Source organism: Thermobia domestica, chromosome 1 (assembly GCF_964235325.1).
Source record: "Thermobia domestica chromosome 1, izTheDome1.hap1.1, whole genome shotgun sequence".
In the NCBI taxonomy this organism is placed as follows: Eukaryota; Metazoa; Arthropoda; class Insecta; order Zygentoma; family Lepismatidae; genus Thermobia; species Thermobia domestica.
The window spans coordinates 213,780,638-213,852,726 of NC_137454.1; the positions used below are offsets into that span (position 1 = coordinate 213,780,638).

Here is a 72,089-nt window from a genome sequence, read left to right on the forward strand (position 1 = left end):
TGCCATCCGGCTGCAGAGCTCCTTCAGCGGCTCTTCCCGGAACGACGTAATCAGGTAATACTCACTGAGATAATAGCTTTTGCAGGAAGCTGGCGAAGTGAGCCCACCGGCTTCAGCCGGACCGATGCGATCTTGATACCGCGTTGGCCTTTCTCGCCTGCCTGGGCAGCCATGCTGTGCAGGGAGAGCCGGGCAGCGAATTCGATCTAGACTTCCATTGCATTGCTTTCTCCTTGCAATTAAACCAATAATTTAGGTACTTCAGTGAAAATTTTCGAAACTCATTTCCGCCACGCTTTTCTGGAAGTTCATAAATTTTTATCCTGTTATGTCAGTTCAATTGTGTACTTTCAGGATGCTGATAGAAATGAGTGACCGCGGAATCAAAACCTAACTTGAGTATCAAGTTTCGATATTTTACCTATCACATGTTACTCCTTGTAGCGATCTTTGTACTTTTTCGAATTTTACTCAGTTTTATTAAATAAATGTAATATGAATATAAATTTGAACTTCTGCCCTCCGGTCATTTTAGATACAAAGCAATAGTTCCCTCGGAGTAGTTTAAGAAGTTTCAGATCACGAACCATCTTATGTTCTGCTGTTCTTGACGGAAGACTAGGAGATACCCAGCAGTAACGATAATGTTCTCTTGCTGCCAAGCGTATATTTGGCCACCTACGAGAGATTTCATTTGTCGTAATATATTTGTAGGCTAGACCCGTGTAACCTCCAGGCGAAGTAGTGCGAGAATGCTTACATTTCGTCAATGGAGACACTGGCTCTGCAATCAACTCTAGAGTAGGAGAAGTCCACGATTTTGGTAGTTCTACCTATCAAACTTGCTTGGAGACGTAATGCACTCCGAACTTAACTTCGGAGACGTAACTTTAGAAGAGCTACTGTATTGTGGTTGGGTTTTGGGTATCCGTAATTAACCTTATATAAACTTATTCTGAAACCAAAGTCCAATTTTCTCTCCCTCTGATTAGAGGCATTGAGTGGGTAATTACTTACTAGGTCAAGTCTGGTAGGTTGCCCTCAATCGATCAGTTCTGTAGAACTGATCCGAAAACTACACAAGTACCCAGAACAACTAATAAAATATACAAAGCGGCTGCTACACACTGTCGATTGTGTCAGTAGGTATCTGTCCTGGTTTTCTTGGAAAATATCCTAAACCAGACAATTATCGTGAAATAGTAAATGATCTTGTAAATTCGTACCAAGATATGGGATCCATTGTGTCTTTAAAAATCCACTTCTTAGACTACTTAGAATTTTTACGCAGATAATCTTGATTCAGTAAGCAATGAACATGGAAGCGATTCCATCAGTAAATTTGTACAATGGGAAAGAGGTGCCAACAGAAACGGAGTTCCAGCATGTCGACGGAATACTGCTGGACATTAAAGAGAGACATCTCAGAGGCTAAATATAGCAGAAAATAATCATTTACAACTACTTAGACAAATGGTGTTTACATTTTTATTATTTTATTTTACTGTACAAGGACAACTTCGGCAAATTGAATACCTATATGACATTTGTGTCCCGTAAGTCGTCAAATTTATAATTTTGTTGTCCGGTACTACATAATTGAAAACATATAATTTCCACAATAATGTACCTGAATTCAATGACCCTTCACTTCCCTATGGGATTGATGACGACAGACACCATACTAGGTGAAAGCTCTGTTCTTCTTCAATAATCTGATACCTAAATCATCCTTTTTGCGTTAATAAATAGCTGAGCTATGCCGCTCCGAACACATGCATGTTTCAAAAAAAAATAGGTCTATTTCGTGTATCAGAGTGGAAAAAAATGTCTATCGCAACAAAACTTTACGTGATGGAAGAAATCTGATTGCATTTTTGCATTCAGAATGAAAAAGATAATCAGTAACTTTTGTTCTTCAATTTTTTGTAGACCAGAGTTATTTATGCATATGTCTATGTCGTTTCCTATTATTATGTCCAATCCTTGTTCATACGTATTACCAGTGGTGCTATTCAGCCGGTTCGCGAGAACCGGTTGTTAAAATATTTCGAGTTCACAGAACAATTTGTTATACCCAGACATAAACACACACACACACACGCAAGACCTAACCAAGTGTAAAAGAAAGAAACCAAATAAATTTGTGAAAACACCTCTTTATATTTCCCGCTCGCTTGCATTGTTAAGCAAGCAACTTTGAATTATTTCAATTCAATGGACAGACAGAAATTTGAATATGAATTCCGGAATTTTGTCCGGAATATTGGGACTTGTGAGTGTAATGAATGTGATACGTATATACTGCTTATTACGTGTGCTACCTATTTGTTTTTGTATGATTCCGATGTCTTCGAATCAATGTGTATGAAATATTGGCCTTTCCATCGATATCTCGAACGATTGCTTGTCATGACCCATACTGTCATTCTTCAAAACACGGCCCATTCCTGGTGGGCAAGGACGCCTATTTCCCTGTAAATTTGGGGCGGGGGGCATTCAGATTCAGAAAGTATGTATATGATGATTTTAAAACATATTACATTCAAATTATGCCAAATATTGTATATTCATAAGTACAATAGGGGTCCACATGAGCTTTGGAGGGCCCAGGACCACTGGTCCCCAGGATCGGCGCCTTTACCTTGCTGGTGGGACATCATATATATATATATATATATATATACACGAGGGTCATCCGGAAAGTGATACCCGTTTGTGCAATAAAGACACAGTAGTACATATTAACAAATATACACATCTTTCTTGGAAAGAGCATACTTTACACTACTTCTCCACATAATCACCAAGCAAATTGAGGCATTTGTCATACCGTATGACGAGTTTTTTTTTTATTCCAGCGTCATAGTCCTCCGCCGCCAGCGTATTGAGATACGCTGACAATAATGCAGATGGTCTTTGACAATTTCATGAACAATTGTTCGAGACACATTAGGAAAATGTTCACACCCAGATAGCAGAAACAGCTTGCCACAAGCATGATATAAGCTTGTCGTGACAAGGATATAAGCTTGTCCCAAGCTTGTTCCGACAAGTCTGTAAGCGTATATCAAGGCTGATTCAAGCGACGAAGTTGACAGGCGACAAGCATATTGTAGGCTTATACTGTAAGATTGTTTCAAGCTTGTCAGCTCAAGCTTATTGCAAACTTGTTAAATAAAGCATGCTACAGGCTTGTTACCTCAAGTTTATTTCAAACTTGATACGTAATGCTTGCTCCAGGCTTGTTACCTCAAGTCTATTTCAAACTTGATACATAATGCTTGCTACAGGCTTGTTACCTCAAGTTTATCTCAAACTTGGTACATAATGCTTGCTACAGGCTTGTTACCTCAAGTTTATCTCAAACTTGATACATAATGCTTGCTACAGGCTTGTTACGTCAAGTTTATCCCAAACTTGGTACATAATGCTTGCTACAGGCTTGTTACCTCAAGTTTATCTCAAACTTGATACATAATGCTTGCTACAGGCTTGTTACCTCAAGTTTATCTCAAACTTGGTACATAATGCTTGCTACAGGATTGTCACCTCAAGCTTATTTCAAGCTGTCCACTTCAAGTTTAGCACATGCTTAATATGTCTCGTTTATTGCAAGCTTCTCAGTAAAGCTTGATACAAATTTATTTCTGCACGTGAGAAAATCATTCATCTGCTTGGCGACATGTATAATGTTTGATGTGAAGGTTAGTATAATGTTCAATGTGTAAGTTACATAAATGATGGTGTGTATTCTTTTGCCATCTGAGGTGTTTAGATATTGCCATCACTTTATTGGCATTATTTTAAATATATATAGGGGAAACCATACCATACTTACTATTAATAGTAAACATAGTAGTAAGCTATGGTTTCTGCAATGTTTTTAAAAGAATGCCAATAAAGTGGTGGCAATATCCAAACACCCTCAGATGGCAAAAGAACACACACCATCATTTATGTAACTTACACACTGAACATTATACTAACCTTCACATCAAACATTATACATGACGCCAACCAGATGAATCATTTTCTCACGTGCAGAAACAAATCTGTATCAAGGTTGACACTACTGGGCCTCACATCAAACCTTATACAAAATGAAATCAACCTCATATAGACAATAATCCTGCAAAAATAAACGTAAAGGTGACGACGAAAGAACTGTTAAACCTACATAAGCAATGTTCTGAAAAAGAATAGTTGTGTTCGGTCAAAATGAAAGCAAAATAATGTATACTTTCACAATCTGTATTATGCTTCTTTCCTTCGTCCATTATGCGTCTTTGCAGCGAATACGCGACAAAACGTACTAGCGACAAAACGTACCACCGACAAAACGTACCACTTACCCTGAGGGCTGCTTGTGAAGGGTTTTCTTAAAACACTTTAAATAATGACAAGCGACAAAACGTACCACTTGCCTGCAGGGCTACTTGCGAAGAGTCTTCCAATCAGCCATCAAATAATGTCAGGCGACAAAACGTACCACTTGATAGGACGGTATATAAGTATATATATATCGGCCAAAATAAGGTTAAAAGTTGAACAGATTGGTGGTGAGAAAAGTACCAATGCAAGACCAAGACTAGGACTAAGGCTAAGACTAAGACTATGCCTGCAAGATTCTCGCAACACCAAGACCATGCCTGCAAGATTCTCGCCAGACCAAGACCAACAAGAATCTTGCATATGCAATATTTGAATATTTGCTGATTTTCATCACACTTTATCCAGGCTTTGGACCAGAGACGGATAGGCATTATTAGAGGGGCGAGGGCGCTTTCTCCCACAAGGGCCACCACCATCTCAATGTCACAAATCAATTGCACAGTTTTCTTTCTACAGGAAGTCAATAGTATTAACAATTGACAATTAAAACCTGATATTCTTTGAACAATATATTATTCTGAATTGTTCAAAATATTATATGAAGTTCAAGGAGAACGTATACTATATTACAAAATTTTTTAGTGTACTAGTTTTTGATGCTACTGTATCTATCACTTTTGCATTCGAAATATTTTTTTAAATAAATCTTTTTCAATAGACATCAACAAAATGTTTTCAAATGTTCCTGAGACATGGTACTCGTTAGCCTATTTTTAATGTATTTCAGTTTATTTCAATTTTGAAAAATTTCTTTCACATGTTACCTGAGTTATGGGCAAAGTCAATAAAAATTTGTATGTTGGAAACCAGGATAAGTATTACTGCACAAATTACAATTCTTCAAAATTAAAAAGCAGCACATTGGACAATTTTGCAACACGTTTTGCATTCGCTTTCCTTGTAAACAAATGTATTTTCTCCTAATTCTGAATCATTTGCACCATCAGCACAGCCATTTTTCCTCGGTTGTGTTCGTCATCAAGACTGACTTTCAAGGATATCCACGTCCCTCAAAAGTCCAAGAAAATACATTTATAGTATCATTGGAAACTTTTCTTAACTGAAGGTTTTCAGAAAATATGTAAGTTTATCGAAAGGCACGTCTGGAAGTTCTGTTACTTGGTTCAAGTGGCTAGGGTCCAAATAATCCATAAAGTACATTGCTTCTTGAATCTTGAAGAAATACTCAAAACTACCATGTCCAATATTGTGTTCAATGCTTCGATGCAGTACCTGGTCATTGGATAGAAGCAGCTTCATCTTCATATTCACAGGAAAAATCTTTGTCCATCTCTGAAGGCGAATTGTCGACAGGTCAATAAAAAAAAAAATCACGTTCTAAGTCTTCAAATTTGTTATTGGCCCATTCTGCAAAGCTTAATACTGCATTCTTAACGGATTCAAAATCATCTCTCTACTCTTTCAGTTTGAACAGAGTAGTCTGCACCATGCGATAGGGCTACACTAGCAGCGCCCTCTATTTGGAGATAGTTTGACAGAGAGGTAGTCACTTGAAATATCTTAAGGAACTTTTCTGCTGTCCGAATTGTTTTAAACTTGAGAAGATCTTTTATATATCCTTTCGCTTTACACCTAGCTTTTGGTTTGATATTTTCTGTAGAAGAAATTTTCCTAATTCTTATGTTCAACTCTATATACAAAGCACTTTTTGGGTTCGAAAAATGACCAAACTTTTTCTGAACAACAGTGTTTTCTACCATCTTGTCTCCGCAATAACTTTAAGACGCCTTTGTTAACATTTGATCTTCCAAATGTACAATCCGCGGCAAAAAAACCTGCAACATGAGGATGTAAGTTTATTGTGAAACTACGCCTAACAGCACAGGGAATGAACATAACCTCTAAGTGGAACGAATCACGCCAGATAAACCTCGGCCTCCTCCCGTGCACACTTATTTTGGAGCAAAATACTTCGTCATTTCACAATAAACTTATATGCTCATGTTGCAGGTTTTTTGCCGCGGATTGTACATTCGCTGATAAGACTCACGCATAAATATCGCACAGTCATTCAGCAGAACAATGACACAGAATCAATGCAATTTTTTGTCAGATCACATATGACATGATTGAGTATATGAGCGTAACACCACACGTGAAACTGAGTTTCTTAATAGTTAAGCAGTTAGCGTATGCGCCTTTGTGGTGGGAGACCTGGGTTCGATTACCGGCGGGAGCTCATGTGCTTCGGATTTCCCGTAAATCAGTATGCCCCGTCTCATATGGCCTCGCTGCTAAAAGGGCCGTTAAACTCAAAATCAACTGAATCACACGTGTAACTGATCATAGGTGAATTGAAAAAATCCGAATATTGTCCTTGCATGTTACTTGAGCCATCGGTTGAATTTCAAATACACTTCTTAATATCAACTTTCCAGCAGTATTTGCAGAATTTCCAGCAGTAAACCGCAAAGACACTGGTCTGTGGTAGATATGCATTTTACAATGACAACAATACTTTGTTTAACAACCATTTTAACAACATACCGTAAAACAACAGAGCACTGGCCTGAAACTACTATATCTTGAGTAGTGTCTAATAGAACAGAAAATATTGAAGCTTGAGAGACTTCTTTCGAAATATCTTCTCTGATAAGTGTGCTGATAGCATTCAAAACATAATTCACCGTGTTTAGTAGAAGTTATGCGACCACAATCCTGCTTACTTCCTCGTATATGACTCTTCTCGGTGACCTTATCTAAATTACTTTTAAGCAGAAGATCAAATTTGCTTAAGGGAGGAATAATATCCAAAAAGCTTCCATGATCTATAGCTGTGTCTTTCAGTTTATAGGCTGCTACATTTCCTCTGTAAATGAGCCCTCTTTTACCAATGAGTTTCTGCACTTTGACAACTCGATACATTACCTGTCTGTTCTTCTCAACCTTATACTGCCGTTGTTTTACCTGTTCATGGGGAAGTAGTTTCTTAACATGAAGTGGTACGTTTTGTCGCGGATTAAATATCCGAAATGTTTTAATTAGTCTATGACAGGTTGTAATTTATGTAAGTGGTACGTTTTGTCGTGGAATAAATATCAGAAATGCTTTAGTTAATCCATGATAGGTTGTCATTTATGACAGGTCGTCAAAAGTGGTACGTTTTGTCGCGAAAATTCAAGTGGTACGTTTTGTCGCTGGTACGTTTTGTCGGGACACCCTTTGCAGCACGAGGTTGAGGTTTATTTCTGTTGAGTAACATTATTGAAATATCATCTTAAATTATAAATCCATGTCTCACACAACATTGGTGTTGAATATATACCCCATACTCCAGTCTATTGAGATTAGTATCTTATCTCAACATAGAAAGCAACACTTTTCCTGAGTTCCTTGGTGAATATACTATGCGACCTGGCAGATCAGCATCCAATTAGTTTACCATTAACCACAGTTTGATGTTGAAGCTGAGCGTCCCGTTTCAGCACGAAGTTTTACATGAGACACTGACCTGTAGAATCCGAACAGTAATGCGTTCAGTGTTTGTAAGGTCTTCCACTGGGAATCGACCACGACCCTAGGCGCACCAAAGACGTACACCACTAGACAAACGTCAAGGGCTAAGCAAACTTTTAAATTATCAGCTTTCAGGAAAGAAAGAAATATAAATTAAATCCTAGAACCACTGCTACACAGGGTGCGAAATACTGAGGATGGCCATTCCCATACTTCAAAATTTTGGAAGAAAATTCATCCTCAATAATTTACTGGAGAGATATGGTGACATCGACACTGTCAGAAGTATACAAACTATTTACAGTAAATCTGTGCAGTTAGTGGACAACCTAGTGGATAAGCATTATCCCTAACCTTACATATATCAATAATTTTGGATGTTCAATATATGAAATCTTCATTTCAAAACTTTCCAGTGCAATTTTTTTTTACTTATTTATTTACTCCTATCTCTCCCCGATCATAACTGTTATGATTTCGCATCCTGCTGCTACATAATTGAAATAAATTATCCCTACATTCTACGCAATAACTGATATAAGGTTCCATGAAAACAATCAGCTTGTATTACAATGTTATTTATTGAACTTATTTACATATTTTGTATTATTTCTAACTTATTTCCTTAATTGGGTTCCTCAACTTCAACGGTGTGACCTTCCACTACAGGTTTTGAATTTCTTCGTTCTCTGCAAAATAACGATCATAAATACGTACTGAAAAACATGTAATTGATTGCACAGTTAAAAGAAAACATTCATATTGCTTACCTTATAAATACGCTCTCATTAAAATACATTATTATTCTTTGAAGTAAGTGCCACACAAGGCAACAGAGTCTGGCACTCGTTTCTCAGATCTGGTGATCCATGGCTTGGAAGCACTCCAAATATGATCTCTATAGCATTACGGTAGAATTTTTTATAGTGAATTAATATTCCCTAATCGAGCTCACCTATTCAGATGTTAGATTTGTAGTGTGACACTTCTTATTCAAAGTGTCTTGACTATGTCAAATACAATATAATTCATCTTCCCATACTGAAAATTAATAAAGTAATTTTAAACACTACTATACACAAACATTACCCAAACACTCTTTCGGTTTAGCGGCATCCCTTATATTCTACATTTTACGTTTTACAGCCTTATTTGATTAAATTTTGACGATCACTCATAAGAAACACTTGAAAGGAAAGAATCGCGTTTGTTACAATTACAACATACTCTCCCACAGTCTGATATTAAGTCGTCTCGGGATCGCACGAATCTGTCTGGGTCATACAGGGTCAGGGATCTGACTACTTCGGGATCACGAGTCACGAAGTATGTTACTCGTTTCATCACTGGTACCACTGCATGGTATTTATTCACTTTACCTATTTCAATGTTCTAGTGCCAGTAAATTTTCAGTAAAGTTTTTTTTTTATTTCCTACCTGAAAATGTGCATTGTTCTTGATTAGTTTTGATGTTATTTTACTTCTTTTCTATCTCCTGAATGAAACCGTATCTTCTGAGAAGGAAAAAAAAAACTACAATACCATCTGTATCTTAATTAATTATAGTACTTTATTGCTTGTTTCTATACTAAACGAAATAATCTTATCGTCTGGAAGATACTGCAATCGCATATTTCTCTATTACAATGGCATTGCAGAGTTTTCCAGAATGTAAGATGGTTTCATTTAGTATAGAAAAGAAGTAATTAACTCTAATCAATCAAGAAAGAGGGTGGTATTGTAGTTTTTCTCTCATGAGATGAGTTCGTTCAGTAGATAGAAAAGATGTAAAATAACACTAAAATTAGTCAAGAAAAAAATAGGTTAGTTGCTTTCTGTTTTTCATGCAGCAGGTAGGAAATGTTTTTAGAAGGCAAATATAACAGTAAGTGCCTATCTCTCTATTACTCTGACATCGCAGTTTTCAAAAAATGAAATTTCCTGCAGTATAGAAAACAAGTAATCAACACCAAAATTAATCAAGGAATAAAAGTTATTCTTTAAAAAAAAAAAAAAAAAAAGATTTCATTCAGCAGATAGGAGTAATCAAAAAATAAAATTAACAGAGGTACTTTCTTCCAGAAGACAAGAAAATAAAAATGTAAACAGTAATGAATCTCGATTTTAGTTAAAATTTCCATCCTCCGAGGAAAGTAACAGGCAAGTTGCTAAATTATAAGGGATAATAAAATAATAAATACATACAAGGTAAACATTTCATCTCATTTCACTGTGTACTAATACATGAGTGCGTAAAAATGAACTCATCTCGCTATATAAAATACAAAGACCTAAGTGATTGAGTGACCGACAGATCTTTGCACAGGCCAAATCGCTTAAGATAGACAAGTTAAATATGGACAGTACATGGGATTTGTTACGTAGGATACCACTAAGGAAGGATTTTTGCAAACTCGACAGGAAGGGGAGGAAAATAGGTGTGGGACGTATTTTTAAAATATGACCATATCTCCGAATTCCTTAAGGTTACAGACTTGAAATTTGATATTCGGATGTCTCATTTCAAATAATTTGACATATTTAAGCGCTTTTTGATATTTTAGTACAAAGGAAAAAAAGAAAAAAAAAGGTGAGAAAGAAAAGGAGTGAGAATTACAATTATTATAAGATGTCGAAATCTCTGAATTTATGAAGGTTTGAAACATGAAATTTGGTATTTTCATATTATTTAAAATAAGTAGATAAGAATTTAAGCGCTTTTGAAATATGCCTCGGAGGTAAGAAAGGGGGGTGGAAAGAAAAATGGATGGGGATTATAATTATTATAGTAAAGTATTTAATCCCTTAAGGTGAGAGATTTGAAGTTCAGTATTTCCATTTCTCATTTAAAATACTTTGCCACGTGTTTCGGCCTTTTTTTTTTCTTTTTTGACATGCTAGTAAAAAGGGAAAGAAACGATGTGGAGAGGAGAAAAAAAAAAGGTGGGGATTACAATTATTCTAATAAAATGTCGATATCTCTAAATCTTTTAAGATTTGAAATATGGAAGTAACTTCTCATTTAAAATTATTACAAAAGCGTTTTATGATACATATCCTAAAAGGAAGAAAAAGGGAAGGATTACAATTATTATAATAAGATGTTCATATCTTGGGGTCCGGGAAAGTAAGAGGCATTGAAACGCTGTAAATCTCTTTTTCCTCCAAATCCACAGAATTCTATGCATATGATATTGATCTAGTGACCTATAGATGTGAGAAATGTAGTGAATACAAAACGTGTATGTAGAGAAGAACGCGTCCATGGACTAAGTTGCAGATCCCTAGCTTATTTAGTGATGGTAAGAACTTTCCAATCTCTCTCGTGATTGTAAGGAAAATAGGTAAAACTATACTTACCTACGCAGTAGTCTAGGCTCCGCCTGCTGCAGCCAAACACCCAATACTTCCTTCACCGTTTCTTCTATTGCGACGGTGTACATCTTACGAACAGCAGCTGAAAAGAAAGATAGAATTTCAAGCAAATACTAGCGATTTTTATTCTTAAAAAAAACTGTCATTTGAAATAAATTTCCCTCTTAAATAGCTTTACGGAATTATGGTATGGTTTCTAAACATGGATACCTAGAGCTGAAACTAATTCCTATATTATTTTTCAAGTCACCTAAGCTAGGCCCCTATTTTGTGATTTTTATGTAAGGGTACTATAGAAAGTTATCTTCCACCACACTTTTGGTATATTATATAATGGAAAAGTTACATTTTTCGATACAAGTGTAACAAGACTTTCTTCCGGTGCCCTTAGTGGTGATATGGTTTTGAGTCAACGTTTAAAGTCACCTTAAATAACACTACAAAAAACACATTAGGTTTTGGCTACCTTCGTTGTCACGATAAATTGAAAGATGAAGACGACAGAAAGACGAAAGTTTGACTATTCGCCGTCTTGAAAGCCTGCAACTTTTCTCTTTTTATACTGGAATTATGGTAACTTCGAAAGCTATGTTCTTCTAGTGTTTTCTCTGCGTTCCAGTGTTAGACAAAGAGCTCTGAAATTTTGCACCTTTAAAATATCGGCAGGGGAGACACTTTGGCATACTATGTAATACTACCAGACTAACAGTGTTGCCAACCCAACAAAGTTATATTCGTGTGGTAGACAGTATCAAATTTACAGGTATACACGAAAAGTCTGGTGCAAAATTATACTTCACAGTAGTGATTCCTACACTGTACTTCAATTTAAATTCGTTGACACTATTGACTTTATTTAGCCCTGGAATCATTCCTACCTTGGAATTTTATTTGGTTTTAGATTTTCCGTACACCTTACAAATTCTTTTTGAATGCTTTTCAAAGCAAAGATTTGTTTAAATATGTACTTTGCCAGTAAAGCTTTGTTTACAACATAGAGTGTTGGATCAGTTATTGAATTTCCTATACATTCTACACAGATGTTATATTCACCCAGTAAGGGTGAACACATTTACATATTTTACTACTTGACAGTAAAAGAATCCTAAAGTACTCAAAGCATACTTTATTCATGAAGAATTACTTCTGATTGCTTGGGACATACTAATATGAGAACACACGTCCAGTACGAGAGAAGTAAGACTTGATAATTAGCAAACTGGAATTTTGTATGGTTACTAGCATAAATAAATAAATGAAGTTAAATATTTCAGTACAACTTTTCAAATCAACTTACTGTTGATCTTACTGTGCTTTTTTGCTTCATGATCCTTGGTTTCCTGCCAGAGTAGGAGAATTCCATTGCGAGTTTGTCGCACAAAGTTCTTCTTATTGCATTGTGAGCGAAACCTTTTAAAATCCTTACCACCAATTGACAGTAATACTTTTACCTGAAAGAAAGGAAAGTATTTAGATCTAATGCATGCTGAAATCAAAAAGAAAAACAATATATACAAGGGTCCGTATTGTTATGTTTTTCTACCAGTGGAAAAAAAAAAACAAAGCATGAATGAAACTAGATTAATTTTTAGATACCGTAATGTGAAGCGTGAAAAAAAAAAGGCGTGGGGTTCTGAGTTTCACGGAAGGCCGTATCAAATGGGCTACGTGACTAACAAAAACTGTTTGCCTGGGATTTATTTGGTAACTTTCAGCTTTATATCGGAATAGCGGTTATTTAAAAGGACCATTGTCCGTTTGAATTAGAAAAAAATACTATATATATATATATATATATATATATATATATATATATATATATATATATATATATATATATATATGTGTGTGTGTGTGTGTGTGTTTGTGTGTGTGTATGTATATGGAAATTGCATACACTTCCAAAAGTAACAAGTAACAGTGGGTTAATCAGTGCTGCCAACAAGTAGTGTCAGAAAATAGCTAAATGACGCACAAAAACTAGCTAAAAATGGCTCAACTTACCTTAACTTATAGGTAACAGAATTTAGGAATAAAGAAACTAAATATTTGGTACTTTAAGTCTACTAGTTTACAAAGATGTTCTAATATTATTTATCTTTTGATATCTTCAAATCAAACAGTTTCACAATACAATTTGTTCCTTCATTGACTAGAAGTAATAAAATCTCTTGAATTATTTTCAACTTCTAATGCTGGGTATGGCTTGATAACACTATTGATCTATCACAAAAATATATACATGCACATGCACGCATCTCAACAAGAAAAACTCCACCCAAACTAAAAATACACTAGAAACTAATCAAACAAATTGACTATGGAGAAACCAGATCCAGGAATCCCAATTTACCGTGACGGACAGGTGAGACTGATAAAAGATATCTAATTTACTGTGACAATGTAAGTGCTGTTGTAAACAAAAGAATTAGAAAAATACCAAGATAAACTACTTTTTTTAGGTTTTTCATATTTTCTAAAAAAAAAAAAAAATGACTGCAAAAGATTTAATTGCCGCCTAAATGACTATATTAGCAAGTATGAATGGCAAGTTGACCAAAATTATAGTCCATAGCTAATGCACATGATAATGGCTAAATTGGCAAAAATGGAGTTGATGCTAACATTTAGTCAAAAGAGAGATGTTCCAAAAAGACGTAAATTAAAAGATATAACAAAGATTTGAAACCTGCTTCATAACTTGTACAGTTTTGATAGGATACTTACATATTTCTTTCCGAAGTTAGGTTCTTCAAGCTTTCTCTCAAATGTTTGAAAATCATTGAACGTTCGCAGAGGCAGAAGGCCAAGAAGTTCGGATTCTTCGTTTATGGACTCTGCTTTCACACTCACACCATTACTTAGAAGTGTGTCGACCTTCATCTCGACGGAAGATACTCTTTCACTAAGGTCAGCTAAAGTAGATTGCATTTGGCCAAATACCATTCTGATATCTGCAATAAATTTTAGGAAATATTGTTTTGAAGGTGTTAATATAACTAGAAAATATATTATTTCACAAACCATTGAAACAATTAAATGTACTACCATGAGCAAAATAAATGACGCGTCTCTTTATTTTGAAGTTTTTTGAAAATATCTCCGTTTTCTTTATATGTTCGAAATTTCGGAAGGTTTCCCCAGCAGGACAGGTTAATAACAAACCCGTTTTTAATATTTGTGTTAGATATTAGCTTAAAATAAAGAAATTAGAAGCAAAAAACATTAAATCGACAGAAATCTCGAGAATTACCAACTCTGCTAAAGTGGGAAATTTTCAAGAACACGAGGGAATTCTGCAGTTCAACACGAAGCAGCGACATCTATGTCATTGAGAGAAATGTGGATTAAATCTACAAACTAAACTTTTAACGAATATTTCTAGTATGTGTTATTATATGCATTATCTGCAAACTCCAAATATATGAATATATGCTAAGTATTAACATAAAGATAGAGCAAATAGTGGAAATTATCTATGGAAAAGGACGAATTGGTAGGACGATCGTAATGAAATATCGTCTTTACCGGAACAGGCTCAGTTCACGTAAAAAGCAAATAGCTCAGCTAGTTAAAGCAACGAGTCTGTATGCTGAAGGTAGCGGGTTCGATCCCCTGGAAATGCCATTGTCATTTTTATCACTACACTACGGTTATTTTATTTATTTTTTTATGTGGGAAAGAATCAAATTGTAACGTATGTGTAAAACTCATGACGATACCAAAAAAAAGAAAAAATGCCGTTGTCGCACTTGCACTAGCGTCCCTAATTTTGTTTGCAAACAGTTTCGTAATTATTTCCCCTGTGCTCACTGCTCACCATATGCTCGCTGGCGCATAACGAATGTTTCCCAGTAAATGTTAATTCTAATTTGGAGAATTTTATAAAGTTTCACAATATTTCTCACTAGATAGTCTTCTATCTACGTGTTTGGATATTTTGATAACAGATGTCCCTATTAAATGTTTAATTTTCCCTAGATGTTTAATTACGGAAAAGTTTTACAATGTATTTGTATTGAATTGAAATTGTTTTGAATTTACTACATAAGGTAAGTAGACCCAAGGAGGAGAACTCAAGTAATTGATATTCTACGTAAAAGTAACCTATTGTAGAATGATGATGCTTCTTACCTTCAGCACATAATCTTTACGTTAGAGAGTCAGACAGAGAAAAATCCTGTTTTTCCTCCTCTATGACCACCCATCTTAAACCTCTACATATCGTTGTTCGTCTCACAAAATTTCGGTGCTCCAAAAACATTCAAATAATAATAATAATAATAATAATAATAATAATAATAATAATAATAATAATAATCCAGAATATGCCATCCTTACATAATGTAAGGATATCTTAGTTTCCTAGTTTAAATCTTAAATATCTTAGTTTAAAATGCTTTCTTTAGTACTTATTTGAGCAACCATGTAGGAGGGGGTACGACTTTTTATTTTGCCCCTCTCATTTCAGTACCCTTCCAACAGAAAGTAATTTTTGATAAGCAGGACAGACAAAATGAATAAGAAATATATTTACAGCATCCTCTCCCCTTTCATGATTGGAATATCACGTAATATTTTTTATTCTACGAAAGATGGCCCTGTGCGGTTAGGGGTAGGTAACTAAAAGAATACCTAATATATAGCGCCCCTTGATTGTAATATTACCGCTTCTTTATTTGTACGAAGGAGCCCCTACACAATCAAGGGTGACAAAAAGAATAGGAAGAGTGTCTATTGATTCCAGTGGTGGATGCAGCACGAACTCCTGGGGGAGGGGAGGGGAAGTGAAACATTCTTTTGATGATGTGAAGCTGTCACAAATTACCACTTAACTAAACTAAACAATAGTGGGGGGAACCGGAACCCAGTCAGTTTAAATTGATGTAAAAGTTTAATTTTTGGCTTCATATTAAAGTTTTGGTTTCAAATGAGAGTTTCAGTCCAAGTGGTCAATGATCAAATCTCGTGGGCTCTTCAGTGTAGGCTAATACGGCCCCCTTATGAGAAAAGGCAAAATTGTTAACATGTTTATAACTTTCGAATTTTTCGTCTATTTTAAAGAAATATTTTGCTTCGTATTAAAGTGTTGGTTCCAAATGACAAATTCAGTCCGAGTGGACAATGATCAAATCTCCGGGGGGGGCTCTTCAGTATAGGGGGCTACGGCTCCCTTATGGGAAAAGGCAAAAATATGAAAATGCTTATAACTTCCGAATTTTCCGTCTATTTTAAAGAAATTATTGGCTTCATATTAAAGTCTTGGCTTCAAATGACAATTTCAGTCCGTGTGGACAATGATCAAATCTCGGAGGGCTCTTCGGTGTAGGGGTTTCGGCTTCTTTATGGGACAAGATTCACGTAGTTGATATTGCAAAATTGTTTTATATATATAAGTGGAAACTTGCACCATTTGGTTAATTTTACCTCTTATGTTTTGCAGATTCATATTCCAAGCAATAGTTACTCCGCAGAGCTAATTGAAGGCACTTACTAGTTTCATTAAAATGAAATGTCTTTTATGAGAGGAGCAGACGAACGAACAGGCACCCAAACGTTGGTTGAGTCGTACGGTCGTTAAGCTCCCTTCAATTATTATTATTATTATTATTATTAAAGCTTTTTGCTCCTAATTTAGTTATTTTACTTTATTATTTAACGAATATATTGAAAATTGTCAGAGACACGTATGCAGTAATTTATTTCGGGAGGGGTCCGACTTCAATATTAGGATAAATTATAATAAAATTTTAAAAGATAATCCCCAAAATTAGGCTAAATTTACAGAAAAGTTGGGGTTTCAGAGGGGGTCCGGACCCCCTGGACCCACCCCTGAATGCGTCCTTGTTTGTCAGTAACATTTCCTCATTTTGAAACCCTCAAAAACTTCGGATAGACTATATAAAGGAAAACGAGTTATTTTCGATAAAATATCACTTCAAGGAGACGCGACAGTTTTATTGCACATGGTGGTATCCAACGTTCACAAGGGCAAGAATTCCTTCCCTTTTATTCTTTTGCTATTGTGCTGTATCGAAAGGTCAGGTTTGTAACATATTACTCCTACGAACAAGCATGACTGGCAGATAGGAATACTGAACACAACTCCAGAGAAATTCATGCTGAACTTACGTCTTTACGCTTTGGTGATTTGCCCTCAAGGTCAATCGAGTGGTAATTCAGTTCCGTCTCTGTTCTTAAGCCATGTTCGTATTACTTCGAACAGTTTTGATAATGAAAAGCATGCCTCTTAATATAACAGACTTCTTTCGCGTAAGAAATCGAAACTCAGTTGGTCAGAGCAACTAGTCTGTAAGAATTAGGTTGTTAGTTAGTTAGGAGCCCAGTACGAGTAAGGGTTTTTATTATTATTGTTTTTTTTATGTGAGGAAAAATCAAATTGTGACATCCCGATATCAAATGTATTTGATTAGGTAGCTTTGTCTTAGCGAAACTTTAAACATCAGTAACTGTCGAAATTATTTCACTAACCGATCACTTACTGAACATTTCAAACACGTCAAACCAGTGGCATAACATGAAGGTTAACCTCTCCTCCGCAGTCCTTAGTTATGCGTCCGTACTTTCAAGGGCGGACTAAGGGCCGGGCGACTGCCCGGGGCGCCAGAGAAAGAGGGGCACCAAAACGAGCCTCAAAAAGTAAATTTTATAATGTGCTTTCTACTGACGTTTTTGGTTTATATTCTTGTAAAGTAGTGGCAATTATATGATCTTTTTCCATTTCACTATGGAAGAAGAGAGTTTCATAGTACTAAGGGGGCTGTATCGAAAAATTGAGAGATGGCATGTAGAATAAAGAGTGCCGGGAATTAAGTATTGTTGGTTTGTTTGCTTGAGTTTAGCGTTCCACGGTTATGCCTTAATGGGCAAGGGAGATGTGGATACTAATTATAGTGGAATCCGAACCACTTTTATCGTTCAACAGTAATCCACCGGGAATTGGACCCGGTACCACAGAAGGCAGGCGTGCTAGCCACTAGACCAGGGGGGGTGGAGTTGGTATTGTTTATAGCGGGCCATATTCTTTGTGAAGTTTTCCTAGGTAAGGATTTCTTTTTGAAAATGGGTTTAAAACAGGGGCGTCATTTAGGGAGGGCAGGGAGGGGCATTTTCCCCCCCTGAGTTTGAGATGTATATAGAGTTTATCATTAGAATAGTAGTAAATCAGTGAAAAACGCGAAATTTTACTTATATCAAGAGGTCTTGCCCCCCCCAAAGCAAAATCTGAAATGACGCTCCTGGTTTAAACTATTAAAAACACTATGATAAAATGTAAAATATAGGCTACTACTAGGGGAAGGGCGCCAAAAAGTCACAGGAATAATAATAATAATAATAATAATAATAATAATAATAATAATAATAATAATAATAATAATAATAATAATAATAATAATAATAATAATAAAAAATATGAATGTCTTTGGAGAGCCGAAAGTATGTGACACGAATCATTATAGGTAGAGCTTTAAGATGAGTGGTCATAGGGGAGGAAAAACAGGATTTTTCTCTCTCTGACACTCTAACGTTAAGATTATGTGCTGAAGGTAAGAAGCATCATCATTCTACAATAGGTTGCTTTTACGTAGAATATCTGTTACTTGAGCTCTCTTCCTTCGGGCAACTTTGCTTATGTAGTAAATTCAAAACAATTTCAATTTAAGACAAATATTTATAGAGAAAATTAAACATTTAATAGGGAAATCTGTTATCAAAATATCCAAACATGTAGATAGAAGATTATGTAGTGAGGAATTGTGAAACTATAAAATTCTCCAAATTAGAATTAACATTTACTGGAAAACATTCGTTATGCATCAGTGAGCACAGGGGAAATAATTACGAATCTGTTTGCAAACAAAAATTAGAGACACTAATGCAAATGCGACGATATTTTCTCTTTTTTTTTTTTTTTTGGTATCGTCATGAGTTTTACACATATGCTACAATTTGATTCTTTCCCAAATAAAAAATAAATAAAATAACCTTAGTGATAAAAATGACAACAGTCCTTCACGGGATTCGAACCGTCTACCTTCGGTATACAAACTCGTTGCTTTATCTAACTTTTTTTTTTAACCAACTTTTTTTTTCACTTTTTTATTATTATTATTCACTTATTATTTACATTATTGTCGAATTACAATAATAAAGTTACATAATTGACAGTTATAATTACATTGTCAGTACAGAATGTGTAATATAAAAATTATAAAGATTGACCATAGAAGAGATAATTCAGATAATTAGCAAATAATATTTTCTTTCTTGGCGGAGGGAATTTACCATATCGTAAACACAGGAAGTCCTTGTACGTGTGACGTGCTTCAGGAGAACAAGGAGACAGAATAAATTCAATTGTGTTCGCACTCAGCCAAATGACAGAATGATGTTTCTGTTTTGGAAAATACTTGAAATCAGGTAACAGGAGCATTTGGACAGTAACACAGTCGCAGCTGATTTTACACAGGTATTGAATCATTTCACAATAGATTTTCCAAACTGGTGTTGATCTGTTGCAAAGCGTGAAACGATGTTCCAACGTATCCACTTTTCCACAGATATCACATCGATTGTCGTCAGTAATCTGGAGATGATGTCGTTTTGCCTTAGTGTCTATGATGTTATTAACAACCCTGTACCATAACGAACGAGCTGAAGTTGATATAAAATTGAAGGAAATGTTCCTCCAAATCTGTTTCCAATTCTCATTTGGTAATGTGAAGATTATGTGATGACAGCGGCTATTTTGTTGTTGTAAAAGCAGAGTATAAAGAAGTTTCACACGTTGAGGAAGATTTTGGGCGCCACTGGCAGACAAATAAAAATAAGTACATAGAACCTCTGTAAAATACCAAAATTCGGGAGGAATGAGAGGCAAAGACACTGGTAATGTTTTATCATTGGTAGCGACGAGAGATGAAAGTAATGTAGTGCTGAGTTGATCTCCAATGCCTTGAATGTTTTGGAATCCTCTGTGGTAAAATAAAGCTTTCATTTTACTTTCAACATGTATCAAGTTCAATCCTCCTTCATGATATGGCAAACATGTAGCTGGATAGCGTACTCGAAAAATCATACCTGCCCACATAAACCAGTTACCTATACTTGTAAATTTGTGAATATAAGGTTTAGGCATTGGCAAAATTTGACAGATATACCACAACTTGGAAAAGGCATATGTATTCACAAAATATGCACGAGATATCAACGAAAGTTGACGATATTGGTGTTGATGTAAAACAGATCTCACCCTCAGAAAAACATCTTCATAATTTTTGATATGCTGTCATGTAAGTTGCGGGAAAAATAAATGCCCAATATTTTCATAACCGGCACTACTTTCTGAAAATGGTCATATGAATTTGTAGAACCATTTCCTAAGGGCATGAGTTTAGTCTTTACTCGATTAAGAAGTGCACCTGAATATTCAGAATATTTTTGAACACAGTCTTCAACAAGTTCTAAATCCTGTGGGTCTCTCAAAAACACATTTACGTCATCAGCAAAACTACACACTTTGATAGGAACATTACAGATACGAAGACCTTGTATACGTTGATTGATGTTGTATAGTAAAGGGCATATGGAAATTATAAATAGAGTCATACTTAATGGACAGCCTTGCCTGACACTACGTTTTATAGCAATAGGAGTTGTCAGAAACCCATTGACTTTTAGTTTCGATTGTGCTGCATCATACAAAACTCGAATCCAACGAATAAATAAATCTTCGACTCCCATGTGTTGCAACAAAGACCACAAATAATTGTGATTTACACGATCAAATGCCTGGTTGAAATCTAAGGCTAGCAAAGCATGACTAGTATTTTGAGACTGGTAATTTGCAATAACATCACGTACAGTTTGTAGCACATAGTAAATTTTCTTTTCACCTCCTCGTGCATACTGAAATGGTCCAGCAAGAATATCAATATATGGTAGGAGTCTATTGTTCAAACAACGAGCAAGCAACTTGTAATCGCAATTGAGAAGAGTTATCGGTCGATAGTGATTAACATTTATAGGATGTGCTTGTTTAGGTATAAACACTGTAACACCAGGAGTGCGATACAGAATCTGTGGATTATCACTGAAATATTCGTTAACAAGAGCAGTTAGTGTTTCACCGATGAGAGGAAAAAATTTAGCATAAAATTCTCCAGGTATTCCATCTAGTCCTGGAGATTTTCTTTTAGGTGCTGTCATTACTGCCTGTCGTACATCATCAATAGTGAATGGCCGCACAAGAAATTGTTTTACTGTATTTTCAAGAACACAAGAGGGTGGTGCAAAAGAGTCCTCAGGCATGTTATGAATTTCAGAAAAACTATATAGGTTGTGGTAATACGACAGAAATACATTTTTAATGGATGCAATATCTTCATGAAGTTGTCCTTCCTCATCACGGATGTGATGGATCCACTTACCTTGGCCTCGTTTCATCTCACGAAGTACATGATATAATGATGGTTCTTCATCAGCATCTACAAAGGGGACCTTGCTTCTAATCTTGATTCCAGCTATACGTCGACGATTCAAATTTAGAAGCAATGCTTGATAACGTTTAACCTGAGGTAACATGGACAAGTCAGAAACAGCAGCACATCGAGCTTCTCTTAAGCATCTGTTATAAAAGTAAAGCAAATTGCGAAGATCTCTGGATTTTTCAGAGGAGTACCAGCGGCAGAAGCTAGTAAACCGTTGTTTGAAGTAACTATGCCACCACTCGCTAAGAGTAGGAAAATATTTCCTTTGCCTAATCCAGTATTGCCACTTCGATTGAAACTCAGCACAAAAATGATCATCTTCCAATAACGAAGTATTTAATTGCCAATAACCCCTACCTCGTTCAACATTTAGACGAGTTAAAGAAAAAGTTACAATATAAGCACAGTAATCAGAAAAGGAAGTAGGAACAATTTCAACTTGTTTAATACATGGCACCAATGGTGGGGAGACATATATACGATCAAGGCGTGATGCACTTTGATATGATAAGTAAGTATAATCACGTGCCTGTGGCCTCAGACATATCCATGTATCTTGTAAATGAAGTCCAGTTACTAATTCCTGGAGAGCGTGACTGAAATTAAAGCCGGGCGTTTGATCTTCAGGTCTTAAAACACAATTATAATCACCTGCCATAATTAATTTTTCAACATTGGGTCCTAGTGTGAGAGCTACATCCTGTGAAAAGAAGGAATTTCGCTGGATTCTAGCTTGCGAGCCACTCGGTGCATAAAGGTTGACAACATTGATATCCCCTAGTTTGCCACTTAAGATGCGAGCAGACGGATGATACATAGGAGAAGAAAAACGTGTTGAAGGCCTGAAAGCAATTGCTGTACCTGTGCCACTATTGTCAAAATTATTTTCAACTATGTATGATGGACTTAAATTTAGTTCCGCGATACCAACTTCCTGTAAAAGAGCAACATCAATTCCTTCATTTCGCAGAAAATCACAGAGTGCGAATTGCTTCAGGGGACTTTGTATATTGTTAATGTTAATTGTAGCTATTTTAAGCAACATCACATTGGCAAGGAAATACAATGACCACTGAGGAAGAATACAGTTCTTCAAAGAAAATAGCAGAAACAGCATAGTAGTTAACGTAAAAATGAATTTGAGAAAACTTAGAACACAGAAGTATCATAAAGTAAACCTAACCTAACAAAATCAGCACGGTAGTTAACGTAAAAATGAATACGATAAATCTTAGAACACATAAGTATCATAAAGTAAACCTGACCTAACAAAAACAGCACAGTACCGTAGTTAACGTAAAAATAAATTTGATAAAACTTAGCATACAGAAGTATCATAAAGTAAACCTGACCTAATTAATAAAAGAGAACTAATCTAGTTGCATATAGCTTAACTTATTAAAATATAATGTGCAAGAGAAATAATCACATCATAACAGCGCTTCTTGTAGACATACTAGACATATTTGTGTTAGCTTCAGTTCTTTTTGAACAGTTTTTGACTTATTTCGTTTCGTTTGGTACGTTTACGACGAGTACAAGTTTCTTCGGTAATTTCATTTAAGTCTGTGATAGAAGAATCAACATGTATGTCACTAGAATGAGAAGATATACTGTGATCAGTTATACTTTTATCAGACAAGCTATCTTGCTCTTGGGAACCAGGCAAGTTGCAAACCTGACCATTACTGCTATTCTCTGTAAAATTCAATTTATCAGAAGAAATTTCTCGCTCATCAGGTACATTCTCCATTTCATTGGTAGAATGAGATGGAGGGACATCCGCTGATATGTGTGTCTGTTGTACTGGAGATAACGGCAACTGAGAATCATGATCACAGTTATCTGACTTCTCAGTAATAGTGCCACTAGATGTATTTCTTTCAACTACTGAAGAACGAGAATTCACACTGTTTAATTCGCACACAGAATTTGTATTATTTAAAAGTTGCGGAAAATTTTTTTCGTCAAAAGTAGGCATACTAGGATCAGATGGGCACGAAACTGTATTTGATGTTTTATTCCTGTTGCAAGAGATAACGGGCATGCTATCAAATTTAGGCATAAGAGATGCTGAAGGGTCACTATGTTTAATTGTAGGAGCTACTTTTCCAGCATAACTGTTAGGATCACTAGGAACTCGAAGCGGGCAATTTGAATACATATGTGCCCCATTGCACCTGAGACAAGTCCGTATCTGATTTGGATATGTTACACAAAACTTTTGCCCTTGTATAAGTACAAAAGATGGAATAGGCTTTTTAACTTCCATGCGTATTAGCTTACGTCCCGTTCTTATTGGATACACATGATCTACAGAATACAATTCATCAGAAATATTAGATATAACACCGTATTCACCAAGAACTTTCCTAATTTCTAAATCTGCAAGTTCCATTGGAGTACATAACAACTTAACAGTAATAATTTGAACATCAGCCCATGAAACTGGAATTGCATGTTTGCCATCTGTATCAGTATAATACACAGTTCCACCAGAAGTACGCAAAACATTTTCACATAGGTCTTCCGTACGAAGTTTTACATACAACAACTTACGATAAACATCTATTTCTATGCTTAGGACATCATCAACAGAGAACTTGAAATTATCACTAAGCCACTGGTGCAAATTCAATGTACTTGGTCGTTGGGAAACATTTCCAAAATCATATTTTAAGGTATTTACCCTTTTTAACGACATGATTCATTCAATACCAATTCAGTCACAATAACAGACAAAAAAAATAATAATAGCAAGGATGATTGATAAGTAAGGCAACGCTGAAGTTAAACAGCGCCAAGGCTTGTTGCACAGAGCGAAAACACGTCTATACACTTCAACAAGCAAACACAGACTAAACCTTTCCCTTTCCCAAATAAAAAAATAAAAAAAATAACCGTAGTGTAGTGATAAAAATGATAACGCCACTTTTACGGGATCGAACCCGCTACCTTCAGCATATAGACTCGTTGCTTTAACTAACTGAGCTATTTGCTTTCTTACGTAAGCTGAATCTGTTCTACAGTAAAGACGATTTTTCATTACGATTGGGCTAACAATTCGTCTTTTTCCATAGGTAATTTCCACTATTTGCACTATCTATACGTTAATACTTAGCATAGATTCATATATTTGGAGTTCGCTGATAATGCATATAATAAGACATACTAGAAATATTTCGTTAAAATTTTCGTTTGTAGATCTAATCCACGCTTCTCTCACTGACATAGATGTCGCTGCTTCGTGTTGAACTGCAGAATTCCCTCGCGTTCTTGAAAATTTCCCACTTTAGCAGAGTTGGTAATTCTCGAGATTTCTGTCGATTTAATGTTTTTTGCTTCTAATTTCTTTATTTTAAGCTAATATCTAACACAAATATTAAAAACGGGTTTGTTATTAACCTGTCCTGCTGGGGAAACCTTCCGAGATTTCGAACATATAAAGAAAACGGAGATATTTTCAAAAAACTTCAAAATAAAGAGACGCGTCATTTATTTTGCTCATGGTAGTACATTCATGTTCAAAATGATTGTCGCATATCTATAACTGTCTTCTTGTGGAAAATTTTATAGGGAAAGAATTATAAGCACGTAAATTAGAATGAGTAAAACAAATGGACAAGAAAGTTTTATTTTCGTTTTATTGTTCTTATTTACTGCTCTTTTGACATGAAATTTGCCACATACATGTCTTTGCCGATTATGCACATACCAACATTATAAGAAATACAGGGCGAATTCGTTATCAAATTTTATTCCTACAACAACATATTTATAGACATGCGACAATAATTTTGGACATGGGTGTACGTTTGTGGTGGACAAACACCGTGTGCGTAGATTTTCTCAGGGTTCTACCGTTCCCCTCCACTTTCTTCAATCCATTATTTAATTCATTCTCATCATCACCGTCTCCTTTAGGCTGCCCCGCATAACCGTGGGACAAAACTCAAAGATTTTATTTAAATATGAGTTCGCTGTTCATTTAATCAGAAATCTTGGGGGGAAAAGTGGGGAACAATTAGGAAGACGTGTGTAGAAGACCACTATGTTGCAGAATTATGACCAGGTCATTAGAGTATGACGTCATTCATCAGCACTGCGGAAGGAAAGGGTTGATTGCTCAGAGGTAGAACGTTGCCTTTTGGTGCGACGGATCTTTGGTTCAATCTCCGGCCTTATGAGTTTATGATGGACAATATCATATTCGTGAGGGTTTTCCCGTTCTCATGCCACTAATTCCTTCATAATCATTCACTATCATTAGTCATCCGTGTATCTTAACATTAACCCTAGGAAGACTAAACTATAATTGGTCACGTGAAAGACTAAGGAGGGTCAATTTTGCTCGTGGTTGTAAATTCCAATTTTAACCCTACTAATGTATTTTAAAGTTATTTAATGACTGCTACTAATAAATGTGAGTTGTAAAATTATTTTAAGACTTGTGAAATTTTATTTTAATAGGAAATATTAAGTCCCAGTACAGACTACTACCGCATTTGGTTAGCAGACATGAAGTAGCTTGAAATACATTAGCCTGTGTAGACAAGTTACTATACTAAACCTGAGAGTATTACGTTTGCTCAATGTATAAAAGTAGATTATGTTAATTTAGTCATCCATTCAAAGAATAGATAAGTTTACATGATCCTTTCAAAGTAAAACTGTACTCCTCTTAACATTTCTGAGTTGCTAAAAAAAATGTACTTAGTCTCCTGCGCTAAAAAAAAAAAAAAAAAAAAAAAAAAACTACCACAATAATGTGCTTTCTAATAAAACTAAATTTAAGTTTAGATTACAGAAGAAAATACAAAAAAAATTCAAACGTTGTAAAATTCATTTGTTCGGGCAAAGAGAAAAAGAAAGTGCGGGCAAATTTGACCCACCTTCGTCTTTCTATGGTTAAGGACATAACAGCGGGGTTATGAAGAACGGGACCTACAGCTTAAAGTGAGATCCGAACCACTACTCAGTTTGCACTCGAGAGATATTGTTCTTCATTTGAACTCGAAACCAGAATCCCTTGATAACAAAAGCGATAAATCCACAGACCCATCATCCACGGAGGTCAACTGATAGAAATACGTTGCAGTGATCTTGCATACTTGTGAATATTTTAGGAGCCACTTAAGAACCAAAAGGGAAAGAACTGCAAAATGGAATCACTCTATAGTTATACACATTAAATCAATGGACAATTTTAAGACTATATAGTACGGAAGATCTAATTTAGTCAGTCAGAAATATAGGCTTAATTTAATTTGCTAATCAATACAGGAAGTGACTAATAGTTCTGGACCATTCATACTATCTTTCTAAATAAAACTTTTTATTATTATTATTATTAACAACAGTCAAACCTAATGGAAATCTCTGTTTCGTCGATCTACTTTCCAATGTTATAAATTTAGACACTTAATCAGCTTCTGTGGAAAAGTTTTGTTGACCGTCCGCTAGTGTGGCAGCGCACTACAGGCAGTTCGGCGGGAACTCCAAACTTGATAAAATAAAATCACAATTAAAGAGACAAGTTAAAAAAGTATTTTTCACGAATCCAACCCCCACTCAACTTGTGGACTATCATGCCTCCGACAAGGAAAATTCAAGCTTAACCAATGCTGAAGGAGTAGACTGCTGAATAATTTATGATGTAATGGCAAATCATTTGCAGAACTAGTTGACCTATGACCTCTAGTTTGAGCGAGTTGCGTTCATTTCTCGAGGTTGCGACCCTGTTCAATCGAATCATCAGCCTCAAATTACCTTTACTCTTAAAAAAAAGGGGGCAACGGTTACTCCACTTTAATCTAAGGTAAACGTATTTAAACAAAAAAAAAAAAAAAAAAAAAAAAAAAATGGTGTAAAGCAAACATTCCGGTTTAAGTGAAAAAAAGTTTAAAAAACACGTTTTTGGCCAATCCTGAAAAATAGCGTTATTTCTTTATTACATCCGTTCAGATTGCAAATATTTTTCTGAGATTTTAGATCCAGACTTCATTCACCTGATAGATAAAAAAAGTAAACAAAAGCACTAAAATCAATTAAGAGACAGAAGTTACTGTTTTTAGAGGATAAAAAGATAAAAATGTAAGCAACGAAAAACCTAGTTTTCTTCAAACTTACACCCTCGACTTCTTACCTAACAAACTTCAAACTAATATGCCAACTTATTTTCGCGTAATAATCCATTTTGAATTATTATTAATATCTAATAAGTAATTTTTCGAAATTCATCGTTCTTTTACCGTAAACCCAAAAGTCCATACCCGATCGAACCTTTCCTTGCTCTTATTGTAAAGCGATGAAATGAGTGATATCACTTAATCTAAGATTAGAGAAGTATACCTTAGAATAAGTAATTGTTACTAAATAAAGTCGGACATAAGTATTTATATTCTTCAATTTTGCCCCCAACCTCCGAATAAATATGGAAGAACATAAGGAACGAAAGATAAGCATGATGCATTCTAAAATGAGTGAAATGTCCACGCTTGCTTGCTGCATTTAAATATCATCCGTACCGATTCTTGGGGAAGCCACATCAGTTAAAATTTTTAGTGTATCGGTGAAAGCTAAAACAAGAAAGCTTAGGCAATGTATTAATTCAAAGCAGTTTTCTCCTCGATTGTAGAGATAAAACGTAATTTTCATTACTTTAGCGGACGGCTCTCCAAATTTAAATCGATTTTGTTGATTTTTTCACTAAATTTGAGGCACTACTTTACAAACACTTCACGAACCACAGCTGAGGGGAGGGGATTAGAAGCCCCGTAGGACTCGTTTTTACCCCTTATCTTTTAAGTTACACACGATTGGCATTGCAGCCATTGTAGACTGTCATTTTCCAAAACTTAACATACAAATACTGTCATTTCGTTCCTTGCTTGTATTCAACCGCCTTCCGCCCTGGCAAATAGCTCCACCATAACATACTTACTTTCCCATGTATACTCATTTGCACATACAATTTATTGAGTTTAAAACACTTACATTATCATTTAACTACCATCATTATTAATATGGGGTTAACTTTAGCAGATGGCTCTACCTAATTAAATAAATTATCTTAATGTGTTTAGACTTAATAAATCGTATCTGTTATATAGAATCCTACGAAATGGAAAATTAAGTATGCTATGGTGGATCTAATTGACAAGGCGGTAGGCAGACGAATACAAGCAAGGAATGAGATGGCAGTAAGTACATATGAAGCTTTGGAAAATGACCGTCTGCAATGGTTGCAATGCCAAACGCGTGTAACTTAAAAAGTAGGGGGAAAAAAAACGAGCCCTGCGGGGCATCTATTCCCCTTCGTTCGCTCAGCTATGCTACGTAAAGTGTTATGTAACGGCATATTTTTTGAACTGGGGGTGGCAATATTTTGCTTAAATTTTGTACTTTCTTGGTATATATTTTGTATTTTTTTATGGTTTAGGTAGGTTAAGTTAGTTTGGGTTAGTTTAGGTTAGGATGGGTTAAGATACTTGGGCATTACTCGAGCAGATGGTTCTACCAAATGTTCACACATTGCATTTCCCGGTTCCTTTTTGTAGAATATCCACTAAATGAGAAGCTAGTGCATAAACCACGAACCAACTTGTGCTAGGTGCCACAAAAAAAGCACGAATGCCATCTAACCGAGTCAGGGCAGGAGTGTAGCTGGGAGTCCCGAGCGGAGCGAGGGGATGCGTCCGTAGAGAGCAGGCGTGTCAGCGACGGAGGACATGCACATAAACGAGGAAAGTGGAAAAATACATAAAATATCCGCAATAATTTTTACATGGTGATTTTACCTGAATTCGTACTTTCTTCCTATATTTTCTGTTTTTGATGATTTAGGTTAGGTTTGGTTAGTTATGTTAGTAATTACGGTTACGTAACACCAACTCATTTCTCCTGTAAACACGGTGGTTTTACCTGATTTTGGCCCCCAAGTTCCAAAATTCTCTATATGTAACAGTATTATCTCAAATCTAGTGAAAAATGACCATAAAATCGATATAAATATGGTACAGCCGTCTGCTAAAGCAATGCCTTAACAGCTATCAAGTATTCCACCTATAAATTTTTAATATGATAAAGCCGTCTGCTGAAGTTAACGCTCTAATTTTTGTACTGATATTCAGGGGTGCCCGAGGAAAATTTTCTAGGGAGGGGCCCATCTCCATGGTTGCTATATTACGCCTGGTATTTAATATACATGATTTCCTATATTACGTATACATTTTCGTAAGCCAAAGGGGGCCCGGGCCCCACCCCCTCCCCTTCGGGCGCCTATCCTGATGCTAATTGTCAAGAGCCATCACTGACTTTAAAGAATCCAATGGCTAAATATGGTATACATTATACGGATGAACACACTTAAAAAAAAGAAAACAACATAAAAGGTATAAACATAAAATTCCATCCATATTTGAAAAGTAATACTTTCCTAAAAGCGCTCAGCGCACTAGTCTAAAATAAAAATCACCTTTTTATTTTGTAACTAAAACTAAAGTAGGGCTTACTATTACATTTCATACACATAGCTTACCTTTGTTTACCTTTTGGAAGAAATCAAGCGCCAAATCTCAGACTACTCACCAATCCTACAGATGGCTCCATTTGCTAAACAATCGACAAACGTCAAGCGTTTTGAATCAAGCTTGAAATAGGCTTAGTAGAAAGTTGATAAATTCAAGCTTCTTTTCAAGTTAAAAACAAGCTAAAATAAACGTTGATTGTCGCTTGTCGCATTCAAGCTTCTTTTCAAGTTAAAAACAAGCTAAAATAAACGTTGATTGTCGCTTGTCGCATCAACTGTACATTGCTAAGCCAAAATCAAGGGAAAGCGACCCTTGATTTAAGCTTACATGCTATCTGGGCATAGTTCATCTATTGTAACACGCCGATTGTTCATCACGCATTCGTCTACTGATCTCAGCAGTTCGTCTGTAATGACAAATGGTATCCCTGAACGCTCCTCGTCGTGTGTACTCCCCCTCCCCAGGTTGAAGTTGCGACACCAGCGCCGAACAGACGACTCGTCCATCACATTGTGTCCATACACCTCCTTTAATTGGCGATGAATTTCACAAAGTCGAACGTTTCGGGCATTAAGAAATTTAATCACGGCTCTCACTTCACAACTGGCGGGGTTCTCAATTCGTTTAATCATTATAAACGAGCACAGACATAACACAAGCATTGCTAGTGTCACGCAACCTCGCACAGAGCAGGCAGACAAGCCATTGACACGGTCTAACTTGCCCAGCGGCTCCCCGAGTCGTCAGCGCTTCATGCGGCGCAAACGGGTACCACTTTCCGGATGGCCGTCGTATATATATATATATATATATATATATATATATATATATATATATATATATATATATATATATATAGAGAGAGAGAGAGAGAGAGAGAGAGAGAGAGAGAGAACGAGGCGTATTCCAAAAGTCCGTTTGATGATTTAAAAAAAAAAAAGAAGCTAGTGCGGAACAGTATTTATTACCAGAAATTGGTGCCTACGGATGAAACTATTTCACTTTTCCACATAATCACCATGCCGTTCCAAACAATCTTCGTAACGCTGCATCATTTTACGTAAACCCTCTGAATAGAAGTTTGTCGCCTGGGATTGGAACCAGTTGGTAACGGCAGTCTTGAAAATCTCGTCGTTTTCAAGCCGTTGTCCACCAAGCCACCGTTTCAAATGCAAGAAGAGGAAGTAATTGTTGGGTGCAAGGTCGGGACTGTATGGAGGGTGATCAAACAAGTCCTAACGAAAATCCTGAATCTTTTTCTCGACGACGGCAGACGCGCATTGTCGTGAACGGGGATGATTCCGGACGACAGTTTCCCGCAGCGTCGATTTTGAATCGCACGTCGCACTTTGGTGAGCGTATCGCAGTACACGTCAGTATAACTGTTGTCCCACGTTCCAAGAAATCAACCAACAGGACGCCCTTGTCGTCCCAAAAGAGGGTAGCCATCAGTTTGCGACTCGAGTGCGGCGATTGCTTAAACCTTTTTGGTTTGGGCGAACCTGAATGACGCCACTGAATGGACTGTTGTTTGGATTCAGCGTTGGTGTATGAGATCCACGTCCCGTTACCCGTCACAATGTGGGAAAACAAATTTGTCGTCGATAGAGATCTCCCTGTTGTCGATAGCGCTCCAAAAACTGTTTGGCATTGCATATTCTTTGCCCTTTGTGCTGGTCCATTAGCATTTTCGGCATCCATCTTGCACTCAACTTATGATATCCAAGAGTTTGTGTGAAAATCCTGTAGATAGTGGTTCATGTAATGCGGGAAAAATCATGAGCCAAAGCACTGATCGCCAATTGCCGATCACTTCACAGTTTTTGGTTCACTTGCTCTACGAGGTCATCCGTCTGAACACTAGGCCTGCCACTCCGGTCTTCATCGTGCACTTTGGTGCCACCATTTTGAAACTCGCGATACCATTTACGAACCTTTCCTGCACTTATTATTGTAGGTTCATACATTAAGTACAATTCCCGATGGATATCAGCAGCAGAAGTTACTTTTGCAAACAAAAATCGTATCACACCGCGCACTTCATAACTAGCGGGAGGAATAATTCTCGTGGCCACTGCGATCTGCCTTCCACGACTGCGAAACTCCTACTGACTCAAGATAGCCATTGAGTGGCTTCGTCAATAGTTTGTCATTGGCGTTGCATGCTTGAAATTGTGTTCCAGCCTATCCTCATTTTCCCCATTTCACTAAAAGTCGACGGCCCTTACTTTTGGAATACGCCTCTGTATCTATCTATCTATCTATCTATCTATCTATCTATATATATATATATATATATATATATATATATATATATATATATATATATATATATATATAGAGAGAGAGAGAGAGAGAGAGAGAGAGACGGTTGTTAAAAAATTAGAATAGCACCACTGCGTATTATTGTGTGTATACAGCATAGCATAAACACGTATGATCTAGTATGCATCCGGAGTAATGTATATAGAAATGTGAATTTGAGAGTTTACTAGAAAGCAATTGAACAATGATTTAGTAAGCAGTTATGTTTAATAGCTCGAAATTAATAATAATAATAATAATCTTGCTTTGCAACTTGTCTGTTCATATTAATAATCAGAAAAAGTAATTGGTACGGGCCATTGCACTAAACTCTCTCGCTCCAGTTTCTTAAACTATATCATGTTATGCTGCAGTTACTAGCGAAACTTTTATTTATGAAACACGAGCAACTTATAAGAACTTTTCGGGAAACGTCGCCCGAAGAAAACTAACTTCCAAGCGTAAATGACCCCTTATGGGATTTTTCATCAGAAATGACTGATCCCATATTGTAGTGCTAATAATGAAATATTAGCTAATGAAATATGAACAAAATAGCCTAAGTTGTGACTAATAACACTGTCCCAACGAAATCCCCAAAAGTTAACTCTACCTTTTGTGGATATTTTCATGAGAAACGATTTATTGCTATATTAGAGAGTTATCTAATGAAGTATTAAAGAACGCAACTTTTGAAATGCCCGCCATTTCTGTTCTAGTAAGTTGGCAGCATTGAACGTTACCGATTTTTATCTGTTGTCTTTGTAGCATGACTTGAAAAGTCTCTGCACATCATTCACATTTGTAATAAGCTTTCACTATGACAACACGCTCTTTCGTCGTGTAGTGCTCTATTCCTATTCGTACATAGATGACTTTTGGCGTGGGAGACCCGGGTTCGATTCCCGGCGGGAGCTCATGTGATTCGGATTCCACGTTAATCAGTGGGTCCACGTCTCATACATCCTCGCGGCTGAACAGGACGTTAAACTCAAAATCAACTCAACTCGTACACAGATGAAGATCATGCACTATTCGGTGCTCCGTGACTATTAACCACAAAAGCAACAGATGAAAATTAAGTAACGTTCAGTCTACCAACTTACTAGAACAGAAATTTCGGAAATTTCAAAAGTTGCGTCCTTTATGGGACACCCTTTATATGGACACATCTAGAATTCGATTTTTTCTTCTTTTAAGGATCACCATATCTTTTAATCTTCTTTTATTGCTCGAAAGTAAAAGTACATGAAAATGAAGATTTTATTCCTTGGTTTGCATCAAACGATACAGTTTCACTATATATATTAAAAAATGAAATGAAATCTTTGAGCTTTACGTCCCACGGTTATGCCGGTTAGGCTAAAGGAGACGGTGATTATGAGAAATGAATGAAATGGTGGAATGAAGAAAGTGGGAGGAAACGGGAGAACCCCGAGAAAACCCACGCACACGGTGTTTCTCCACCACAATGTTCACTTTATATATATTAAGTTTACATAAAGTAACATTGTACTCACTGATGTTGTATGTATAAGCGAAGGTATTTCGAAACAAATTTCTTATCAGCGACATAAACCATCTCTTTGTTTAGGTAGCATTTCCCTACTTGGTAAAGGGTGGTCCCTCTATACTTACCACAATGCTTTGCTTGGTTGGAAGAAAGCATTGAATTTTATCAAGAGACTCGCTTAAGAACTTTAAGAAAGCTCTATGATTTGTCCTCTCTACCTCCCTCAACACTGTAATCCTTGTCGTTGTGGTGACAAGAGAATGGTCACACAGACTGGAATATTCGTCAGGATCTCAAAAAGAGAATAATTCCCGGAAAACTAAAGAATTTTTTGTTTATCGATTCTTTTTAATAGAAGGTAGAAGGAAAACAAAGTTTCAGAACTTTGCTATGTAGCTCTACTAGATTTCTTCAATATAGGAATTCCCTTTATTCAAGGAACAGTCTGATTCATCATGCCCACGGAAAGCAAGCTCTTATTTACCCAAATAGCACAAAACATCAATTAATCTCTTAAGATTTTTTTTTCACCATTTTGTTGTGTTTTGTAACCTGAAAAGATTTTTGAGAATTTAAAAATAATCCGATTCGGGTATCATCAAAAGTACACAACAAAAATCAACATGATATACGACTTCTTGATTTTTCATGTCTATTTAAAGAATGAGTCAACGCACTCATATTATCCCTCTTTAGATCAAATGGAATTATCACTATTGAAAAGAAGGCATGGCCACAGAAAACGCTTGTTTAATTTAGAACAGCCTGTTAACCAATTGTGTTTATCATAATTAGAAACACTCAAATGCATCATGTACGCGTACTTATGGTTACGATGCGTACACAACACACAAACCAGGCAACTCAGGAGTTGGCCTTCCATGTTCTTTGAATGCTAGTTTGTCTGCGGAACGATACTAATTATATGGTTTTATCAGCAATTCTCAATAACGCAATCACAATCTACGATGCACTTCGAAGATTCATATTTTTCTTCAGGACAAACAGGCCTACTTGGTTCAAATTTACTAGTAATTCCCGTTTCAATACTAATTTCCATTGAGCAGAACGGCAAGAGACATAGAAATGTGATTTTTTACAATCGATTCGGCTTCCCAAGAAGAGGTGTTCCATCTCCTCTGTTAACCCTCTACTGAACTCAGAAGTGGTTCAAATCAGACATTTCCGGTTTACCGACATAGAATAAAAACAGTAACAGACAGCGAGGTTGGGTTTCTTGCAAGCGATTCAGCGTCTCAAGGCAACATATTACTCTGCAACCTCTACAAAAACCAAAAGTTGTTTTAATAAAAAATATACTTCCGGTTTCAATACTGATTTCCATACAGCAAAAACGGTAAATGCTATGTGGATGCGGTTTTCTTCAATCAATTCAGCAGCCCAGTAATAGGTTTTATTTCCTCCGTTGAAGCTCTATACAAACCAGAAGTTGTTAAAAGTAGTAATTTCCTGTTTTAATGTTTGTCGCCATAAAACAAAATCAGCAATACATAGCGAGAAACAATTTTTTGCAAATGATTCAGCATTTCAATACAATATAGCATGACTATCCGAAACACTCTACAAAAAATGGAACTGGTTAAAATTTACTAATACTTCCAGTTTCTATACTAATTTCCATAGAGGAGAAACGGTAAGAGACATCTTGATGCGTTTTTTTCAATCGACTCAGCTTCACAGTTGACCCTCTATTCAAACCGGTAGTGGCTTAAATTAATCATTTCCGGTTTCAACAATTATCATCATAGAACAAAAAGGTAATAGATAGCAACAAACAATTTTCTGCAATCGATTTAGGGTCTGAATAAAGCACACCACCACAGCCCAAAATACTTTACCTAAACTGGAAGTGATTCAAATTTTGATATGCCTAGTTTTGCCATAGCGAATTCCATAAAGCAAAAAAACGGTACGAGATATCGAGATGCAATCGATTCAGAGCCTCAAGAGTATATATACGGCCGGATTTAGGGGGTAGGGGCACAGGTGCACGTGCACCTCCCTTCGTTGTAAATATACACTGCCTAAAGTGAAAAGCTGGCAGTGAAAATAGCAACATTTTCTGAAAATTTCTGCTGTCATGTTTCTGTTTGGGCTTAAAAGAAAGCGAAGTTTTGCAAAATGTATAGTTTAAGTCAATTTTCTGAAGGTTAAACGAAAATAATTCACCGAGAGCAGACACTTAGCATTTGCAGGGTAATTTCTCATTCACACCATAAATGCCTAAAGACATTTAAAAAATTCAAATGCACTGGTAGTTATTGGTGCACATCCCGTCAGAAAATCCTGGATCCGGCCCTGTATACACAGACTGTCTCATAATTCGTGTGTAAACTTTAATTTCATGATACTCAGAACTCGTAAAAACTAGAACTGTGAAATTTGCAGGCAATTTAGAGGAAGGTCAGAAGATTTGTTTGATAGCAAAACGATATTACGAGTTTATTATTTGCGGATTTACAGGGTAAAAGGTCAAAATGCGATTTTTTCCTTATGGGATTTCAATGTTAAATAGTAGTCTCACATGCCATTTTTTAAAAATATCCATTTCTGGTAGCAAAAATTGGTATATCGACATAAATTCTGATCAGAAACAATGTGATAACGAAAAATGTGGGCAATCGTGACCCGGTGACCTCTAGCAGGTTATCTGTGACCCTTGAGGAAAAAGCTCGCTTTTCAACAGCTTATTATACACAATTAATTCAGTTGAAGATAATGTTTAAAAAACATATGCACAAAGGATCTACCGAACATCCTTTTTAGCAAAACGAAGAGGTCAGCAATATCATCAGAGGTCAAATGTCACGTAGTTAAAATGTCATACTTGATGTGTTAACAAATAAGAAACTGTAACATTGGAAATAATGTTTTGAAGTGCCATAGAACACATGCATAAAGAACCTTCCAACGAGTGTGTATGGGCATAGGGAAAAGGTCATCATAAGAGGTCAAAGGTCACGCAGTTAAAATTTCATGTTTGATGTGTTAGCAACTATGAAACTGCGACGTTTGAAAAATGATTTGAGCTATTACGGAACACATGCATAAAGGCCATTCGAATTGGTGTGTATGGGCATAGCAAAAAGGTCAACAATGTCATAAAAAGTCAAAGGTCACGCAGATAAAATGTCATGTTTAAAGTGTTAACAAGTATGAAACTGCGATACTGGAAATAAGAATTTGAGCTGCCACTGGACACATGCAGAAAGGATCTTCCAATTGATGTGTGTGTGAGGTCAACAATATCGTAAAAGGTCACGCAGGTAAAATTTCATGTTTGATGTGTTAGCAAGTATGAAACTGAGACGTTTGAAAAATGATTTGAGCTATTACGGAACACATGCATAAAGGCCATTCGAATTGGTGTGTATGGGAATAGGAAAAAGGTCAACAGTATCATAAAAGGTCAAAGGTCACACAGTTAAAATGTCATGTTTGATGTGTTACCAAGTATGAAACGGTGACGTTTTAAATAAGGATTTGAGCTTCCATAGAACACATGCAGAAAGGTCCTTCCAAGGAGTGCACATGACCATAATGAAAAAGTCAATATTGCCATAAGTTGAAGAAGCCTAATTTTGTAATTCAGGTACTGCAGGCAATGATAGGTATCTGTTTCTGTGATGTTTAAAACAATGAATAGAACATAGTGTGATTCCACCTTTTGTTAATTACTTAGCTTTGCAAAACTGCATTCAAAATGTCTTTTTCCTATTGAAACATATCAATAGCTATTTACTAGAAAGAAATATTTGAAATATGTCTTACCTGTACTACAAACACTGACGTCCTTGTATTTTTAGTATATTGCAATTTATTCCACGTGACCTCCGTGACGTGCTAAACGTAAGTTCACTGTATATAAGGGTCTTTGTGAAGATTTTTTCAAGAGTGTCTGGAGTTATCTGTTCAACGGCAAGCTGTATCTAACGTCGAAGTTCTTCAAGTGTTGTTGAAGGAGTTTTATAAACTTGTTGCTTAAGAAAGCCCCATAGAAAGAAGTCGCATGGGGTTAGATCAGGACTTCTAGCTGGCCACTCAACATCAGAAACTATACTTATTAAACGATTTCCAAACCTTCCTCTTAAACTTTGTAATGCTATCCTAGTACGATGTGCTGGAGCACCATCCTGATCAAACCACATATCATTGTGTGGATCAAGATTTAAGCGATCAAGTTCAGGGAAAAGAAATTCTCGCAACATATTTTGGTAAATAAGTTGATTAATGTTTCCTTCGAAGAAAAACGGTCCTATTACACCAGTTAATATTAGTCCCATCCACACCATAATACCCCTTTGATCTGCACAGCGTTCAATTCTTTCTGCCGGTGGACTGGGTCCCAAGAACAGTTCATGTGACGAAGACACCGTTCCATTTTTTTAAAAAAAAAAGACAGCTTCATCTGACATTATAATTTGAAATAAAAACATGGGATCTTCATTAAATTTGTCTATCAACCGGTTACAAAATAAAATTCTGGCACCGAAATTATCATCATGTAATTTATGTACAATCTTCATTTTGTACGCCTTAATCTCAAGCACGCAATATCCTACTCAGCAAACTTCTTTTAACGTTGGTTGCAACACTCCGGCGACGGATGATTTTCTTGGTGACCTAAGCACAGAACGAACTTTGCGTTTAGTATCGTCGGTAGAGATCTTTTCAGGTGGTCCTGCCTTTCGTTGTCGCTGAGAAAGATGTTCCTTGCTAAAACAGTTATTCCGAAACTGTTTGTAAAGATGAAGAATTTGGGTATTGCTTATTTTCACACCCCACTGTGCAAACGACTTTCTCCGCGTTTTTGTAACCTACTTCCTACTAAGAACTGTAGGCAAATCAGCACGTTGTTCCTCTGTTAGAGTATCCATTGTGACTTACACAATTACACACACACACACACACACACACACACACATATATATATATATATATATATATATATATATATATATATATATATATATATATATATGTGTGTGTGTGTGTGTGTGTGTGTATGTGTGGCAGAACTGGAGTGGGTCAGTGGGTCGTGGGTCAACAGCATGTGACCCACTGTGACCCACCACCCACCGTGACCCACTGCAACCCACCGACTCAGTATGATCTACCGACCCACTCTGCTCACTGCATTGTAGACAGTATCTTCTGAAGACTGGTAAATTTGTCTTCGTTTTACTTTCAAGACCTTCATTTCCCTTGCTTTTCCATTTGTTTCTCTCTACTTACCTGAGGTGAGTATATCTAACCAAGTGAGAAAAGAACTTCAGGCACTTTTCGATATTGATATTTTTAATTATAATAATAGCAATAGGACTTATACTAGTACTTGGCATTCGAGACTTGTGAGTTTTTAGAGGAGCTAACTACTGGAAAAAATACATTTTTGAATCACTGTAATATATAAATTATTATATAAAAAATTCAATGTAACTATGTGTACCTGATCATCACGGTCAAATTGCAAAGTCAAATGAAATGGCTTTTGGTATATAGCCAGACCTTAATCCAAACTGGGATGTTACATTGCTTTCATTATAATGTACAATATCCTAAGGAGGTAGTGAGGATCCGAATTTTTGCGAAAAAAAAAAAGTAGTATCTCGCACGCCGTTCAACTTACGGAGCTGAAATTCAGTGTATTAACTCTTTATTGAAAATAAACGGAATGTGTCCTAGCATTCTCTTTTATGGGGGAAGGGGCACTTTCTATATATGGAAAATTGGTAGTGAGTTGGTTTGGAAAAATGTTCGGAAACGATCCATGTTATTTAAGAAAAAAATCAGAAACAAAAAATACAGTGCTTGGCTTCATATATCCATTGCTTTCTACTATAATAATTGCTAGAGTTTATGTTTATTATATGGAGCGCTTACAGCACAGGGCAATCAACCCATAAAGTTGTGAGAAAACTAGGTATAAAATTTGTACTGTAAGCTTAATTACACGGAAATTTTAAGTTTGGATTGTACGCATAATTATATGGAAAATTTTACACTTTTTTCAACCTTTACGTTAGTCTACTTACCTTGATTTGGAACTTTCAAATGTTATCCTTTTTTCACTGAAAAGTAACGATAATTCAACAAGGAAATAATTATACTATGGTAATTTAATTGAAATTCATCGTAATTTGGCACATGGCAAACATCAGTGGTAATTGAAGGGGAAGAAGGAGGGAAATTCCCATTCACCTCTGAACACTTTCCAGGAACCTCGTTTCCTTTCGCTTTCTAGACGGGGGAGAGAACTTGGTAATGTCATCAAACCTTTATGTATAATTACAAAAATTAAATTTATAAACAAATAAGAAATCATCAGTTTATCAGGCTTTAATTGATAATTTATTCACAAGATTCCCTATCGAAGGCGTGGTATTTGAATACATTAAGTTTATGTTCTCCATGAGTCGACATTGCCAACTGACATGGTCGATATGGAAAAGATGTTGTATGGTGATAGAGAGATAACACTTCTTGCTGAGTATTTCAAAAGTGACCGAGAAAAATCGTTATCAGACTTAAGTCTAACAAGCAGATTGTCGATGAGGAATTGCAGAAATCGGGTAGAAGTATTATCAATTTTCACGACAGAGTGCGAACTGGGATTTCCCCTTATGAATTTACAGATGACTGATATTAGAAATAGACTAAGTGCTTAAACATTGTCTAACTTGTTGTTCATCAATGTTAATGGCCCCCCGCTAGAAAAGCTCAAAGTAGATGAGCTAGTTATTTATTGGCTGAAGGATGGACATCATTCCGCTGCGGATGATTTACCACGAAAAAGTTTTGGAGGCCAACAGGAAATAAACCCGATTTCAGATTTGTTTTAAGGTGGAAAATTACGAGTTATGGAAAATGTATATTTGTATTACTAATGGCTTATTTGTGTTATTCAACTTTGTACCTAACTTTTAGTAAGTCTCTTCTTTGCTTTAGGTATACTACTTTGAATAAATATTCATAATAAACATAATTGCAATTATGCATATTTGTAACTTAAATTTAACGTGGTGTTTTAGTGATTACACAAATTACAATTATGAGCATATTTTATGGAGATGCTCTCACATAGGGTACCCGAGCACCTTTATACACTATGAAAAACTGATTTTTGAAGTCTTTTGTGAGAAAAATACTGTGAACTGAGAAACCATAACCTTTTCCATTCTGTACAGGGGTATTTTCCTGCAAATAGAAGTTTCTTCTAGAATGCGTTCAGAAATTAACACTTGCAAGAATACTCTATTAGTACAAGTATATTTTAGGCACACACTAATTTCCCTCCACCTTGGACTGTTTCAATTTCCTCACTGACAAACACTTTACCATATTATATCGTAAAGGTCAGATCCACCGCTATTGTAACAGAGTGGTGCTTGAGGGATTGACTAGAAATTCAAACTCCGATTAGTGACAATTTCACAGTCTTGTTTTATTACAAGTGTAAACTCTTTAGTCAGTACAAAAGAGGCCTGGATCGTGTTCAGAGTTGATGACGATGGATTTTGGTGAGTCAGAGTAGGTCACAGTGGATGAGAGTGGTTCGTGGTGGATGGTGGGTCACGGTGGGTCACAGTGGGTCATGGTGGATGGTGGGTCAGAGTGGGTCACGGTGGGTCGTGAGTCAAGTTTTCATTGACCCACACCAGCTCTGAGTGTGCAAGGTGAATGTTTTCATCTTTGTTGTTCATTTTATTCTTTTCGTTGAAAATGTAAGAATTTACTACTTCAAACAAGTAGGATACATTAATATAATTGATTTCTAATATAAGTAAGTAATTAATTAATCGCTGCGTTTAAAATATGTGTGGCTGGTTGATTTAAGTGGAAGTAGAGAAATACACTTTTACAAATTAAGAAAATAACTTATAGGTTCATGCTTCTACTTAAAAGAGGATCTTTCTATTCTTGTGAACAGCAGCAAACTTATCAACAACTTCTTCAAGATCTAACGATTTAGCAATTTTCTTCAATATAAAGTAATCCTAAGTTTTTCAACCTATCATTAGTCACTGAATTGCCTATATGTCTTTAATCTTTTAAACATGAGAATGACCTTTCATATGTAGCACTAGAAACTGATATAGACACAGACATGATATCTAGTTTGTAGGCTTCTAGGAATGCGTTTTTGTAGACGCAAAGATAAACGAAATTCATAAAGAAATCAACTTTGGTTTTCTCTCGTCTTCACACAACTTAATTGTGTTTGAGATGATTTTGAATTCACATTTGAATATTTCCAGATCACTTTCATAATACTGGGCCATAGACTCCACAATGTTGTAATTAAGAAAGTTTTCACCTTTTGGATGCGAAGTGGTGATTCATCTAATGATTTAGCTACATGATCCAAAGCGTTTTTTCGTCTCAGTGATTGTCTTACCAATAGTAGGCAAGAAAATGTCTCATAATATATTATCTTTAAAAAAAATCGTTTTCTCTCTTCAATGAAGGAAGAGATTAATTCAAAATGAATTTGTGATATTTCGATGGTGAATGTCTAGTTCGTTTCCACGAGGAATCCCTCTATTCTATCTGTTTCCTGCTCTGGAATTTCAAAACCATTTTCTTTGCATATCCACAAATATTCTTGATAAATATGATCGAATGTTGTTCGTTGAGAGTCATATTCTCCAGACCTCATCTTCGACAGCGTTTGAAACAATGAATCTACAAGAATCAAACATTCCGACATGTCTGCATCTACTTGAGATAAGGCGAACCTCAAAGTTACAGCATGGCAACTGTCATCTCAAATTTTACCAGCCCGAAAACATTCCCTCTCGTACAGATTACACTAATTTGCCGGATGGAATGATGGAAATAAATAAATATCACAAGTTCCAGATTTGGTTTAATACTGCATAATAATATAAATAGTTATTTGGTATACAAACTGTATTTATTATTATTATTATTATTATTAATAATAATAATAATAATAATAATAATAATAATAATAATAATAATAATAATAATAATAAAGTAAAAAGTGATGTACAAGAACAAAAGTGCTTACGAGACAAACGTCGCACAGAAACAGAAACTGAACTCTGTGTAACAGGACACTGATTTGCCGTTCCAGCCCACAAGCCTTGCTCTTGAAGTTTAATTTTCACTTTAAAGTAAACTGCCAATAATTATCATGTATTCTTAAATTTCAGAAAAACGTCCCGATTTCAAGCTCTAAAAATATGGTAGCTAATCAAGGACGAAACTAGACATTTGGTGCCCAGGGCAAATTTTGCGATTATTATTCCCTTTCATCTACGTCTACACTACACAGATTAGTTTGCTGGCGGCCGGAGCAACTGCTCCGGTTGCAGCATCTTCTTTTGATCTGACCATAGTTCAATTATTTTTGGTTACTTTTACCCTTGAGTATTAAAACTGAGTAATGAATGTTACTTTAGTTTATTAAAATGATGAAGTGTGCACTCTTTGAAGCAAAAAGAGGAAATGTTATTTTCTTTTTACCTAATATCAAACAGTATTAGAACAGACATTTCAATCGGATCTCCTTACAGCAAAAGAAGTATACGTGGCCTTTATCTTTCTTTCGTTTGTTTACCATCACTAGTTTTTAGAATTTGACGTGAATTCAAGTACACAAACACTTTACACCCACACCGAACGGTTAAAGCTCAGCAGTAGAATACCAGCTTAAGATTCGGAAGATGTGATCAATCCCTCGTGGATAAATATATCAACTTATGACATTACCAAGATTCTTCCTCGGTGTCACTAGGGAAATTATTGTGGCCTCTGAGTCTCGGATGTTTCAAAGCCTTAAAATAAATTCATATGTAGTTAAAATAATGCTATTATCGTGTAATCGATGCTAAATTAATATTGTAAATTTTCAGGTTATATTTGAAGGGCCTATATCCTGTTGAAAATTCATGTCACCACTTATTTTATTTACTGTTATGCATAATTCCTAGGATGTAGTTTTCTCGGAAATGCAAATTTTGACGGAGAACTAATATAAATCTTTGATGGAAATGGATATTCACTGACTGAAGTTACTGAATGGAATATCTATGGACCAGTCCCACAAACTCCTTATATATATGGAAATCACATCCGAGTGACTGCACATACAAAAACTTTGCTAGAATTAGAAGTCTTGCCAAGAAGGTACAGCGGCGTAAATATTTTGAATACATGGACTCAATTGGTGATTTTACTGTTAGTAACCCTAAAGTCTTTTGGTCTGTAATTAAATCTAGAACAAAATCTCCGGGCATACCGGCAACAGTTCAAGATGTAAATACTAAAGCGAGTGATGATCAAAGACCAGATCTCTTTAATAACTACTTCTGCAAAACATTTACTTCCCTTCCCTCTACAACCCATCTCCCCCCTCCCCACCCCATCAGTTCTGACACCTTATCCATTCTCTCTACCACCCAGGGCGAAGTTCTGGCTCTCTTGCTATCGTTATCTCCACATAGATCACTTGGACCTGATAAAATTACTCCTCTCTTTCTCAACAAAACTACTTCAGTTATTGCGGTTCCTCTATCTATCTTATTCAATAGATGTTTCAAGGAACGGTATTATCCCACCAGTTGGAAACTAGCTCACGTGACCCCAATATATAAATCAGGACTTAAAGATCATGTATCCTCCTATAGGCCAATATCTCTTCTTTCTGTAATATCAATTATCTGCGAAAAAATAATCAAAGACAGGCTACTTAAATTCACCTCACCTTACATCCATAGTTCTCAGCACGGCTTTCTACCGAAAAGCTCAAGTCTCTCAAACTTAAATACTCTCCTTTCCTGTGCAGTCAAATGTATGAATAACAATACTCAATTAGATGTTATCTACTTTGATCTCTCGAAGGCCTTTGATTCTGTCAGTCACATTCATCTTCTTCATAAACTCTCCAATAGATTTAATGTACATGGCAAATTTCTCTCTCTAATCACAAGGTACTTGAAGGACCATAAACAGAGAGTTGTTCTTTCAGGGGCGACTTCTAACCCCCAACCTGTGATCTCAGGGATGCCTCAGGGGAGTGTACTTGGGCCTCTGCTGTTTGTCCTGTATATGGATGATCTCTACACGCACTTATCAGCTCAACCTAGTGGCCTTCTGCTTTTTGCTGACGATTGTAAGTTATACAGAGAAATATCGTGTCTCCATGACACAATTGCTTTACAGGAAGACATAAATTACCTTACAGGCTGGTGCGAAATGTGGCACTTGAAACTCAACAGTAGGAAATATGATAGTATTACTATTACTTTGAAAAAGTCTCCTGTTCCCTCCACATACCATATCAACGATTTCCCTATCACACATTCTGCTAGTCATAACGATCTTGGTGTCATCTTTGATTCAAAACTCACCTTCTCTGACCACATATCCTCAATACTAAAGAATTCAATGCGCATGTTGGGACTTCTTTATCGATTCACCGAACTACGCACTGTTTCTTCATTAGCAACTTTTTATAAGACTTTAATAGCGCCCAAGATCTAATACTGCTCTCCCATATGGGCCATGGCAGCACCTACACATCTCTCCAGACTTGATTCTGTTCTCAATTTCTTCATTGCTATAGTCCGTTTTCGTGTTCCTGCACTTCGAATATTATCTAAGAAGGAGCTCTTGCGACATCTTAATATTCAGACTCCTCTGAAGTACGCAGAATTCTCTCTGACCTGAAATATCTACATAAAATAGTTAATGGAAGCTTAAGATCGGAAATATTACTTCAGGAACTATCCTTACGTGTCCCTTCCCGCATCACCCGGAATACTCACCTATTCCATCTTGCCCGTCCTAGGTTGGCTGTTATACAGAGGTCTCTTTTTTATAGAATACCAAACTGTTATAATCAAGTAACAACTGATGTGGACATCTTTTCGAGCTACCCAGTGTTTGAAAGAGCAATTAAACGATCTTTGACGGAATAGTTTTACTTTTACACTCTTTTTTCTATGTTGTTGTTATTGTTGTCTTGTTTTTTTTCTTTCTTTTGTTAGCATGTCCCTGTGTAAAATGGCAAAGTTATGCTGTATCTGGGAATTTGTTCAATAAATAAATAAGTGTATAATTGGTTGGATACCAACAAAAAAGCCTAACATCGCACAGGAATAGCAACTTTTACACACAATGTGTGAAAGCAGAGAACTGGCGTTGCCCCTTTCAATTAACAGTCAGCTGACACGCGCAACGGCTTGGTCAATGACACTGTTAACTAACTAACTAACTCTATGGCCTATGGAACCCGGAGGTTCAATGCCGCGTTCACAAAAGCTCTCCACTGACTTCTATCCTTAGCTAACTGCATCCAGTTTCTACTTTGTATTCCTATCTCTGCGAGATCCATCCTAATATTATCCTCCCATCTGCGCCTAGGTCTTCCTAATGGTCGTTTTCCTATGGGTCTTCCAGTCAAGACTTTGAAAGCGTTTCTACTTTCTTCCATTCTAGCTACATGGCCTGCCCACCTAAGCCTCCTAGACTTGACGACCCTAATAATGTTGGGTAAACCGTATAAACTATGTAGTTCCTCGTTATGAAGTTTCCGCCATTCCCCATTCTCGTTCCTCTTGGGTCCGAATATTCTTCTCAGGATCTTGTTCTCAAATACTTTCAGTCTATGTTCTTCCCTCAGAGTAAGTGACCATGTTTCGCAACTATACAGAACAACAGGCATGATTATCGTTTTATATATTTTAAGCTTCAAATTCTTCGACAGAATTCGCGACGACAAGAGATTTTGAATCGAATAGTAACACGAATTCCCTGCTTTTAGTCGGCATTTAATTTCTTCGTGAATATGATTTTCGTCTGTTAATATTGATCCTAAATATTTGAAAGTATCCACTTTATCAAAAGTATTATTTAATATTTTAACGCCTCCACAATGACACTGTTAGAAAATAAATAAGTAAGCAGAATAAATCATTATTGAAAAGGCATTTAGCGTTGATACTGTCAATTTCCAGCCTAGCTCAATCCACATCCTCGACTAAAGTTGAGCTTAGTCATCGTAACTATCACAAATTAACCTAGCGACTCCGAAAACTATGGATTAGACACTAATGTCAGTCATTGTGGACATTCTTTTTTATATATACTATTCTCATCCCCATGCCGATAGTAATGAACTTGAATGGTATCAGAGGTGTCACTATTGATCTCGGCTACCCAGAATACTACCGTCTGGACACTAATATCAGTTGTGTTTTGATTATTCTTACTTGAAATTCTTTCCCACCTTCTAGAGTTCTAGGAGTGTCTAATACCCAAACCACCTTCCCAAAATTAGAATATCCTGAGATGTTCTATTTGTAGCATAGACGTAAAACTATTTCTCCCCCTTTGAAACCCCCTTCCACACTATGCATACAAATAAAAAATCTAGAAAACCTACATTCTTCGATACAGTGACTCAGATGTATGCCAAGTGAACAGTGTGGATTTATACACTGGACAAATACAAAAACAAACAAACTAATATTGATTTTTATATATAAAATCCATGTACCAACCAAGAGACAACTCTTGTAAATATGATTCTTTCTTATGCAGAATATTTCCGCACAATGCGACTACAAGGATCTTGAGAAGTTTGTTCTATGGCTCAATGACCATAGTCCATTTGACGTGGACACTAACAATTTAGTCTCTATCGTAACTGGAGCTATTTCTGATGCTTCAGTTAACTGCGATTCCGTTGAAACTTTGGGGAAAGCCTTTGTAGAGAGAATGGTTGGGAAGGATTTTGGAAATTTAAAATTGAAGAGATCTGACCGAGTAAAACCTATTTCGTACACAGGTATATGTATTAAGGTGCATGAAAATGTCCCGGTCCGGTAGATACGAATCAAATGTTTATGCGGATAACATGTGTGATGAAAACAGAGGAAGATCTAAACGAGTATCTAAAGTACGAGTTTGCCCCTTATCCACCGGCGCTATTCCGAAACATCGGAATTAAGAAAACCAAACAAGTCTTCAATCTGTGATCTCTTCCAGTCGAGCACTCCTAGTGACGATAATATCAAACAAATATCGTCCCATAAATATGAAATTATAGTGGAGGTATGCTGCTTCGAAAAGTTGTTTAGCCAAGTTCAGCTACGTACGAACAAGTTTTTGAATCCTACATTTGCTATGTGAAAACTCACTACACCAAATTATCCACTATAGTTTTCGATGGTTATCGTGTTGCTACCACAAAAGACAAGAACAAATCCGAAGGGCAAGGAAACGTAGCTGTTCAAATATTTTAGTTGAAGGCGCAAAAATGGTTACATGTAGTCAAGGGGATTTTGTGTCAAACAGCTCAAACAAAATACAACTAATGAAACAATTGAAAATTCGTCTTGAGAAGGAAGGAATCCACGTGAAGGAAGCCAAGGGAGATGCTGATGCCTTAATAGTTGCTACTGCTTCAGAAAAAGTCGAATGTAATCGCAAAGTGACTGTAGGAGCCTCAGATAGTGACATTCTGGTAATGCTTGTGGTTATGATCCTTAATGGAGCAACCACCAATCTACTCATGCCTATAGCGTTGGGTCACATGATGCCCGGTTATACAATATTTCAGATATCCAAAACAAGATTGGTGATATGAAAACATATCCCTTTTGTGCATTTCATGAGTGGAAGTGATACTTTTTCTACTATTTACATGAAAGGGAATAAATGGATTGGAGTATACTCGAAACAACCTACAACTACTGGAAATGGTGGATATATTGAATACAGCTGACGCAGATTGTGACAGCGTATCAGAAGCGGGAGAGAAATTTCTCATTGAACTTTATAACGGCCGTGATTTTAAATAATTAGATCAACTGAGGGTTTACAAGTGGAACAGACTTGTAGCTAAGACCGCAATAACTATCTCAATCAATTTAGCAACTCTGCCTCCAACGTCAGCTGCAGCACGTCAACATTTCCTCCGAATGCACAACTAAAACAACAGTGGCTAGGAAATGGTCTGGACGCTTTACAATGGGGATGGAGACTTTTAAATGGCAAATATATTCTTCAGCCCACCATACTACCCTTCTGCACCCGAGGAACTACTACACATCAAATCCTGCAACTGCAAGGGAGGCTGCACCAAAGAAGGAACTGCAAATGCAGAACGGCTGGACTTCCATGCTATAAAATGTGTAGACGATGTTATGCGTTATGTCCAAGTAAAGTAGTTGACTATGAAGATGAATCAGACGAGGTCGAACTTCGCCTCTAATGAAACAAGGTAAGAAAATATTTATCTCTAAAAAGTTCATTTTTACTTTGCATATCACTGCAATCGTGCTTCCTAAGCACCCGTTGTATTACGTTAAGGCAACCCAATAATTAACAATGAATATGACTATCTAATGATGATTATAAATATACCCTTTAGCTATAAAATGCAGAAACGAAAAAGTGGCGGAAAAGATGTTGCAACCTACCGTTAGATAAAATCAGCAGCTCAGTGGTCACGCTAATTACGTTAAAGCCCGACGTGTTTTGTTTAAATCCAGTGGCGGATCTAGCCAGGGGCCGGGAAGCCTGAGCCCCCAGTTTTTTGACTAACAAAAATAATTTAAGCTATTATTTATATATTTTAAAAGTTTATAGTAAACTCATGATATACCTATCAAAGTCTGGGTTCTGGTTGCCCCCACCCTCAGTTTTTAAATTCTAGATTCGCTTCTGTTTAAATGTTTATATACACTGAAGTACTGATCCTATATATGAAATACAAGCCTATATGTCATTGGTTTTATAACGAGTTTTTGCATTACCTGCAACACTAAGGCTTCCAGAGTTAAAAAAAAATATTTTAATTGTTTTTATAAGTTTTATTTCTTTGTGCGATAGTACATGATATGGAATGAACACCACACAATAAAGCCCATTTCTATTATCTTTCATTCGAGCCCTATCTGAACTTCGTAGGCCTATTCATTTGGATTTAAGAGCGAATCCAGTGATTCCTTGCGTTTCTCCAGCTTTCCAGCAGTTCAAACATCTGGAATTTAATGAAGCGACCACGGAAGATTAGGGGACTTCTTATATGTTGTTCAGGACATCAAATAGAGCAAATGTACTAATTTTCAGCTTCATACAATTATTTGTAATATTATTACGTAAAGTATATGGCCTACAGGGGCTCACATAACGGTCACGTGAATGGCGAGCAATAGTGCAGCGCGCGTCACTTCAACGCACCGTAGCTCCGTAACTGTTAGTCGTACATGCACTACAAAGATACCGATGGAAAGATGAAAGTTTGCTAAAACTTTTTAAATCGGGGTAGTTTTACGATATCTGCGATATCCATAACCAAGCAAAGAGAAAGTGAGTTCGTTTCATTTCAACTTTTGAGAGGTTCAATCGTTTCGTGCGATCCTGGATGGTGTTCAATTAAAACAATATATAACTTGAACTTTAGTTCTATTATTTATCTTTCATTTGAAACCTATTTTGTAAGTTACAGCCATTCCAGTGATAACTTTGCTATTCCAGCATTCCAAACTTTAACTGCCTGGAATTCCAGAAAGCGACCACGGAAGATTAGGGGACTTTCGATATGTTGTTCAGGACATCGAATAGAACAAATTTGCCAATTTTCAGCTTTAGACTATTTTTTCGCAAGGTTCAAACCTAAAATGACTGGAATAAAATCATCAATTTGTCGATTTAATCACTTGCGAGCCTACTGCCTAAAAATTTCTTTGTTTATTTTAATGTTGATGTTTACTTACTTCCTGAACTACTTTAATTTCAGATAATCGGTAATTGTTTATAGTGAATTCATTGTACTGCTTCTAAAGGTATGGCGATGATCATGTTTGCATTAGTCCAGGAGAAAGAGTTGATTGTACACAAAACAAGCTTTTGTATCTATGATGGTGGGCCTTGTTGTTTGTTAATAGGTAATTTGATTGCGTTTTAGTGTTGTGTAATCTTAAAATGATATTAATCCAAATGGATGTTTTTTTTTGTATGAATTTATGCCACTTACTCGCTATTCTTACTGAAGTTGATGATACACATTTTCAGTGTCTCGCTCTGAAATTCACATCCTCTTCACAGATTTCTATTTTCTTTGGGTTTTTTTCTTCGTTTCTTCAACAACACATTTATAGTATCAGCACTTTTTGGCTGATTTTTTTTTATTTTAATTGTCATTTTTTTAATGGTCGTGACTATGATAATATTGTAGCAGATTAGTCGTAACAGATATTGTCATAGGTTAGTTGGTTATTATGACGATTTGACCAGTTGTTGATGATTCTGCTGAAAGGGTGGCAGTAGGCAGCTCGACGCTCGTACTTTCACAAATTGGCGTGTATTTATTTATTTATTTATTTATTTATTTATTCAACAAATACCAGATACAGCCCGGAGGCCATTTTACACTGGATATGTAACAACAATGAAAAGAAATAAGAAAAATCGCAGTTAGAATGGTCGGCGGTGACGATCGAACCCACAACCTTCCGAATGCGAACCCAACCCTCTACCAACAGAGCTATTTCGCTCGGTTTGAAGCAGTATGGTCTACATTAGCGTAAGACGTAAACAGTTTCGATACACAAAACTTTCAGAAACATTATTTTGTAAATTTTTAGGTACAATAATATAGCTCTTTACACCATTTATATTTTGCCGTCTTTTACACCATGTAATATTGAATAGGTTAGGCAGAAGCCAGGTAAGTTTTAATAAGTCTACTCCAAATGCTGGCCAGATATAGGAATTTGAGTAATATGAAATAAGAACAGTAATAACTAGTAATAGTAATAATTAGTAATAGTAATAATTATAATTTTGTAGCAAACGTAAAAGTAATATTTTAAGAATGGATCCAGGAGAATGGAAGTTTTGGAGAACAATGCAACTGGTGTAGTTAGGGGCGGCAATTCCTCTAGGGCCGATGGGCGCAAAACATGGAAATCCGGCTCTGTGTGTACTTAAGGGAAGTTGTTCTGTTACGTTACAGTAGTGGTTTCAGTGCTTGGAGAAAGAAGATATTTACTGCATTCTACTCTGTAATACAGTGTTTCTCTTCTATACCTATCACAAACTTCACATGTGAGAGAGCTTTTTACAAACTTACTCGAGCTAAAACTAAATTAAGAGCAACTTAGAAGCAGGAAAGATTGGAAGCTATGCTCTTGTTGTTTGTGGAACGGGGTTTCTGGATGTAGATGAAGTTATTGATGAATTTAAGAACATTGCGCCTTTTGACACATGTCTTTCGTTATAGATATGTGCATTTTGATATATTTGTTTGTATATTTACGAATATTGTGTGTGTGTGTGTGTAATTTCTAAGCAATTTCATTTTTCTACTACATAGGTATATTCAGAAATTTTCAACACTGTCTTTTAGTGAATCTATATTCCTTAAAAACATTAATGCAGTTAAAGAGCCAAGTGATCGTACTGTAAAGCTACAAAGGTACCGTAAGACGGGGTTACTTTGCACAAAATATGAAAAGAGTTTCACAGTCCTCTGTTGGAAAAACCATGAACAGTAAAGAGGAAGTTTCAACTACCACTGTAAGATAGAACATTTAACTGTATTTTGGCTATAATGTTGGAGGTTAACATCAGTTCTAATTACTGGGAGAGTTCGTTGTAGTAGAGGTATGGAAAGCAGTCACTATAAAGACCGCCAAAATTTGAAAGATATCACGTACAAGAATTTCCGTCAAAGTTAAGTCAGTTTCGTAGAATACTACTGTGTATAATGGGACTTTGATGCAATAGTTGAAATTGAAATGTGAAACGTTTTAAAGTAATAACAAGTTAAACTGGGAGAAGGCGGTTTCAGCCTCTACTCGAGATTACTTTGCACCGGTCCAAAATATCGCTTAGATAGGAAATTATTACTACTGGAACCTCCTGCATTCTAAATTTAGGTAAATATCATATTTAGGTAGATGCCGGAATGAATTTCTTATTGGAAAATAAATTACGAACAGTGGCGGATCCAGAAAAGTAATTTGAAAGGGGCTCCTCTCACAAATGCATCGTTTCTTTTAGAAATCACTAGACTTTTGGAGAGGTTTGCAGCTTATAGCATAGGAGTGACTTAACACTAGATTAAATAAAAAAAATCATGCAACTTGGATGGGCTGAAAGCCCCAAACCCCGTAAATCTTCCACTGATTACGGTTGGAATGATATTCTTGGACATAAAGAATAACTAAGGCAAATCACTTCATGGGGATTTTTTCTGTTCCTGAGTTGGGTTTTTGTGGAACATATGGTAAACTATTAGAATGTGGTTCCTGTGCCGGTACCAGAAAATACATAATTTTCTTTACAAATATAGATAATTCAAACTAAGTACTGATACCGGTACCATCATTCTAATATAAATATTTGTAGACTGCATGCACTTTTGTGTAGAAAGTGAAATGTATAAATACTGAAGGGAAAAAATTGCATAGAAACGTTGTGTTCGTATGTTGAACATACTTGTGTGTGTGTGTGTGTGTGTGTGTGTGTGTGTGTTGTACAATTTTATTTCAATAACTATGGTCATTAGGGTGAAGCGTTTTGCACTTTTGTTGGAAATTCAATGACTGCTAGTGCGGAAAAGATGTCATTAGTGACACTGACCTTACTGATTTTTGTTTATTTTTTTTAGACAACCCTTACCCTGCCCCAACGGACTTAAAGTTTTTAAGTTTGGTTAGGCAACACACACAACACCAATGACAGAAAAGCTACTTGTGGTCGTTTTTAGAGTTACCTGATGGCTATAATACAATTATTTTATTAAAAGAAACTTGTAGTAATGCCAGTAAATGTTAATGAGTCAAAGTACAGCCATATTAGCTCAGTTGTTGGAATTAATGTCCAGATTTTGTTTGGAATGCCACGTTAACGATGATTATAGGCATAGTCCTTGATATAATACGATTTTCTTTGTGCAACTCTTCGCTTATTTTGCTCTGTACGCAAAATAACCCAGAACTCACCACGGGGAGGTGGTTTCACATCGAGTTACGCCCACCCACCCACCCAGTAGGCATACGTTGACATTTGACCTTAGGTCATGTAGTTCTTCTTGGTCTCGAAGCGGGGCATTCTTGTCCTAGACTTCAGTTTGGCTCTATCGTAGATATCTTTTGCGTTCTGGTCGCACTTTTTCGATGCTGCCTCTGACACCAGCTTGACTGTGCGTTCCACAGCTTGACTATGGCAAGGGAATGTTGTTGTTAGAGTAGTTGAAGTTCGGATGTTTTCTTCAAGTTGCTGATCCGTTATGTTTCGTGTGATTGGTGGCTCTGTTAGACATTTAGGCCAATTAATCATGTCGTAGTAGTTTTCAGCTGTAAAGTTGAATTTCGGAACAATGAAGTCACGAGGGTGGCTTGATCTCGGAGTCTTCTGGCTGCGGCACTTTTTTATCCTTCTCCAGCCTAACGTTCGAATATGCGGATTTTCATCTGCTGTCATCGCTATCAGCAGGTTTTCATGATGATCGTAGTATGTTTGTTTGTAGAACAGAATGAACCATGTGGTGTAGATTTTCTGGCAGAAAACGTGATAGGTTAACTATGCTAAACAGATGCATGGCGCCCATTTCGCAAGAAGGATTTCGCCGTATTGAAAACCAGACGGGAACCTATACTTTAAGAATATACTGGCAAAGTAGACACAAACTTGAACTAGGTTTATCAGTACTGATGTAGTGGAGAAGCATCCTACAGGCCAATGTAAGCCATCGTGAATGTGATAATGATCCTGGTTTTCTGTTTGCTAGATCGGTAGTACACATTCCTGTAGCAACAGCCTTACAAATTTCAAAGAGATAATTCTGATCGCTGCTTAAACCATCTGGTTTTTCCATTTCAGACATGGGTGTAGAAAAAAATAAATGAGACGATCGGTGACCGTTCACAATCCTTTAATTTCTTTCCGATGGGTCCGGAAAAAACGTTGGGTCCGGTCGTCCCACCATCCAATTCGGTAACCACGTGTCGAAATGGCAACTCGTTGGTATGAAGAAGGCAAATGAGATGCTGCAGTTCCTTTCCTAGGGATCTTTGTATCTGAATTATCACGCCGTTATCCCATCCTGTGTTCGTGGCTTCATCATCGCTGCCGACTGCCTCAAGACTTGACATGTCGTACTGGTTCTTCTCTAAAAGCTCCAATATAGAGTCGGCAATATCCTTGCCAGTGCCTAACTTAGGTATGGCATGACCCAAGTATTCTGAGCCGGGCTCCGATAGAACTGTGATACGCTTTTCTGTAACCTCTCGTCTTCGTAGTTTGCCGTTAATTTTTCTTGCACAAGAGTTGCATCATTTTTTCCGTCGAAGTAGATACTTGTAATCGCCCGGTCTAGGTGAGCCTTTTCTTTCTGGATCTTCTCACCCAGTTTATCTTTTCCTCTTCGTACCTTAGATCTGTCAACAAGATTGTTGTCCTTTGGCGTTATGAGTCTCGCGTCCTGAAGTACGGCAGAAGCGATCAAAGCAATCTGTCTGTCTGAAGATCCAGTTCTAAACGCTACCTCCGCTGTATTTTGAAGACAGATACGCTTTAGGCTATGTTTCCTTCTTGGTCACGCCTCGAAGTCAGATCCCAACGTGCTTCCCGATTCAACAGTTTCGATGGATTCCCCTGACGACGCCAGTATCTTTGACCTGAGCTTATATCTAATCCCACTAGTTGATGGATTTGTTTCAACACTTCCAGCGTCTTTCTTGATTGTCTGCCCCTTAAATCTGCTCACTTTACGGAAAAATATCTTTAACAGAGATTTGCTTGTTCGGACGTCAATGTTACCAATGTTCATTTTCCGTGATGTTCTCTGGTCCAAAAGAAAATTTGAATTCTCGTTTCGGAATCTTGCGTGTCCTCTCACAGTTGCAATCTTCGGCGGTTTTACATTTGCAAGACGCAATATTAAAAAGAGACTTTTCCGCATATGCAACAAAACCTGCACGAAGTGTTGCTTCTTGTCCTTGTCGATTGAAATGTTTTTCCCTGGTGCGACACTTATCATAAAATGTTTTCAGCATGTCAAAAACTCTTTTTTCTGAAACCACAGGAATGCTTGTTTTACGCCAAATATGTACAACTCTTTGTCCAACTAGTTTACAAATGTCAGTCACTGGTAATTTCGTTACACTTTCGTCACCACTTAAACCACTTCGAAACCAATGATAATGTCGCATACGTGGATAACTGCACTTCACTCATTTCACTTGGAGTGCCAAATAAGCCTCGTTTCACACTTTCCCGTGTTGGCCTGCTATGACGCTTTTTCTTCATCTTGCTTTCCATTGCTTTCGAACTTGGAAACCAAAGTATACACAATGTCTCTGAATCGTATCGTACTAAGAAGACTGTAAGTTTAGGTACAATGCACAAACTCTCTGTCTTAACAGAAACAATAGCGAACTAAAACCGTTAAAGCTTAAGCTGCAATAAACTGGGCTGCTGGATTGGTTGGCCGAAGTACGCAATATTTATACCACCGCCGAACTTCGAGCGAGAATATTCTAGAAACGTCGGCGTAGGTTCTGGAGCCAACGAGGCGAGCGGGAGGTGCGCGAATCTCCTGGACGGAGCCTGATGTTGCGACGACGCTCGAGGAGAGTGGCCAGAGTAAGCAACCACGAACAGCACTCCCAACACCCCCTAACACCCCTCCAAATTTCTTTGCACACACCCCTGGATGGAAAAGGAATACTCCCCCAAATCCAATTGTATCAATCAGTATCATATAGGTTATTTATTACACCGAGTTAAAAAAGGTTTAGCGTTTAGGAAAGAAGGCAATATTCTTATTTATTTATTTCACTTCAAAATACGAAGCGACCTCGTTCTGATGTACGGCTTCGAGAACCACATGAAATCATTGTTTCGGGCGGTATTTCGATTGAAACAATTAGCAAAACAGACCGCGGATACCTACCCTCCTGGGCTCCGCGGTCGTTTCCGAGAAAAGAGGTTGATGGACAGATGCAGATGACTGAAATTGGCAACGTCTTGAGCGGTCATTCACCTACCTTCTCCTCAATAAGGAAAAATGTGACAATATAGTAATAAGCCTATACCAGATTCAATTGGTAAGTGCTACTCTGCAACAGGCTCGCAACCAGATGGGGGCTAAGGAGGGACTGGCTTCTCTAAATTTTTCATGTCCCCTGCAGACCTCAATACAAAATACACACTTTAGATATTTGTAAGAGAATTTTTAATGACTTGGCCCCTCCTAACATATTCATGGCTCCCCAAAGCTCTGTGGCTGGTTTCGAGCCTGCTCTGCAGGTGGTGTATCAACGGACGGACGTTAGAAGGGTGTAGTCAAAACGTTTTTAGAAATGAAGAGATCGATCGAAGTGAGAATTATATATATTTTTAGACTGAGTCTAGTGTCATGCAGGAACGCATTTGGCGCTAGCTTAATTTTTATAAAGTATATTTTTATTTACTTAAATTCATTGAGCGGAACACGACTCATAGCGAGTCACTTTTTTAAACTAAAATTTACTTTTTTTCAAGTTGGTCACTAAAAGTTACTTTTTCTTTCAAATTTGTCACTAAAAGTTACTTTTTTGAGAGGTAAAGTGACTTTTTCGTGTGAGTTATGTTTCGCATTGGCAGTTTTCTAAGAAAAATATAAAAACAAATGGAAAAAGGCAGAAACTTGTTACTCATTACTCTTCTGAAAGCTTCAGTACTTGCTGTCACATGTGAAACAGTCAGCTTTATTCTCACTTCAGCTTCTATTCTTTCTAAAGCACAGTGGACGGTTGGTGGATGCCTAAGCTCTCAAGGTGAGGTTGAGAACCCTTCTGTGTCTATTCTTTCTTCTATCATAATAATCTTTTAGTTTTCTCTCGTAATAGTTAATGCCCCGTTCAACGTTATGTATGTGTGTTTGTGTGGTTCATCATGTTCGTCTTGTGCTATGGTTCTTGTATGTTCTTCTTAAGAGTAGGTGATGAATTCGGATATTTCACGTTTTTGACAACACTTAATGCGAAGTTAAATATAATGTCTGGGATGAAGAAATTTTGAAATAGGCCAGAACTGGTTCCAGTTATTCAGAAGCTTTTTACTGCTAAGTGTGCTTACCGTAACTACAAAGCATACTTTGAAAACCTAAGAAAGGAGGAAGCTCAAGAAGAAGACGTAAAGAAGAAACAAAAGAACAAACAAAGAAAGAGGTGATGGAGAAATTGACAAAGGAAAAAAGAGGCATGATGAGATTTTTGTCACTTTTTCGTGTGCTTTTGGCTATTTTTGGTCACTTTCCAAATATTTACAAGAGATCAGACCACTACCCAGACAACACGTACGTGTACGACACATGTGCACTATCCATGCATAAGCTGTACATTTGCACATGTGCATTTGTCTGGATGATGAACGCATACATAACCCGTGCATAAGCCGTACACGTGAACTTGCGTGGATGAAGCACATATACATAACCCGTGTATGTGCACATGTGCATTTACGTGGGTTATGCACACGTACATAACCAGTGATTAAGTCGTGAATGTGCACATGCGCATCTGCATGGATAAAGTACACATTTACATAACCCGTGCCTAAGCCGTTACATACACATGTGCATTTTGCGTGGATGAAGCACAAGTACAGAACCCGTGCTTAAAGCCGCTATGTGCACATGTGCATTTGCATGGATGAAGTACATATTTATATAACCCGTGCTGTAGCCGTTATATACACATGTGCATTTGTGTGGATGCAGCGCACGCACGTAACCAGTGCTTAAGCCGTTATGTACACATGTGCATTTGCGTGGATGCAGCGCACGTACGAAACCCGTACTTAAGCCGTTATGTGCACATGTGCATTTGCATGGATGAAGCATACATTTATATAACCCGTGCTGTAGCCGTTATGTACACATGTCCTTTTGGGTGGATGCAGCGCACGTACTGAACCCGTACATAAGCCGTTATGTGCACATTTGCATTTGCATGGATGAAGCACATATTTATATAACCCGTGCCTAAGCCGTTATGTACGCATGTGCATTTGCATGGATGCAACGCACGTACATAACCCGTACTTAAGCCGTTATGTGCACATGTGCATTTGCATGGATGAAGCACACATTTATATAACCCGTGCTGTAGCCGTTATGTACACATGTGCTTTTGCGTGGATGCAGCGCATGTGCATAACCCATGCTTGAGCAGTGGATGGACACATGTGCATTTGCGTGGATGAAGCACATTTAAATTACCGGTGCTTAAGCCGTTGTGTGCACATGGGTATTTGCACGGCTACTGCACGTGTGTATGAGACGTCCATAATACCGTGCAAGTGTATACTTTTACTTTCATTCTTTTACTCTCATTCTCATCAACAGAAAGTAACCTCCATTTTTGGTAGGTGTCGTTTTTCCTGCAGGCGGTGTTATAGAGACTTTTCGACGAATAACAGCTGAATGATTGTCAAAACTCCATAACGTCCACTGAGCTAGGATACAATATCAATAGGTGGCAGCATTGTACTGATGTAACTACTCTCAGACAGTTCATAGGTTTACAAAATTATTTTCGTGACTGATTACAGTAGAATATGTTGCGTTATTTGTTACTTGGCAAACATATCAAAGATACTACCTAAAGCTTTGCTCGTTGCAAATAATAAACTCCAAAACTAAAATTCTCACTAACAATTATTAGTTACTTGTTATATACTTTGAAAGTGGTCTTTGCAGTTATCCCAAGAGAGGTATTCCCTTCTACGGGTTTTGCATGGTAAAAAAAAAAAAAAATTGCAGTCACAGGTTGTGTTACTGCGTAAAACACCAAATATATAAACTTCTTTTTTTCTTCGTTGCATCTCGAATTTGTTTTTACATCACCTCTGTACTACGAGGAAATCACCTGTGCACTACATGTAAGTCATCTGGGTACTGTTTCAAATCACCTCTATCGTACATGTAAATCATCTGGGTACTGCGTGTAAATCACCTATGTCCTACATGTAATTCACCTGTGTGTTACGTGTAAATCATCTGGGTACTGCGTGTAAATCACCTATGTGCTACATGTAAATCACCTCTGTCCTACATGTAAATCACCTGGGTACTGCGTATAAATCACCTGTGTGATACGTGTAAATCATCTCTGTCCTACATGTAAATCACCTGGGAACTGCGTGTAAATCACCTGTGTGCTACATGTAAATCACCTGTGTGCTACGTGTAAATCACCGCTGTCCTACATGTAAATATCACCTGTGAACTACATATAAATCGAATACGTGCTACTTGTAAATCACCTGCGTGGTAGGTGTAAATCACTTGTGCAGGACGTGTACGTTGCACATGTTCTGTGCACGTGAAGATGTTGAATAGGACCTGGCATGTATATGTGCATCACATGTACAGGCGTGCATTTATACAGATGATGCACATGTTGTATCCGTGCCATTGTACATGTACTATACGGATACTGTACGTGCATTGTGCTGTCTGGGTATGAGCCCTGAGATTATTAAAATTAGGGTATATTAAAGAAGACAAAACAGAAAGATACAACATTTGTAAATTGAAAAACTGAATTTCTGGAAAACAACTAAATCAATGAATAATTTTCTTATGAAAGACACTCAGAGCCAATAACGTAGCTAGGAAGGGGCAGGAACGGAGATTAAGAGATCAAATAATATTACAAAAATTAACGTTAACAACAAGGTTAGAATATTAAAATAATGAAATTGGAACTATCTACAGCATTAATTACTAAACGAACGTGATTTCAGCATGGGATGAGGGAATTTTTTCCCAATTAATATTTTGAAAAAAAAAATCACCCACTAAAACTTGCTGGGGTGAATAAATTGAAATAATTGAAGAATTTTGGAAAATAATTACAATAATTCGTATGTAATCAATTCAAATGTAACTACTGGGTAAAATAGTGGAAGTTAATTCCTAATACAGTGAAACATCTCTTAACGGGCATCTCTCAATAGTGGACATCTTCGTAAGAGGACAAACTCTTATTCTTCCATGCCATAAATATGTGTGGTGTGGTGTTATAAGAGAGAACCCTTCCTTTTAGGGACACCTCTCATTTACGGACAAATAATTGGTTCCATCGATGTCCGTTTTGAGAGGTTTCACTGTATTACCTAGTTTAATAATAATAATAAATGCTCAAATGTGTGAACTTACTTTATTGAACCTACCACTGCGAAGAGCTGATATTATTATTATTATTATTATTATTATTATTAGTAGTAGTAGTAGTAGTAGTAGTAGTAGTAGTAGTAGTAGTAGTAGTAGTAGTAGTAGTACTGTAGTAGAAGTAGTAGTAGTAGTAGTAGTAGTAGTAGTAGTATTGCAATAGTTGCGTAACAAAATATACTGCTTTCTCGTTTGAGTTTGTTTAAAAATTATATCACTATTCTGAGAGCACCCCCCTTTTATTTTGAACACCCCCCAAGTAAAAATTTCTGGCGTACTTACTGACCACGAAGTTGTGTAGCCTGTCGCTAGATGGAATTTGCTGTCGGTGTACATAACAAGCGAAGAGTTGCCAAAAACAAATCATGTTTTATCAAGAGCTATGCCTATAATCATCGTTAACGTGGCATTCCAAACAAAATTTTGACATTAATTCCAACAACTGAGCTAATACGGCTGTACTTTGACTCATAAACATTTTAAAATTATTTACTGGCATTGCTACAAGTTTCTTTTAATAAAATAACTGTATTATAGCCATCAGAAACTAAAAACGGCCACAAGTAGCTTTCTGTCATTGGTGTTGTACGTGTCGCCTAACCAAACTCTTAAAAACTTTAAGTCCGTTGAGGCAGGGTGAGGGGTTGTCCAAATTAAAAAAAAAATCATTAAGGTCGGTGCCACTAATGGCACTTTTTCCGCACTAGCCGTCATCGAATTTCCAACAAAAGTACAAAACGCTCCACCCTAATGGTCATACTGAATGTTTACTAATGAACTTATACTAATGTTTTCCTTATATGTTTAAAATGTTGTGTTCTAAATCACTACGTTTGTAAGTTACATACGATTTTCTTTAAAATTGCTTAAATCTTGTGCAAGTCTTACGGTATTAAAAAGGCACAAGACCAAATTTTGTTTTCTTTGTGCACACCCAAATATAAAATTCTAGCTACACCTGGCTGGAAGGTTCATTTCTGTCCATGGAAGAGGGTGTTGGTAAAATCTTGACTAGTCTCTCAAGCACTGTCTCTTGGTAAACTTTGGCTGATTTTTTGATACCCTTTTCACAGAAATGGAACTCCATTGTGCTCTTGTAACTCGCACATCATGACTGAGGCTGGATGCTGATCTGGAGCGTTTTCACCAGCTTCTCTAGAGAATGTGGCATATATCCTGTCATTTTGTGCATTGAAAGTCTCCTCAACATTGAAAATATTTTCATCGGTGAAAAGGATTCGACGGTGGCCATTTGCTGTGCTTGCTTTTAGGAGCCTCTTACGCTTCAGTTTATTTATCAGGAGATGTCCTTCGCGTTGTTTGTAAGCATGGAGTTCCAAGTTACTACTTAACGTGCGAGACATAGACATTTTCGATATCTTTAGCTCACAACCCATAACTGATTGTTTCCTTACTGAATTTCGTCAAGCATCTGCCGCCACTGCTTTCACAAGTTTCGGTGTTCGTCCTGTGCGTGGTATCCCTTGCCGCGAACGATCTTTCACAGTTCCAGTCGCAACAAAGCGCTCGATAGTGCGGTAAACGAAGTTCTAACTAATTTGCAGCTTCTGAAGAGTTTTGAAAATGTCCCCCTGGTGATTTGCCTACCTTGTGCAACGCTATCACTGCCACACGATTTTCATACTCACCCCATTCCATCTTGAACACTTACAACTGACACATTCACACTTCTTCAGATCATCTAGCAATGACTTACGCTTCACGATTCCGTTCTTGACATTGCCTGCTTGTACGGGCAGAAGTTGGGACAGTATTTATGGTAAAACTAAAGGTATATATATAAAAGTAGTAGGGACCGGCGTTGGCGCGAATGACTCATCCTCACTCCCTTTCATGACCGGGGTGAAAGGTCAATGACCTTGGCCCGGGGTCAATGACCTAGGGGTACCTAGGACCACCCCCTCTAAATTTTGGCAGGGGTACCATGGCCCACCCCCTAAATTTTGGCAGGGGTACATAGGACCACCCCCCTTAAATTTTGGAAATTGCCAAATCTAAAAATTTGGTATGGTAGCCTAGGACCACAGTATGTACCTCTAACAGTATTGGGTGTCTATGTCGTTCCCTTTCATGGGTAAAAAATTGCCAAAAAGTCAAATTTCGGGGGTTTTTGACCTAATTTATCCCCTTGGATGAGGTGTTATTACCCTATATGGTTATATGGGCGTATACAGGGGTCCATTCCCTTTCATAAGACATGGGTATATTAATGCACCCCTTGAAAAATTTGGGAGGGGTACCTTGGCCCACCCCTTAAATTTTGGAAATTGACCAATTTAAACATTGGATATTATAGTACAGGACCCTAATATGTATTATGATAAATTTGGGTGGTCCACCTCATTCCCTTCTAGGGGTACAAAATTGCCAAAAATATAAACGTAAGCAATACGTTGTACCACGTGTTTGGTTTTCGACCTAATTTATCTCCTTGGATGAGGTCCTATTACCTTATATGATTATATGGTCATGTATAGGGGTCCATTACCTATCATAAGACATAGGTACATTTGTGCACCCCGGGAGGGGTACCTTGGCCCACCCTTTAATTTTGGAAATTGCCCAATTTAAACATTTGGTATTATAGTATAGGACACTAATATAGATCACTATAAATTTGGGTGGTCCACCTCGTTCCCTTTTAGGGGTACAAAATTGCCAAAATTTTAGTACAACCACGTGTTTGGTATTTGGTACATTTTATCCCCCTTGGATGAGATCCTATTACCTTATATGATTACAGGGATCTATTTCATATCATAAGACATGGGTATATTGCTGCACCCTTCTTAAATTTTGGCAATGGGGGTCCACTGAAATTGTCCAATTTAAGCATAGTACAGGACCTCAATATGTTTCGGTGGTCCTATTGTTAATTTTTTAAGTACAACCACGTGTTCGGTTATTGACTCAATGTATCCTATTTGATAAGGTATGGACGGGTATCCCCTTTCAATTTGGTAGGACCCTTCGGGTGTAGTACAGTCACGTGATCAATGATTTTGGTTTTGATGCGCGACGAGGTCCCTGGTTAATGTTCTCTAGGAATTAGGTGGAAACTTTGAACAAGATTCTTGGCATTTAAAACTTTTTTTTTTCAACTTTTCAAACTAAAAAAAATCAAAACAAAAATTGAAACGAAAACTTTTAAACAAAAATCTTGAAACTAAAAAAAATTTCAAAACAAAAATTTGAAACGAAAAATTTGAAACAAAAATTTTGAAACGAAAAATTTTCAACAAAAAAATTTGAAACGAAAGATTTTCAAACAAAAAATTTTGAAACAATAAATTTACAAACAAAAAAATTTCAAACGAAAAAATTTGAAAAAAAAATTGAAACAAAAAATTTTCAAACAAAAATTTTTGAAACAAAAATTTCAAAACAAATTTGAAACGAAAAATTTTTTCAAATAGAATTTAAATCAAACAGTGATCAGCTTTCACGGTTAACCGTTAAACTTTATCAGGTTTCTAACTATTCGATTAACAAATAAACGGTTTTCAACTATTCGATTAACAAATAAACGGTTTTCAACTATTCGATAAACAGATGAACTGTTTTAACCTTTTCACACCAGTGAGTGCAGGAATTTACAAACTAAAACAAAAAAAAAATTGTACTCGCTTTAAATACGCATCATTTTTGAAACAAGGTGTTAGTGTTCATCATGGATACACAGTGGAAACATCCATTTACCTGTATTCTCGCAGGGCCTAGTGGGTGTGGAAAAACGTATTTTGTGAAGCGATTACTGTCACATCTCCCAACCATGATCAATGCAAAATTTCGTAAGATATATTGGTATTATGCAGAATGGCAAGACGTGTATGCAACAATGCCAGTTCCAGTAGAATTTTACGAAGGACTTCCACGAATGAAAGATTTTCAGCCTCAAGATGGACCACATTTGATTATTATTGATGACCATATGCGAGAAGTGAATAGTGATATTGTTGATATGTTCACAAAAGGATCACATCATCGAAATATTAGTGTGATTTTTATAACACAAAATGTATTTCATCAAAGTAAAGCAAATAGAAATATGAGTTTAAATTGTTCGTATTTGGTGTTGTTTAAAAATCCACGTGACAAGTCACAAATCAAGCATATGAGTTATCAAATCATGCCTGAGCATCCACTGTTTCTACAAGAAAGTTATGCAGACGCAACAAGAAATCCACATGGTTATTTACTGATGGATCTTAAACAAGATACACCCGATGAAATGCGATTTCGTACAAATATTTTTCCCGACGATTTGCATCATTATGTTTACGTACCAACAAAACATGTTTAAATTATTGTGCATGTGAAAAGAATGACTTAGTCTGTCACGATGTCTCCTACAGTGAAACACGCTGATCTGCTACGTGCTCTGCACAAAGCTAAACCAAGATTGCGTAAAGCTATTATTACCAATGCAGACGCTTCATTAATTCATAGTATTTGTGAATGTTGTTATAATGTCTTAAAAGGCAATGTTCCACTGACAAGTGCGCAGAAGTCAAGATTAAAGCGTTACAAGAACACGCTCCGCTATCTCGTAGACAATACAAAATCATTGGATAAAAAGAAGAAACATTTAGCCGTACAACAAGGAGGATTCTTACCTGCATTACTTGCACCTATTGTAGGAAGTGTGTTATCCAGTATTTTGTTTAAACAATAAACTTCATGGAACATAGCAAGAAGATGGTTTTAGTGCCACCAGAAATGCTTCAACGAATGCATGCATCATCATCCCGTGTGAGTGAAAATCGAGAATCTAATCTCGATCGTGAAATGCAATCCATATTGAATACATCGTATCCAAGTGATGAAGAAAAATGGAATCAGTACAATAGAATATTACAGAAATATCTTTATGTGATACGTAAACAAGAAGAACCAATACCACTTACAATTACATCAATGAAACCTGATGGTGACCTCCCGAATGTTGACGATAGCACGAAACAAGAAATTTTAGCCGCAATACCACAAATGTATCGTAAGAAAGCCGAACTACTATTCCGTCGTTTAAAACAAGATGACGCAATTACGTGGGATCATAAAGGAACAGTGTACATCAACGATAATAAACTACATGGATCCAATATTGTAGATTTAATGTGCGATGTGACTCGACCGAGGAAACATTCTAATCCTCAAGGCTGGGAATTGTTTTGCAACTACCTTGCATCGTCAAACACACCTCAAGAATTGATTGGTAATCCACGAAGATTAAACTATATTGTCAAGCATAATAGTACAACAGCATCTGAAGGATCTGCACCACCAAAACCGGCACCTGAATTATTTTCTTCCGGAGAAGAAGAAGAAGAAGAAGAAGATGATGATGATGTTTTAGAAGTCCGACCAAAAAGAAAACGTATCATTCCACAATGGTCAACGTACAAACCATGAACAAAAAGTTGAAATCCATTTATTACAATCCAGCACATCCTGCATCATTTTCTACTGCAAAGAAATTATGGCAAGCCACAGGAAAATCTATACCTCTAGCCAAAATAAAACTTTGGTTAAACAAACAACCTACCTACACGTTACATCGTCCTGTACGTCGTCGTTTCCGTAGAGATTTTTATCTTGTCAACAATATTGATGATCAATGGGAATGTGATTTAAATGATTTACAATCACTTCAAAACTATAATGACAATTACCGCTATATTCTTACAGTGATTGATGTGTTTAGTCGGTACGGGTGGGCTGTACCACTAAAATCAAAAAGTGCCGAGGATATAGTGAATGCATTTGAAATGATTTTCCAGGACAGGAAACCAATTGTACTACGTAGTGATCAAGGAACTGAATTTACCAACAAGACAGTACAAAAGTTTTTCAGGAAACACAACGTGCAACATGTTACAACAAAGGATCCAGATATTAAAGCCAGCATCGCAGAAAGATTTAATCAGACATTGAAACATCGTATGTGGAAATACTTTACCAAATATCAAACATACAATTACATCAAAGTATTGCCTTTACTTGTAAAAGCATACAATGAAAGTCGGCATTCCAGTATTAAAATGGCACCTGCAAACGTTTCTCAGGACAATTTACTGGAGGTGTGGCATAACTTATACGACAAAAAGCTACAACGTTCAAAACAAGATACGGATTTATCTGTTGGTGATACTGTTCGTATAAGTAAAACAAAACGTATCTTTGACAAGGGTTACCTCGAGAACTGGACTTGGGAAATATTCAGAGTAAAAGCCATTGTACCAAGAAACCCACCAGTGTATCGACTAGAGGATTTAAATCATCAACTCATCGATGGTGTTTTCTACAGAGAAGAATTACAACCAGTGCCGCTCCCTTCGACGTTCCTCATCGATAAAATATTACGTACAAGAACAAAAGGTCGCAGAAAGGAGTATCTCGTCCAGTGGAAAGGATATCCTTCCTCATTCAATTCGTGGATCCCTGCAACTTCATTGAAGAAGAAGAAGAAGAATGGAACCTGATCAAGATTTTTACGTTACACTTCCCAGTAATAGTTCCATGGATTATTTTCCAGAAAATACATTGACTTCATATATTACGAAATTACAACGACGTGTAGAGTTTCGCCAGAAATGGGATGTGGCAATTGTAGAGATTCATTATCCACATTCTTTGCTGAACATTAACAGTGAAAACAATAAAATATATTACAAATCATCAAGTAGTAATGATCAAGAACCGTGGAAGGTTGTAACGATCCCTGTTCGCTATTATAACAATATACGGGATCTTATTCATGCAAATAATATACATCATAAAGAAACCAATTTATTTATATCCCATGATGCGACTAATAATATATGCCTCATAAGACATCCCAATAAGGAAATCCATACTTCTGTACAAATCTCACCAAGTGTTAGTTTAATGCTTGGATTTGAACCAAAAAGTGATTTAAAAGATATGCAAAAGGGACAATATACACCGGATGTACGATTAGGTTTACCATCACAAATGTACGTCTACTGTGACATTATTGAATCTGTCATTGTTGGAGATACAATGGTACCCTTGCTACGAATTGTCAACATGGATCCTGTGAATCATACTTTTGGAAGTCATGCAGTACAAATCTTTAATCCTGCACATTATGTTCCGGTGGAAAAAATGAATTTTGAGCAAATACAAATCGATATAAGGGATAGCACAGGTCATCGTATGCCATTCACCTTTGGAACGGTGTGTACAAAACTACATTTCCGTCGTCGTCGTCATGACTGATCCGTATTTGCAATACTACCAAAAACAAGCGTTATCCGGTATCGGCAACGTCTATGTGGGAAGTCCCTATCAAGCAGGACATGGCATTGGAAGTTTCCTTGGTGGCTTATTTCGTTCAGTGTTACCACTTGTGAAGCAAGGAGCTAAAACTGTGGGAAAAGAATTATTAAAATCAGGTGCCAATATGATTAATGACGTTGTGATCTCGAATCAACCGCTGGAAGAATCGTTTCATCAACGTATGCAAGAGGCAAAATCAAATTTACAAGAAAAAGCTAAAAATAAGTTGAAAACTATGCTGGGAAGTGGATATCATAAACGAAAATGGGATGACTGCTCTCAGTTTGAGGTTGACCTTCCAACGATCAACAACACCATCAATCCTACGAAGAGACGTAAATTATCACATAAGAAGAAGAAGAGATCATTGGCATCGTCACCAGATATTTTTGATTAATTCAACGATGGCTTTCTTACATCATCAATCCTGTGAATGTGTAAAAAGTGAATTGGACATTTTTTCAACATTACCCACGCAAACCAGTGTTCTGGACAATCGTATTATTGGCTACAAACCAATTAGTTCAATAGCTGAAAATTCACCAATAGAATTTGTAGTGAGTGGTAGCAGTGATGAATATATTGATTTGCCACAAACCTTATTGTACATCCAAGCACAAATTGTGAAACCAGATGGTTCATCCTTCACCGAAACGGATAAAGCAATAATTGCACCTGTCAATGATTTTCTAAATGCTATGTTTAGTGAAGTACAAATCTACTTGAACAATAAACTGATCTCATTTCCGTCACATAATCATCCATATCGTTCGTACCTGGAAAAACTGCTCAATTATAGTGATGGAGCTAAAAATACACATTTACAAACAGCAATGTGGTTTCAAGATACGGCTGGTCATATGAACGCAACCACCAGGGAGAACAAAGGATTTCAACAACGCTATGAACTGACAAAACAAAGTATGAAATTCGATATGATTGGACATCTTCATTGTGACATTTTTAATCAAGATAAATTTTTAATTCATGGAGTGGAATTACGTGTGAAACTTATTCCTGCAAAACCAAACTTTTGTCTCATGGCCGGTGAAAGTGGTGTCAGTGCAAAAATCAATATTCTAGATGCATCGTTGCAGGTGAAAAAAGTCAGCATCAGTCCTAGTGTTAAATTGGCACACAATAAAATTTTACAATCTACACCGGCAAAGTATCCTCTGACAAGGGTTCAAATGAAATCATTTACCATCCCGAAGGATATACAATCCAAAACTATTGATAACATGTTTATGGGAACATTGCCAAATCGTATTATTGTAGGATTTACATCGAATGAAGCATCCAGTGGAACTATTACCAGCAATCCATTTGAATTTCAACATCTAAACATTAATTTCTTTACATTGTATGTGGATGGAAAAGCTGTACCTTCAAAACCGTTGCAACCCAACTTTGAAGAAAATCTCTACATTTCATCGTACCACACATTGTTCTCAGGTTCTGGCATACATTTTACCAATACCGGAAATACAATTTCAAGAGCCGACTACAAGAATGGATATACACTGTTTGTATTTGACCTAACTCCCGATTCTTCTGCTGGAGATTGTCACTATTGGAATTTACAACGACATGGAGCCATCCGATTGGAAGTTCATTTCCAAGAGAAATTAGCAGCACCTGCAAACTGTATTGTGTATGGAGAGTTTTCCTCACTCCTAGAGATCGACCACCAGCGCAACATTATCCTGGACTTTTAAATTACAAGGTACGTATACGTTATGTATCATTTCCATTCACGATGTTGAATACATTACAATTAGCTAGTGCTTTACACGGTAGTCCATTATTCAGAAATCATTTTACCGGGGTATTTGCAAGCGATGAGTTACCCTCACGGTTTTCTCTTCCTCTGGCAATCATTGTAAATACAGATCCATCTACAAAACTAGGAAGCCATTGGATTGCAATTTATATTGATCATCGCGGTGTTGGAGAATTTTTTGACAGCTATGGCCTTCCTCCTTATGTACCACAACATGTTGCATTCTTAAAACTTCATTGTATATACTATAAATATAATAATAGCCAAATGCAAAGTCTTGGTTCATCCGTATGTGGCTATTATGCTTATTTTTATTTGTGCTGTAAAGCCCAAGGAAAATCTCTGCGTGAAATTCAATATTTGTTCACAACAGTACCCACGGTTAATGATCGTAGACTGCTGCAATATACCTTCCAGGTAATTTTATCATATTTATCATTGCAAATGTATTGTTTAATCATCATCTATTTCTATACTAATCATCTTTTTTACAGAATTCACAATACGAAGTTTTGCAAACGGGTGCTATGCTGCAAAACATGGAAACAAATCATCACAATCAAGAAGAGGAGGCGGTCTAATGAAGAAACCCAGCTCAATATACAAACATTGTCAATACCTTAGTGTAACAAGAAAGAAAAAGAAGAAACCAGAAATATAAATAAAATACAATTTATGCTGACCTATGTGTTTTTATTGTTCATTCCACATACAACGTTATCAGATTCTCCTAAAGAACTGTGCGATATAAGACGAGAACCCTGTGCAAAGTTTCCACCTAATTCCTAGAGAACATTAACCAGGGACCTCGTCGCGCATCAAAACCAAAATCATTGATCACGTGACTGTACTACACCCGAAGGGTCCTACCAAATTGAAAGGGGATACCCGTCCATACCTTATCAAATAGGATACATTGAGTCAATAACCGAACACGTGGTTGTACTTAAAAATTTAACAATAGGACCACCGAAACATATTGAGGTCCTGTACTATGCTTAAATTGGACAATTTCAGTGGACCCCCATTGCCAAAATTTAAGAAGGGTGCAGCAATATACCCATGTCTTATGATATGAAATAGATCCCTGTAATCATATAAGGTAATAGGATCTCATCCAAGGGGGATAAAATGTACCAAATACCAAACACGTGGTTGTACTAAAATTTTGGCAATTTTGTACCCCTAAAAGGGAACGAGGTGGACCACCCAAATTTATAGTGATCTATATTAGTGTCCTATACTATAATACCAAATGTTTAAATTGGGCAATTTCCAAAATTAAAGGGTGGGCCAAGGTACCCCTCCCGGGGTGCACAAATGTACCTATGTCTTATGATAGGTAATGGACCCCTATACATGACCATATAATCATATAAGGTAATAGGACCTCATCCAAGGAGATAAATTAGGTCGAAAACCAAACACGTGGTACAACGTATTGCTTACGTTTATATTTTTGGCAATTTTGTACCCCTAGAAGGGAATGAGGTGGACCACCCAAATTTATCATAATACATATTAGGGTCCTGTACTATAATATCCAATGTTTAAATTGGTCAATTTCCAAAATTTAAGGGGTGGGCCAAGGTACCCCTCCCAAATTTTTCAAGGGGTGCATTAATATACCCATGTCTTATGAAAGGGA

General features: G+C 36.7%; 1 protein-coding gene across 2 annotated transcripts; it reads right to left on the bottom strand.

The window, feature by feature from the left end:
* Nucleotides 1-8,434: 8,434 nt before the first annotated feature.
* LOC145693592 (uncharacterized) lies at nt 8,435-30,620 on the bottom strand. Of its 2 annotated transcripts, XM_081769726.1 has the most exons (5): nt 30,298-30,620; nt 13,975-14,201; nt 12,545-12,698; nt 11,233-11,329; nt 8,435-8,561 (listed from the first exon to the last, which is right to left on the bottom strand). In XM_081769726.1, the coding sequence occupies exons 2-5, from the start codon at nt 14,191-14,193 to the stop codon at nt 8,498-8,500; spliced, it is 534 nt and encodes a 177-aa protein (XP_081625852.1). In that variant the 5' UTR covers nt 14,194-14,201; nt 30,298-30,620; the 3' UTR covers nt 8,435-8,497. The 2 variants fall into 2 exon arrangements, with proteins under 2 accessions (XP_081625852.1, XP_081625844.1); XM_081769718.1 differs by lacking the exon at nt 30,298-30,620 and having other exon boundaries at nt 13,975-14,281.
* Nucleotides 30,621-72,089: the final 41,469 nt, after the last annotated feature.

What these genes read in the sequence shown, in the direction of transcription:
- LOC145693592 (XM_081769718.1), bottom strand. Translation starts at nt 14,274, where the DNA reads ATGGTTTGTGAAATAATATATTTTCTAGTTATATTAACACCTTCAAAA. An exon ending in AAAGCACAGTAAGATCAACA is followed by an intron (nt 11,330 to 12,544) that starts GTAAGTTGATTT and finishes CTTTCTTTTCAG; the next exon opens with CTGCTGTTCGTAAGATGTAC. An exon ending in GAGCCTAGACTACTGCGTAG is followed by an intron (nt 8,562 to 11,232) that starts GTAAGTATAGTT and finishes GTTATTTTGCAG; the next exon opens with AGAACGAAGAAATTCAAAAC.